This window comes from Mustela lutreola, chromosome 12, assembly GCF_030435805.1.
Source record: "Mustela lutreola isolate mMusLut2 chromosome 12, mMusLut2.pri, whole genome shotgun sequence".
NCBI lineage: Eukaryota > Metazoa > Chordata > Mammalia > Carnivora > Mustelidae > Mustela > Mustela lutreola.
The window spans coordinates 39,373,589-39,445,677 of record NC_081301.1 but is presented as its reverse complement, the minus strand read 5'-3'; positions in this window follow the sequence as shown (position 1 = coordinate 39,445,677).

Sequence of the window (72,089 nt, the reverse complement as noted above, 5' to 3'; positions counted from 1 at the left end):
AAGTTAACAATTTTACCTAGAAGAAAATCTGAACTATTAGATTTGCTTATCTTAGTATTTTGATTTTTATCTAAAATATGCAGTGAATAAAAAAAAAAATCTTCAAACCGGACAAGTAAACTTTATCTGTTCACATATGTACTAGAGGTTAGAGCAATAATATCCTGGCTTTGTGCTATGAGTTCCTTCCTTAATTTCTTTAATTTGCATTTTGTAGGTTCCAACATGTAAGTCCTGTACATATTTTGTTAGCTCTACCTAATAGTTTCATTTTTTGAGTGACTGTACATGGTCTTATATTTTTAAATTTAGTGTCCATATGTCCATCACCCTTATACAGAAATAAAATTGATTTCATATGTTTATCTTATGTTCTAAAAACTTTATGAACTCACTAGTTCTAAGAGTAGTTTTGTAGATTTCTTGGGATTTTCTACATACACAATCATGTAATCTGCAAATAGGGACAATTTTATGCTTTTTAATTTGTATGCCTTTTCTTTCCTTTTTATTGACTTTCTGTATTGGATAGTATTTCCAGCAGTTCCATTTATTGGTGAATAATAAAACAGTCAATCTAGCCCTACCCAATTATTGGAGGAAACGTTCAACCTTTCTCCATTAAGGGTGACATTAGCTGGATATCTTTTCTTTCTTTTTCTTGCCAGTTGCTGTAGCTAGAAATTCCAGGATAATGTTGAAAAGAAGAGATGAGAGCTGACATCCTTGCCTTGCTCCCAGTCTTAGCGGGAAAGTATCCATTCTTTTATCATTAAGTGTAACATTAGCTTTGGTTTGTTCATGGATTATCTTTAGCAGACTGGAGAGTTTCACATCTAGTTCATTGAGTTTTTATCATGAAAAGATGTTGGATTTTTTGTCAAATGCTTTTTCTATATCTATTGATATGTTCATGTGATTTTTTTATTATACTAATAAGGCATATCACATTAATTGATTTCTGGATGTTAACCAACTCTACCATCCTTGGAATACATTTTAGCCATGGTATATAATTTTTTTTAACATGTTGCTGGATTTGGTTTGCTAATATTTTGCTGAGGATATTTTGCATCTGTATTTATGAGAAATATTTGTAGTTTTCTTGTGATCTCTTTGATGGTTTTGGTTTCAGGGTAAAACTGACTTTATAAAATGATTTGAAAGTACTCCCTCCTCTTATATTTTGAAGGGGTTTGTGAAATTGGTATTCATTCTTAGTTAAAAGTTTAATAGAATTCAGCAGTCTGAGTACAGACATTGCTTTGTGTGTAGTTTTTAAAAAAGATTTTATTATTATTAATGGTAAATAACTTTAAATAGCAAATCATAAAAAATAATTTTACTACTATTTTAATCTCTTCACACATTATAAGTCTATTCACATTGTTTATTTTTTATTGTCTTATTTCTAGTTATTGAGATACTTTTGGTGCTTTATGTCTTTCTAGGAATTTGCCCATTTCATCTCAGTTAAGTAATTTATTGACATATAATAATTCATATTGTGCCTATACAATCCTTTTTATTTCTATGAGGCCTATGTAAATGTCTCCTCTTCTGTATCTGATTCTTGATATTTGAGGCTTCTCTCATTCTTCTTGGAAGTTTGGTTAAGTTATATCAATTTTATTGACCTTTTCAAAGAAACAACTCTGTTTCACTGATTTTTTTTTTTAAGATTTTATTTATTTATTTGACAGACAGAGATCACAAGTAGGCAGAGAGGCAGGCAGAGAGAGAGGGGGAAGCAGGCTCCCTGCTGAGCAGAGAGCCCGATGTGGGGCTCGATCCCAGGACCCCGGGATCATGACCTGAGCTGAAGGTAGAGGCTTTAACCCACTGAGCCTCCCAGGTGCCCCTTGTTTCACTGATTTTTTAATATTGTTTTCCTATTTTTTAGTTCCTTAATTACCACTCTAATATTTACTATATCATTCCTTATTGATTTAGGTTTATTTTGATTTTCTTCTCCCACTCTCTTAAGGTGGAAGGTTTAAGTACTTATTTGAAATATTAAGTATTTCTCTCTTTTTCTTTAATATAGGCACTTGCAGCTGTAAATTTCATTTTAAGTACTCCCTTAGTTTTATCCCATACACTTTATGTGTTTTGTCTTGAGTTTCCATTGTTCAAAGTTTCATTTCAAAGTCTTTTCTGATTTCCCTCTTGATATCCTCTTTGACTCACTTGTGATTTCTCACTGCATTTAATTTCCACATACTTGGGAGTTTCTAAGTTTTTCCCTGTTATTTATTTCTAATTTTATACCACTGTGGTCAGAAAATGGACTGTATAATATTTCTACCCTTTTTAATTTATTGGTTTGTTTTATGGCTCAGCATGTCATCTCTTCCGGAGAAGGTTCCGTGTTCACTGTAGTAGAATATACACACCCCATCACTATTGGGTCATATGGTTTATAGCTGTCTACTATGGTTTATAGCTGTCTACTATGGTTTATACCAACTAGGTAGAGTTGGTTCATAGTATTGTCTAAGACTCCTTTTTCATTGTTGAATCTTCCATCTTGTGTGTATACACTCTTGAAAGTGGGTTAACTTACAACTCCTATTGCCATTATTGAATTTTATATTTCCCCATTTCTTTCAGTTTTGTTTCATGTATCTTGGTGCTTACCGTTAAGAACAGCCATGTTTATTACTGTTTTATCTTTCTATTATCTTTATAAAATAAGCCTCTGTATCTTTTAATATTACTTTGTTTTAAAGCTTATTTTGTCTGATACCAGTATAACCACTCCAGCCTTCTTATGAGTGTTGTTTGCCTAATGTATCTTTTTTAATTGTTTATATTCAGTATTTTTGTATCTTTGAATATAAAGCATGTCTCCCATAGAGGGCATATACTTGGATCTTGCTCCCCCACTTCCCCAATCTGACTCTTTGCCTCTTGTTGAATTGTTTAAATCATTCGTTTTAGTATTATTGTTAACATAGTCAGATTTATATCTGCCATTTAAAATCTTGTTTTTTGTGTGTCTAACACATTTTTTATCCTCTCCTTTCTCTCTTTTTTTTTAATTTTTATTTATTTATTTGACAGAGAGAGATCAGAAGTAGGCAGAGAGGCAGGCAGCGGGGGTGGGGGGGGAGCAGGCTCCCTGCTGAGCAGAGAGCCCAATGTGGGGCTCGAACCCAGGACCCTGAGGTCAAGACCTGAGCTGAAGGCAGAGGCTTAACACACTGAGCCACCCAGGCGCCCCATAACCTCTCCTTTCTCTAACTTTCTTCAACAAAGTAGCCATCCTAGAATTAAACATGTATTTCACATGGAGTTTTGCTAATGAATCTATACTGAATCTACAAATTTCTCAATTGCCACCCTCCACCACAATCTCCACTGTTTCCAATTCTTTCCAATTCCTTTGCAAAGAGATTAGAAGTTATGTATTTGTTGTTTGCTTCTCTCTCCATGCAAAATTTCTAGGCCAAGGTTCTGGGGGTGGACACAATGGCAGACACCTTCAATCTATGAACTGAACACTCAGAGGAAAGGAGCAGTAGCCTGAATTCTTAATGGACTGCATCACCTGGTGTTGGACCACTAACAAGCAGGAACAAGAGTATATTCTCAATGGTTTCAAGTCCAAGACAGGCCTCTGTTACACAGATGGGTCCTGAGCAGAAGACAGTAGTCCCTGCCTCTCAGTTCCACTCATCTATCATAGCCTAGGCAAAAAGCAGCTGGAGACAGAATGAAAAATGCTGCATGAGAAATCTCCTGCAAAGATACTCCTGACAGGGATCTAAAAGGAGAGAGAGCCCATGTTCCAGTTCTTCACTAGAACAGTTTAGAGTGGAATTTCCATCTTGCTGAGCTTAGTTCAAATATTAAACTCTTGCTTTTCTTGCTGAATTTTCATAAATAGATATTTATTTGCTTGATGTTTGCTCTTTGGAGCATTTTCAGAGAATACAAATGGTTGCTTATAAATTATATAAATATGCTATTATATTTATATTATATATAATAAATATATTATATACATTATTGTTTATATAATAAACATGACCATATAAAATTATATGTATTTGTATCTGTATTTGTATATCACTTTATATTTATTCTTGTTATATGTACAATGGTTGTTTTATATATATATATGATGTTATGTATGTATATATAAATTTTACCCGTTTCATAGGGAAGTGGTCTATAGAGCTCATCATGCTCTCATTCTGGGAATAGATCTCTATCCATTCATTTGTTTATTTTGTTTTGTTTTTGAGGAGGAATAAGGTAATACATGTCCCTGTGCCAGAAGCAGAGACCTCACATTAGTTCTCATTTTTATGTAGTCAAATGTAGCAATCTCTCTGTTCAGTGCTTCTGGTGTTCTTTCTGAGTAAGTGCTTTATCATCCCAATGGTAATAATAAGTATTTTGTCCAATTTAATTTCTCTACATTAATAATTTGATTAATGCAAATCTTCTATTTCTTTGGAAAATATTTTTATACTAATATTGATCGAACCTAGCAGGTTGCATACTTCTTTCTCTGTCTCTCTCTGAATTGAAAGGCCAGGACAATTTTCAGTACAATTAAAACTCAATACATTTGTTTGTCCAACTAGGCTTTCTATTCTCTTTCATTAATTGTCCTGCTTCACCATGCATCTATACCAATATTGTTAATATTTTTTAATTATGACAAATCACTTCAGTAGGTTGCTCTCCTTTCTTGTATATAACTACTTTTCTCTAAATATTCTTCTTTTTCAGAACTATTCAGAATTTTATAATTAGGTTATCTACCAAGTGAAAACACAGTAAGTTTGCGTTTATTTCTTTAGAGTAATGAAATATTTTAATAGTGAATCTTTCCATCTAAGATCAAGGTATGGTCATCCATATTTACATAAGTCACACTGAAGAGAATTGAAAGTTTCTATAATATAGACACAACAAATTTCCATTGTAAATATGAGGTTTCTTTTGTATAAAAAAGTTATAAAATTTTAATATTATGCTGATTTTTCATAGTATTTGTAATAATGATTTGTTAGTTCACACCAGTGATCCAGTTATTTTACTATTATCACTGACAAATATGGAATGATTTTATTAATTATGAATTTTTATTCCCAAATTAGTGATTCTACTAGCCAGGATGTAACACAAAATAGTAACTGTTCGTCTGCTGCTAAATAGAACTGTAAGGTTTTTGCATGTGTGTTAAGAACTATGCTAGTTGTAAGTAATTGAATAATGAACATACCAGATGTAACAGCATACAAATGTTGCAGAAACTGTTACATACAAATGTATTTTTACTTTAACAAATGTTTTATCAAAAGTATTAAATTTTGTCAGATTTATTTTTGGCATCTGTTGAATTTTTTTTTAACTTCTGACCCAATAATAATCCAAAAAATTCTAAACGTTTAACAGATTCTCAGTGTTTAACAATTGTTGAATCATGGCTACAAATTCTCTTTGGCTATAATATACTATTTTTTATCATGTTGCTGCATTGTTTCTGCTAATAATTCATGTGAGATTTTATTATTGATATTAATATGAAATATTAGACACAATGTTGTATTCTTATCTGTGATTTTTCCTGCTTTTGATAATTTAGTAGTCATAGATTTTTAAAAATCACTTTTCCTTATATCATTCATAAAAAAAAAACTTAATTTCTTTTTTATGTACTGACTCTCTTCAGTTTCCTGCACTAATTGCCACACTTTGTTCTTCTCTGACACTCATTTAAGATTTTCTAAATCTTGAGTGCTTTCTTTGTCTAAACATTATTTAAAGTCATGTGCATTTAAAAATGTTAACTATATCATACTGTATATGTAAAATAAAATAGTACATAAACCTTACATAATATACAATCAAGGAGAATTTACTTATTTGGTAAAATCCTTGTTTTACATGTATAAGTGAAAAATTTTAAACTGCTTACATAGAAACAAAAACTTGACTTAAATAATTGAAATTTTTTGTGTGTATATATATTTAAGGAAAAAATTAAGCAACCAAATATATAATAGGCATTATGACTGGCTTTGTCAACAACAATTGTTTTGCTTATCTACTATGTGTTGAATGCTCTGTATCAAGACATTTCTAAGTATACAAGTCAATATTTTTTAATCTTAATTCCTTTAAGATAAAACATTATTGTTGTTATTTTAAGCAATACTTGACAGTAAGTGTGACTTTTTCATTAAAGTTATGTAGCCAGTAATAATGGCATTAATAGTGCCTACTTAGCCCATACATGATACCAGGCCCTTTACTAAACACTTTCTGTTAATGTGTCACTTAATCCTCACCACAAACCTGTGGAGGAGGCATTCTAAAATACAGTGGATTAGGAATCAGTTTTTTCAAAGTATTAAAGCTACAGTATTAAAATTTTCTCCTGTGTGCATGTGACTCTAAAGCCAATGCTTTACAGCACTAATCTAGCTCACTGCTCTTTGTTCTCTTTTTTATAAAAGTAATACAATGTTTCTCTGTTTCTTATGAGTGAAATACCTTGCTAAGTAACAGATAGATTTGTGCTTCCCCTCACTGAACCTGTGTAAGTTTTGTCATTAATTATCTTCTACTACCACCACCACCACTACTACTGCTGCATTCAATAGATTATGGATTGCCTAACGAGGATTAATAAATAGAACTAACTGGTAACTGATGTACCATTATCTCAACTGCCAAGGCCGCAAATTTGACTTCTCTTGCAAAGGCAAATGCTTTTGGAATATGGAATGACAGGTATCAAAAGGTTATTTTGACTATTCAAAGCTTAAACTGCAGCCCTTAAAACATTATCTGGGTTTTTATGATTGCTCTTTTGTTATCCTTCCTGTCCCTTTCATAGTCTTTCATTAGATGAGCCCCAGAGGTGATCTGTACTGATTAAAAATTATGACACTTCATTTTCATAACAGAAGCTCATCTCAATTCTACAACCAAAAGAGTTTGAATGAATAGAAAAATTCTCGGTGAAAAGCATGTCATCAAAGAAGAATGCTTTACAAATCTGAGCTGACAGTCAAAGCACAAACAAAATTTCTAAGAAGCTCATATTCTGACCACAGATTTGTATGTTTTGAAATTCAATTATTTATTATGTAGAAATACCATTTTCAGATTTCTTCATGTCCTGAAGACCTTGGCTTGTAATACTCTTTCATTTACAAATGAAACAAAATTGTCTCTTAAAAGAGTAGGACTGCTTCCTGATGTTTATGACAAATATGAAAATGACTGATAATCTGTACAAATCCTAGTTTTACTCAGCTGTAGGTCCTGAAGGCTTACAGCCAGAGTCAGATTCAAACTTGCCTCATCGCTGACCAATGAAAATAAAATTCGTATGAATTTTCAAAAGTCTATCCTCCTAAATGCAAAGAGGAAATGTCTTGAACTTTCCTCCTTAATTCAAACAAGGAATGTCTTCAACAGTGTATAGAGTGTGACTTTGTGATTGCTTACAGACTTCCCTTCTCTGACATCTCATGTCCTACTGTGTGTAGACAAATCCATGTATAGACATATTCTTAATAATTTCTTTGCTTTGGAAGTTTTGATCATACTGTCTTTGAAAGGTTGAACACTGTCAATTTAACTCATTGGTTCAGTGTCAGATTGCCTGGGCTAATGTGCTTATATAACTGAGTGACGAAGAATGAAGGTATATTCTCAAAGGATAATCTCCACATATGTAAAATTAATGTAGTTTTAACACCTAAGAATAGGATTTTGCAAAGATTAAATGAGTTACTATAAGGTAAGGTGCTTAGACCTACACCTCACCAAAACAAGAGTAGTTGCTTAATACAGGTATAGTGGCTTAAAAATATGTACTTGAATTATTTGATGATACTTTGATGGTTGGGTAGAGCCTAATTCTCCTACCCTTGACTGCAGCCAGATTTAGTGATCTGCACCTATTAAATAGAGCTGTAGATATGACAGCTTCTGGTTTCTTAGGTTGGGTCACAAGAGACATTGCAGTTTTTATCTCTGTCTCTTCTAGATCATAGCTTCTGGGGGAAGCCAGCTGCTGTGTTATGAGGATACTCAAGCAGCCTTATAGTGGGACCCCAATGGTGAGGAACTAAAACCTCACATCAATACCCAATAAGGCACTGATATATTCTGTCAACAGTCCAATGGGAGGAAGCCACAAATAACACCAACCAAGCTGTTTTGAACTCCTGATTGATAGAAAAAGTTAGGCAATGAAAATTTATTTCTGGGAGGTCATTTGTTATACAGCAATACATGATGAATCTAATGCTTTAGCTATTATTAATATTATTCTCCAGCCAACATTTCTCACCTAGGCCCAGCGTACCTTTCTTTGGCACTTGGTTCATGCCTTTCTGCAGACAGACATTCTCAGAAACAAAACAAAGCACTACTGTCATTTCAAGTGATAGTTGTCCAGTCTACCTGCTTGAAATGCCTATACACTGACACTACTCTTGGCAGACAGATTTTTTTTTTCATTAACAATTTTCTCAAACCATACTATTTGGGAAAATATATTATTTGTTACAGAATAATCAAAGCATCATTTCCTAACCATGCCACTATCCATCTGGACCTCAGTACACTCCTGCCCAGAATGTTACATACTTCCTTCACCTTATATTCACAATGTCCTCTTCAGCCAAGTGATACGTTTAATTCTAAATTTCATTAATCAGAACCCTCTAATATGTTTCATCCTTGAATATTACATCTGCTTTCCAATAAATAAGAAGCTAATTTCTCTTTGATATGGGTCTAGAAACTCTTACACCTCTGTGTGTATTATAGTCCCAGTCAGAGCAGACCAGGTGTAATGTGCTTTTTTGCACATCATAATTTATGTGACTTCCCATCTTCCTGGTGGATCATCTTACAACATTATCAGTCTCCAATACTCACACTAAAATGTTATCTCAGCTTTAGCAACCACAAACCCCCAATTATGCCTTAAGTTCCCAGCATGTCTAACAGCACAATACTCCATGTTAACAGCACAAAAGCCTGAAACTTTTGACCCCTTCGTATCTCAATAATTTTTCTGGCACTCTCTTGCTGAGATCATACTGAAGACAATCTTAACAGCAAATCTGTCACTTCATTCACAGTTGAAGATGTTGAGCATCCTGATGTAAGAGGCTGGGCTACAGCATGATTCAAAGATTATTAACTTTTTTAATGTCTGTGCTTATTAGAAGCAGATTGACTAGTGAATTCTACCAAATTTTAAAAAAGGATTAACATAAATTCTTCAGAAACTATTCTAAATAAATAAATAAATAAATACTCCCAATTCATTGTGAGAGGCCACTATTACACTGATGTTAAAACAAGCCAAGCCATCACAAAAATGAAACAATACTGCAGACCAATATTCTTTATGAATATAGATTAGAAATTCTCAAAAAAAAAAACAAACAAAACCCTAACCTAGAAAACCAAACCAGCAAAACATGAAAGGCATTATACAACCTTAGCAAGTAGGATTTATCTTCAGAATAAAAGGTTGGTATAGACAGCCCCAAATCAATCAATATAATATACCATATAAATAAAATAAGCTCACACAAAAAAACCCTATGATCCTCCCAAAAGTTGAAGAAAAAACACTAGAGAAAAGTAAGACACTTTTAAATAAACACACTAAAAAAAAAAATCAGGAACAGAAAAGAACTCCAACAGCCTGATAATAACCATCTACAACAACAGACTAAAAACAAAATAATCCACAGCTAACATGATACTTAATCATATACAAGAGCAGGAAGAAGACAAAGATGCAGCCCTTCTTGTATTTTCTAGTCAACATTATACTAGAAGTTGCAGCAAAAAAAAAAAAAAAAAAAAAAAAAAAAAAGAAAGAAAGAAAGAAAAAGAAAAATAAGTAATAAATAAAAAAGCATCCAGATAAAAGAAAAGGTTAAAACTATTTCTTTCCATTTTATATAGAAAATTTTTAAAAATGGCTAAAAGAATTAACTAAATCTAATAAACAAGTTCTGCAATGTTACTAGATATAAGATCAATAATCAATGGTATTTTTTTTTAAAGATTTTTATTTATTTGACAGATCACAAGTAGGCAGAGAGGCAGGCAGAGAGAGAGAGAGAGAGAGTAGGAGGCAGGCTCCCTGCCAAGCAGAGAGCCCGATATGAGGCTCGATCCCAGGACCCTGGGATCATGACCTGAGCCGAAGGTAGAGGCTTTAACCACTGAGGCATCCAGGCGCCCAATCAATGGTATTTATACACTCACATACAGTAATCTAAAAATTAAGGCAAAACAATTTCACTTAAAATAGTATCTAAAATAAAATATTTACAAATAAATTTAATAAAACAAATGCTAGGTTTTTACTCTGAAAACCACAAAACACTGTTTAAAGATATCAATGGAGTTCTAAATAAAGGATGAAAAATTCTATGTTAGGGAGGAGCAAGATGGCAGATGAGTGGGAGTCCTAAACATCAACAGGCCCCAGGAGTTCAGCTAAATAGTTATCAAACAATTCTAAACACTTACAAACTCAACAGGAGATAGAAGAGAAAAAGAGAAGGAATTCTCTGAACAGAAAAGCAACCACTATCTGGAAGGTAGAATGAGCAGAGAAGTGAGTCTGAGGCAATATATGACAAGATAGGCTTCAGAGGCAGGGGCTGGCCCCCAGCAAGTGATAGAGCAGCAGAGGACAAAATCAGAACTTTTAGAAGTCTCTCCACTCAGGTACAGGGCTCCGGAGGCTAAAGAGGGAGTGGAGCCCTTGCAGGGACAGTGTGGTCACAGGACCCACAGGGTCATAAAAAGACTGAGTGTGGCAGACCTGCCAGGTGTCAGAACAGCAAAGCCAACTGCAGAGATACAGTCAAGGAGTGGCCTTTCAGCTTGGGCTTACCTTAAACCATGATCCGAGGCACAATTGGACCACTGTTCTTCGAGCAGGGACCCCACAAGTGGCAGATGCAGAAGACTGCCTCTTTCCTCCTCTGGGAGCATGCTGCAAAAATCCACTGGGTTTGGAGACTCCAGATGGGACCATGTGCCAGAGATAGAAACATTCGGTCACAGGCGGGTGAGCTCAGAGTGCGGCCAGAGACCAGGGAGATGGGAGTGATTGACTGCTTTTCTCTGAGGGCACAAAATGAGGAGTGGGACTCTGAGCTCTCAGCTTCTACAGGGGTGGAGATTGGGAGGCCGATCATTCCTGTGCCCCTGAAGCAAATAATATATTATGTGTTAATAAGATAAAAAAATAATTCTATGTTTGTGAATCAAAAAATTTAATATTATTATAGTGAGAATCCACCCAAAACTGATTCACAGAATCCATGCAATCCCCATCAAAATCCTAGTTTTCGCTTTGTAGTAATTGACAAGCTTATTCTACAATTCATCTGGAAATGCAAGGAAGCTAGACTAACCAAAAAAATTTTGAATATGAACAAATATGTACAACTTATACTTTACTATTTCAAAATTTTCTTACTCAAATATAATATTTAGTTACTATTTATAGAAATCAGGACAATGGAATCCTAGCATAGAGATAGATAGGTAGAATTGAGAGTCCTCGTTGAACCATCAAATGTATTATCAATTGACTATCCATAAGGAGAATATGGTGGAAGAACAGTGTTTTCAAAAACAATGCTTGATAGCTGGGTACCTACATGAGAAAGAATGAAATTTTACCCCCTACCTCATACCATACAAAAACTTTACTCAAAATGGCTCAAATACCTAAATACAATTGGTAAACTTAGAAACTCTTAAAAAATGAGTAAATATTTGTGATCTTTCATTAATAAATGTCTTAATATGGGACGCCTGGGTGGTTCAGTGGGTTAGGCCACTGCCTTCGGCTCAGGTCATGACCCCAGGGTCCTGGGATCGAGTCCCACATCAGGCTCCTTGCTCGGCAAAGATCCTGCTTTTCTCTCTGCCTCTGCCTGCCTCTCTGACTACTTGTGTGCTCTCTCTCTCTTTCTGACAAATAAATAAATAAATAAAATATTTAAAAAAAAGAAATGTCTTAATATGACATCAAAAGCACGAGTGATAAAAGAAAATAGATACATTATAATTCATCAAAATTAAAAACTTTTTACTTCAAAAAAAACCAAGACAGTTCTAATTTGACATGTTAATTGTTCCAAGCATCCTAAAGGTTATGCAATTCTAACTCATTAATCTGTGCCCTCTAATTTATAGCTTGATAAATTACAGCTTCTTTGAGATCTCACCAGAACATTGACCCTGGGAAAATAAGGAACTAAATGTTTCCAAGATCAAGCTTGACCACACTAGAAATAGACTTTCTTTATGCCAACAAGTCTGCTTGAGATCATACTGAGAATGCTTTCCGTGCACATCAGCACTCAGCACTTCTCTGTGTCTCACCCTTACAAACCTCTTGCTTGGACTAGGACTTTGGAGTTAGTCCTTGGACCTTTATTTGCCACCTGCCCAGGTTACCTGCTTCCTGAATAAAGCAACTTTTTCCTTCCAATCAACATTATCTCTCAAGTATTAACTTTCAAGTGTTGAGTGGCTATACTTGAGTTTCATTAACAAACAGAGGAATGGAATGAAATATTTGCAAATCTTATATCTAGGAGAAACTTGTATCTAGAATATTTAAAGAATGTTTACAACTCTTTAATACAAAGAAAAACAATCTAATTTTTAGAATAAGCGAAGATGAATAGACATTTCTCCAAAGAAAGCATACAAATTTATAATAAGCACATGGAAAGATACTTGGTATCATCATACATTAGGTAAATGCAAATCAAAACACAAGGGATACCACTACATACCCACTAAGATGGCTATTTTTTTCAAGCACAGAGAATAAAAAGTTGGTGTGTCTGTGGGGAGTAATCAAAGCTCTCAGGCATAGTTGATGGGATCACAAAAATGGTGCAGCCACTAGAAGCAGTTTGGCTCAAAATGTTAACCATACTGCTACAGTATCACTCAGTAATAATACTGCTAGGTATCTACCCAAGACAAATGAAAAAATTTATCTACACAAAAACTTGGACACAATGTCCAAAGAAGGAATATTCATAATAAACAAGTGAAAACAACACAAATGTCTATTAAATAATGACTGGATAAGTAATAAGCACATGTTCTTATAAAGAAATATTATTTGGCACAAAAATGAATGACACACTGAAACATGTTACAGAATGGATGGACCTTGTAAACCTAACCTAATGCTAAATCAAAGAAGCCAGTCACAAAAAGCCATATATTGTATAATTCAATTTATATTAAATATCCAGGAGAGGCAAATATAGTAGTCCCTCTTATCTGGGATAGGGGAAAGAGAGATACATTCCAAAATCACCACAGGTAACCAAAACTACAGATAGTACTAAAACCTATTTATGTTATGCCTTTTCCTGTATGCACATATCTATGAGAAACTTTAATTCATGTATTAGGCACAGTCTGAGATTAATGATGACAACTAATAATAAAATATAACAATTATATATACTACATACTGTAAATATAATATATGAATATACTGCAAAAAAACTTCATGAATGTGGTCTCTCTCAAAATATCTTATTGTACTATACTCACCCTTTTTCTTGTGATGATGTAAAATGATAAAATGCTGTTGTGAAGAGATGAAGTGAGATGGATGACTGTGACTTTAGGATGCAGGGTTAGGCTTCTGTTAACCTTCTAACAATATGTCAGAAGGAGGATCATCATCAGCTTCTGAACCACAGTAAACTGTGGATAACTGAAATTGTGGAAAGCAAAACTATGGTTAAAAGTGGGGAACTAGGGGCGCCTGGGTGGCTCAGTGGATTAAGCCTCTGCCTTCAGCACAGGTCATGATCTCAGGGTCCTGGGGTTGAGCCCCACGTCGGGCTCTCTGCTCAGTGGAGAGCCTGCTTCCTCCTCCCCCTCTGCCTGTCCCTCTGCCTACTTGTGATCTTGGTCTGTCAAATAAATAAATAAAATCTTTTTTTAAAAAAGTGGGGGAATTACTGTACTTAGAAACAGAAGGTGGATTACCTGAGGCTGGAAGAAAGGAGAAACAGATAGTGAATGTTAAACAGTTATAAGGTTTCTTTTTGTGGTGATGATAATTTTCTGTAATTAGATCAGGATGATGGTTTTTAAAAACATGTAAATATACTAAAACCACTGAGATACACTTTATATATGTTTGAATTTCATGGCATGTGAATTATATCTTAATAAGGTGTTATTTCAAGAAAAAAATTACGGAACCCTCTAGTAACCCCTTAAAGGATGGAGATATTGTTACCTATCTCACAATTCCTATAGTAAGTAATCACAATTTCTACACTAAAGTTGCTACTTATGAATTAAAAGACAAAAAGGTATTAGAACTATTTATATAGTTGTGCAGCACTACGAACTGTGAATTGGGGACCTGGGACACAACAGGCATCAGTCAGTGAGAGTGACAGAGACATAGAAGAGATGGTTTGTGGAGAGAGTCTTGAAGGATGAGCTGTTATCAGTTAATGAAGAAAGAAAGTAGTGATGTCATAGCAGCATGGTGTAAGAATGAGAAATGGACAATTTGGTAGAGTGAGAGGATCATAAAGAAGAAAGAATTTTATCCTGAGAATTAAGAATATTCCAATGAGAAACCTAGATGGGAGGGGGATTACCCAAACAGATGTTCATAAAAAAAAAATCCCTTAAAGTATGATAACTGGCAAAAACAAAAGCAAATAAGCAAACAACAACAAAATGGTAGGTTTCAGCATTAGATATAGGAGAAGAGCTGGAACTGAAACTTTCTGATTTGAAATTCTGTCTACATTTATGTCTTCTTCCAATGAGTTTTACTTAATGGTGGTTTTCTTTTTCTTTTTTTTCTTTCTTTTACGATTTTTCTTCTTCTTCTTCTTCTTCTTCTTCTTCTTCTTCTTCTTCTTCTTCTTCTTCTTCTTCTTCTTCTTCTTCTTCTTCTTCTTCTTCTTCTTCTTCTTCTTCTTCTTCTTCTTCTTCTTCTTCTTCTTCTTCTTCTTCTTCTTCTTCTTCTTCTTCTTCTTCTTCTTCTTCTTCTTTTAAGATTTTGCTTATTTATTTGAGAGAGAATGAGCAGTGGGGAGAGCAGAGGCGGAAGGAGAAGCAGACTCCCTGCAGAGCAAGGAGCCAGATGTGGGACTCAATCCCAGAGCCCTGGGATCATAACCCATCTGCTAAAGCAGATGTTTAACCCACTGAACCACCCAGGCATCCCAATTGTGATTTTTCCTTCCTGTTTTTTTTTTAAGATTTTATTTCTTTATTTGACAAAGATCACAAGTAGGCAGAGAGGCAGCAGAGAAAGGGAAGCAGGTTCCCTGCTGAGCAGAAAGTCCAATGTGGGGCTTGATCCCAGGACCCTGAGACTATGACCTGAGCTGAAGGCAGAGGTTTTAACCCACTAAACCACCCAGGTGGCCCCCAGTTGTGATTTTTCTTTTTATAAAATTTATTTTTTAAAGATATTTATTTATTTATTTGACAGACAGAGATCACAAGTAGGCAGAGAGGCAGGCAGAAAGAGAAGAAGGGAAGCAGGCTCCCTGCTGAGTAGACAGCCTGATGCGGGGCTCCATCCAAGGACCCTGGGATCATGACCTGAGCTGAAGGCAGAGGCTTAACCCACTGAGCCACCCAGACACCCCAGATTGTGATTTTTCTTAATGTTGATTCTTATCCCCATTTTTTCCAACTCCAGACAAAAATTCAAAATGAACAATTGCAAAGAATGATTGAAAATACATTTAATAGATACTGTTACTATTCAGAGCCTACCAAAAAATATTTTAAGAAATACAACATACACTTTACATTACCCCCCACTGAACAAATTATTTTTGTATGGGTGATTGTAGTGGTTCAATTTAATTAAACATAACTGTTTCCTTGATTAAAATGACATTTAGTTAAATCTTCCTTTCTTTGCCATTAATTTCTGTAGCAATATCTGACACCTTTCTATAGTTAATGAAAAAATTTTAACCAGAGAATATAAATATAGTCAGTAAAGATGAAAATAAATCATTACAACCTGTTAATGTGTTGGGAAAAGAATTTATGTCTGATCCTTAATTGTTTTCCTACTTCAAATTTTGTTCACTCATAATATTCAGATAATGCACTTCAGTAATTTTTACAGTGACATGCTATAATTTACAAAATTATTAAATTATATGTTTAAAAAAGAAATGAACAGGGGCTGGATTAAATTTCTTTAGGATAATTGTAGAGTAAATTTCCAAAATGATTTCAATTGCTTGCTTATTCTATAGCTTGCTTATAATCCTAGTTGCCATGAAGAAAATATTTTTCAACAAAGATTGTTAACTGATGTTCATATAAATTTATTTTAAGAGAAGTTTCACATCTTTAATATTTATTTTATATGCCAAGTAAGTTTTTCCTTCAGTCTTTCAGCTCTGTCTTCATATCACTGCAAATCAAATCTAATTGCACTTAGAATTTATACATAACTATTGAAAAATGAAGATAAAAGTTTCAAAAAGTTTTTAAGTACTACATGTATAATAATATAACATACTGAAAATACTAAAATTAAGGGAAATAACTTGCTAACATTTTACACAGACCCTATGGAAATATTTCCTTTAAACATGAAGTAAACAAAAATATTCCCAAGAAAACTTGCTGCCAGCAAACTGAACTACAAGAACACTGAATACAGTTCTTTAGGCTAAACAATACCAACTCTGGATTAGAATCCATAGTTCAAGAAGAAAGGATTAAAATCCACACTTTAAGAAAGGGCAATAAGCAGATAAATACAAAAGACAGTAGAGTGCATAAACCAACCAAAATGACAATATCTTGAAAAGTTTCTAATACATTCAGAGGTAAAATATATAACAACGGTTGGGATTTTTAAAAGGGATAAATGAATTTAAGCTGTTGCAAACTTCTTATATTGTTTGTGATGAGACAAAAGTGTAGCTTAAGATGTCAGCAATAATGTAACAAATTTTGAAACAATATGAGAAACTACTAAAGAATGATGAAGATATTACTAAAACACTAACAGAGATATTCAAATAGAATCCTAAAAAACTTGATTAATATAAGAGAATATAGGAAAAAGGGAATCAAGAATGAAGGACAGATGTGACAAATAGTAAACAAATAGCAAGATGGTAGATATAAACCCAACTATGTCAATAATAACATTAAATATGACTGGACTAAAACAACCAACTAAAATAGGATAAACAGAAGGGAGAGAGAGGAAAAACAACATCCTGCTTATAAGAGAAACTTTAAAAAGACAGGTTGAAAGTAAAGTATTATTTTTTTAAAATTTTATTTATTTATTTATTTGACAATGAGAGAGAGAGAGATCACAAGCAGATGGAGTAGCAGGCAGAGGGAGAGGGAGAAGCAGGTTCCCTGCCCAGTGGGAAGCCCGACATACAGCTCCATCCCAGGACTCCGGATCATGATCTGAATGGAAGGTGGGTGTTTAACTGACCGAGTGACCCAGGCACCCCTAAAATAAATTAAAAAAAAAAAAGACATGCAATAACTAACCCAAGTTAATGGTAGGTATGGTTAATGAAAGGTAATGTAACTATGTTAACATTGAACTAAGGAGATTTGGGGGCACCTGGGTGGCTCAGTTGGTTAAGCTACTCCCTTCAGCTTGGGTCATGATCCCATGGTCCTGGAATCAAGTCCAGCAACTGGCTTCCTGCCTAGTGCTAAATCTGTTTCTCCCTCTCCCTCTGTCCCTCCTCCCCACTTGTGCTCTCTCTATCTCAAATAAATAAAATATTTAAACAAATAAACAAAAAAGGAGATTTTAAGACACGAATGGCCAAAATATGAACAGTCTTCAAAAACATATTTTAAATACAAAACACATAGATAAAGAAAACTACAATGATGGAAAAATATACGCCCAAAATAAATCAGAGCATTTCTGTCAATGTCAAATAAAGGAGACTTAAAGCCAAGAAATATTATGAATGATAAAGCAGAACATTTTATAATAATAAAGCAGTCAATAGAATGATATGACTGCAAATTTGGGGGCAGATAGCATAGTTCAAATTATGTAAAGTAAAAATTAAGATAAATAAAGACAAAATAAAAATCACAAGAGAGACTTAACATGCTTCTTTTGGTAGGAAAAATAAATAAAAATTTAAAGTATTTTAAAAACATTATTAAGCAAACTTATTTATTTGATATATATAGAATATCCCAAATGTAACTGTAAAATATATATTCTTTTCATAGGGTCACAACACACTTAGCAAAATAAAGTACATTCTAAGTCACAAACCATTTTTTAAAAAATTCCAATTAAAGAATAGTGAAGTATATATTCTCCAACCATTGTAGAAATAAATTAACATTCAATAATGATAGGTAATTAGATACCACTCAAATATTAATTATGCAACTAACTGCTAAATATTTTGAGATGAAAATAATGATATTATTCCACAAAATTTGTGGAATAGAGATAAAGCAGTTCTGGAGGTTAAATTTAATATTTTAAAATACACATATCAGACAGAAAGAAAGTTTAAAGACTATGATTCAAGCTTCCAGCACATGAAATAAGAAAATTACGCAAATGATCTATAAGATAACTATGACACTATAATAATAAAAGTATTCAATACTATACCACCCATTCTCATTTAGATTAATGGAAGAGAATTTAATGCACAGATTAGCCCTGCATATTTACAGCCATGTCATTTATGACAAATGCCTCAAAAATGTATTTTGAAAAGTTTTTTTCCCCTATGAATAGTGCTAAAGCAATTAGATACCCATACAGATAAAAGTTGATCGAGTTACATCCTATCTTACACCATGTAGAAAAATTAACTTGAAGTTGACTGTAGATTTTCTCAGATTAATCAATTAATATTAAAACTTAAACAACATTCCAGGGGAAAAAAATTATTCTCCTCAACGTCTTCATGTTGGACCCTGGAGTATCAAAATATTTTTAAAATATTAATAAGCATAAAACACTAATCATGGCGATTCACAGACCTGTACCCCTGGGGATAAAAATATATGTTTATAAAAAATAAAAAATTAAATTAAAACAAAAACACTAATCAAACAAGAAAATAACTCATATAGTACATTCATACTCATTGAAGAACTTCTGGTCATCTAAATAAATCATCTTTAGAGCTAATGAAAAGATAGCCTGGAAAAATATATCTGATAATGACGTGTATCTAGAATATATGAAGAACATTAGAAACCAGAAAAGAGGCAATAAAATACAACTAAAAAGTGGGGCAAAGTTTTATAAAACCACTTTGCAAATGAGTGTATCAAGATGATCAATAAGCATATGAAAATATATTCAACATCATTATCAGCAGGGAAAGGAAGATTAAAATTACAATGAGATTTCAGAACACAACCATCAAAAGGGCTAAATTTAAGAAACTGACTATAGGATGGGGCGCCTGGGTGGCTCAATGGGTTAAAGCCTCTGCCTTCGGCTCAGGTCATGATTTCAGGGTCCTGGGATGGAGGCCTGCATCGGGCCCTCTGCTCAGCGGGGAGCCTGCTTCTTCCTCTCTCTGTCTCTCTCTCTCTGCCTGCCTTTCTGTCTACTTGTGATCTGTCTGTCAAATAAATAAATAAAAATGTTAAAAAAGAAAAAAAAAAGAAACTGACTATAGGATATTTAGATGAGAAAATAGTGCTACTAGAACCATCATATACTATTGATTAGATTATTAATTTGATCAAATTTAGAAAAAAAAATCTTAGCAATATCTACTAAAACTAAACATGCATATCCCCATGACTCAGAAACCACTCCAATGAAAAATTAGTTACAAAAATCTATCAAAACATATTTACATAATACAGATAAAAAATGGAAAGAACTCAAAAGTACCAAGAAAAGGATAAACAATTTATATTTATAGTGACATTCTATTACACAACAACACATAAAAGAACAGTCTCTTGACAGGAAAAGATGCTCAACATCACTCATCATTAGGGAAATGCAAATCAAAAGCATGAGAAGACCTCACTTCACACCTGTCAGAATAGCTACAATTAAGAAACAATAAATATTAGAAAGGATATAGAAAAAAAGGAGCCCTCATGTATTGTTGGTGGGAGTGCAGAATGGTGTAGCAACTATGGAAAATAGTAAGGAGGCTCCTCAAAGAATTAAAAACAGAATTACAATATGATCCAGTAATTCCACTACTGGATGACCCAAAGAAAATGAAAAGATACATGCATTTCTATGTTTATTGCAGCATTATTTACAATAGCCAAATTATGGAAGCAGCCTAAGATGAATGACTGATAAATAGAAAAGGTGTATATATAGTCAATGGAATATTATTCGGCCATAAAAAAGAATGAAATCTTGCCATGTGGAACAATATGGATGGGTCTAGAGGGCACAATGCTAAGTGAGATAAAGTCAATCCGAGAAAGACAAATACCATATGATTTCATTCATAGATGGAATTTAATAAACAAAAGAATAAAAGAGAAAAGCAAAAAAACAAAACAAAAACAAAAGCCAAAACCCCAAAACCAAAAAAAACCCACAAAAACCAGGACAGACTCTTAAATGTAGATAACTGGTGGTTGCCAGACAGGAGGTGAGTATGGGGATGGATGAAGTAGATTGGAAGTGAAGAAATGCTGTGGGAAGCAGTTGGCTGGAAGCGTTTTCCATCTGTGTATATCTAAGCTCTACGTGTCCTGAGAAAGTGACACAGTGTACCCAGCAGGCATTCAATACAGAGGTGACATAGAAAGTTTATCACCCTCCAGAGCTTTATCTGTTCTACATATTAGATTCCAATGTGCTATTTTAATATAAGACTGCAACACAAACAACTTTGATAACCACCTGTTCATATTTATATAATGCCCAAAAGGAGACAATTGGGCTCAAGGTTTCCAGCTAGGTGATTGGCTGTAATTACTGATACAGCCTTCTGATTTTTCAGCTCTAAGTTCATTATAGAAAAAAAAAAAAAAATCTCAGAACAATCAGTGATCACTACAAAGTAGAATGAGCCAGTGGGGCTTATTTGTGCATCACAGCTCTTTACATATTCGTTACATCATGAAAATGTGGATGTGGGTAGATGGTGCTGCAAGGAATCACATGCAAGCACACACACCTAGTTAAGGCTTGGGGACTGATCCTGTGTATTAGCTTTGACAAAGAATTTCAGTGACAGTGGAAATTGTGAAGCCAAACAAAATGCTCTCTGTATTTCTACTGCACAGATGTCAACCTGTGGTTATCATGGTGCCCATGGAGCTTCCAGTCATGCTCTCCTGTTGTCCTCCTCCCCTCCATTCTTTGGCCCAAGGGCTGTACTTAGGAAGTTCTCAAACATGTCATTCTGCATCTTTCTTTCTTCCCCAAGCTATCTCTGCTGCCTGGGACCCTTTTGCTAGTTTTATCTCCCCATAAACCTATCTCCATATCTATTCTACAAGATAACCATGCAAGGTTTTTTCCTAGCAAACATCACCCTGTCTTCTTCAGATGTTCATCTATTTTGTTCCATTAGCAGTATGTGTATTACTTCTTCATGTCACTTACCTTACTGTAAAATAAATATCCGTGAACATTTTCATTTCTCCTATTAGGCAGAGAGTGGATTAAGGGCAATCTCAGCACCAGATGCTTACTTGTGTGCAAGTAACAAAAAAAATTGTAATGAATATATGAAAAGAAGGTAAAAATACTGCATGGATAATGAAATGAGGGATCAAAAAATAGAACTGCTACTGGTGTAGTGAGAAAATTATACAGGTTCTTGACTTATTTTTAAAAGATAATGTAGGATCAGTTTTAGTTTTTTCATAAAGAGTGGTCAAGTAATACTTAAAAACATACGTTTCTATCAGACAACTTTGCTATTATTTGAAATAATTACTTAGTATATACTACATCAGACTGTCTAACTACTATTGTATTAGGAAATTGTGTACATATATAGAATGTATATGGATACATGAATAAATGTATGAATTATGAAGATTGAATCCAAGTATATGCAGATGGACTCCCCCAGCTCAAGTTAATCCTTGATCATTTTGTTCTTACCCTATGGATGGTATATAATTAACAACAGAGCATTCAGCACAAATCAAGAAAAGATTGCACAAAGTAATTTCATTATAGGAATAGTAGGAAAAGCCACTGTGTCTATCAGCATCTTAGATGGCCTCTCTGTCTCCAGTGTTTCTCTCCTATACAACTTTGCAAACATTTCCCTTGGATTAAACATATTTGGAAAGCATTTATAGAACCGCTTCAACCCATCAAGAGAAATTTTTGTGTTTTTTTCTTTTCTCTTAGAATAAGTGTATTTCTCTTTGACCATTATTTCCAAAGATTAAGTACTTAAAACAGCATGACTGCCTAACCACATCTTGAGCCTTTCTGTAGACTGGGGAAATTTAAGTCTCATGCTAGATTCAATTATTTGTGTTTCTCTCTCAAACACTGTGAAAAAGCCCTCCTGTGTATTTTTATGCATCTTGCTGTATGGTAAACCGCACTATGGTTATGGTTTATTCCAAAGCTGTGTTTAATAGGATGATCTGGTCACTTCACATTCAGACATATATAATTATCTTTTGTGGGTGACTGGTCACAAATTCAATAGAATTTATATGAATGCTTTGCACAGTTGCCCATAGAGCAGGGTCATGACCTATCAATTGCTCAGAAGTACATCTATTTGGTTATGCTCTGCTGCACATATTCTTTTCATGGAAATCAATAATTCTCTTGGTGGAATCTTGGATTTGAGTTTGCATATATTTAAGCAATAACTGTTTACATAATAGAATTATGCAACAAGCTAAACAGTTTCCGAATTAATCAAGACCTAGATTGCTGGTCTAGTTGTTTATTGATTTTTGAGTCATTTTTTCCTACTGTCAAAAGAAAAATAAAAAGGTAATAATTATCCTGATAATATTCCCAGGACAGATTTACTCTTGTGTCAGTGATTTACAGAAATCAAAAATTTTTAAAGATTTTATTTATTTGACAGAGGGAGAGAGATCACAAGTAGGCAGAGCAGCAGAGAGAGAGAGGGAAGCAGACTTCCCGCTAAGCAGAGAGCCCGATGCAAGGCTCGATCCCAGGACTCTGAGACAGTGATCTGAGCCGAAGGCAGAGGCCCACTGAGCCACCCAGGTGCCCCAAATATTTTTGAAAGATATAACTGCCTCTTGCTCATTTTGTAATTTTTCATGTTTTCTATATAGCAACTAGTATCGTACATATTTCAAAAATAACACTCAATTTTCTATCCCTTTGGAAAACACACACAGTTAGGGTATCTTATAAAAAGCTAAATATTATTATGCCTTTATTGTTTTTAAAGATTTTAGAGAGAGAGAAATAGAACATGAGCAGGAGGAGGGACAGAATGAGAGGGAGACTAGTAGATTTCTGGCTCGGCTGAGTGGATAGCACGACTTGTGGTTCAATTCCTGGACTTGAGATTATGACCTGAGCAGAAATCAAAAATTGGATGCTTAACTGATGGAGTCACCCAGGCATCCCTGTGCCTTTTACTTTTTGACATGGAAAAAAACTGGCAAAGCAACTTGGACATGATATGTGACACCAAAATTCTGGTATTAACTAAGCGAATAGGATGTTAATGAACAGACATATGAATGAATACTAAATGTTTAATTTCCCAAGTTATCTAGAAGCTTTACAAGTCATGGCAATTATTGGTAATAAGTATGATCATAAACATAAAAATAAGAACATTTGTATATGTCTTTCAGCTAACTACTTCCGAACTTGGAAGCCCATGTAGTAACTGTGAGCTCAATAAACTCTGAGCATACTGCAAGTGAGTGCCAATAAAGACAGCAGAGAGAGAATTCCAGGAAATGTTTCTTCTTTTCCAAATAAGGGACATTTTTCTATGATCAATATTTAAGATGGAATATTATACTGTCTGATATCTGCTAACGTTTACAGGAAGTAAACTGACATTAAGAAAGGTATAAAAAGAAGAATTTAATATAAATATATTTTATAATATAAATAATATATACTATATATAATATAATTATATGATTATATATTACATTTATTACATATATGTCTAATATAAATATAAGAATTTGTTAAACTTATTTGAATTTGACATCTCATTTTTAAGGAACGTTTCACTGGAGTAGCACTCTATGAAATACATTTTGCAGATAATTTTTTTAATGGCATAAGTAGCTCTATGACCATGTCTACTTAGAGACGTGCAAGGAATCGAAGCAACTGTTTCATAACATACAATGAAAATCAGGCCCAGGGGAGCTGGTTGGGTACAAGAAACCTCCCCATGCCTATATACAAAAACAGAGAACAGTCAATAGAAAGTGAATAGGAGAATAAGAAAAGGCATGGAATTAAAGACATACATTTGGTGTAAAATAAAGTGAAATCCAAAGAAATTATGTAGTCCAAATTGAAAGTTAAATATATGATGAACAGCACAAGAAAAGCAGGCAAACCTAGGTTAGAACCAAGGCTTTATACCTGGCTTGACATGTAAAATAAACCCCCTGACCTTCATTTCTTTGTGGATAAAATAGGACTACTATATCAGACAGATTAATTAAAATCATATAAGCCACAGCTTGGCACCTGGCAGTTGGCTAACAAAAAAACTTGTGATAGGTATTAAGGTGCAATATTAAAAGGTAATGATTATTTTTTTACTACTTAATATTTGTTCTTAAAACTGGAACTACATACCCAGTGCCGTTTTTATAATCTTGCAAGCATGCATTTGAAAATTTAACAGGACTGTTGGAAAGACGGTGGCTGATCTGTGGCTATGTATCCCTGCCACTGGCAGTGAATCTAGTGGTAGAGCAGAATATTTATGGGGAAAATAAGAAAAAAAGGTGGAGGATAAATGAGAAGTTCCCCAAGTTTGGTAAACGTGCTATTCTTTTCCTGGCGATTCATTTTATGCATGTAACAGAAGGGAAATACAGTGACAAAGCACAGATATGGTCAAATGTGAGCAATTTTGTTAAAGGCCCAAGATACTTCAATTTGGTCTGCTATCACAACATTTCCTAATAACAGACTTACAGTGTTTGAGTGATGGTGTTAATTAGAAGTGGGTAAACAAACTCTCTATGATTGCAATATGATTTGGAAATTCAAAAGAAAGAAATAACATGAATTACAGTATCACAAGGACACAGATGAAGGCTTTCAAGAATGTGTATTTTACAGTATCTTATTTGCTCTATTGCTTCTTTCTTAAAATTGCAGTCCCACTCACTGATATATTAAGCTTTTTTACACACATCGAAAGCCAAAAGTTTCCCTACTTCTATTGCTTCTATCTCATAATTTATGATGGTGTTTTTTTATTCAGTTCAAAAATATTTAAATTCCCCATTATGATATTTCCCTTGACTTATGAATCACTTAGAAACGTTTATTTCTTTAAATACTTACATAACACATTTTGGATATCTCTTTAGTTCTCAAATTTTGTGGTATTCTGTTGATTCCAACCCATTGGTTTTGTTGAGATTTCCTTTATGTTCAAGTACGTGACCAAATATTTTAATTTTTATTATTTTATTCTAGAGAGAGAGAGCGAGCTCATGAGCGCGTCCGGGAGGAGCAGAAGGAGAGGAGAGGGAGAGTACCAAGGAGGCCCCATGCTCAGCGCAGAGCCCGGCCTCACCACTCTCAGATTCTGACCTGAGCCAAAAACCAAGAGTCAGATGCTTAACCAGCTGATCTACCCGGCACCCTGTGACTCTTTTTAAATGTCCCTTGAGTGCTTAAAGCCTGAAAGTTACACTGTGTGACCCACTTGTGTGGGGGCTGTAAGACAGAGAGTCACCCACTCTTTCTGTTAAGAAACATAGGTTCATAAAGTCTTTTTTTTCCCCTTCCCTTCTAGTAATAGTATAATAAAATATAAATAACTAAAAAAAAAAGAGTCTATTTTATCTGCATAATTACTATCTCAGGACCATCACCCCCAGAACTCTCCAACTCTGCTCTCTTACTCCTTTTAATGTTTATTTTCAGTGATGGTTTTGCACCTCTCGTTTTATCCTTCTCTTACTATTCCTAGAAGAATAATTCTAGAGGTTTAAACACAATAGGTAGATTTGAGCATATTCTACAGCCAAAACCTTCTTGTAAAATTAGGACTAATTAACAAAGAGATTTTTCATTTTGCTTAAAGTTTCATTTCCTTTGTAAAAGCAAATCATATAAGCTTGAGCTTCAAACTATTATTCAAACTTGAGCTTCACACTATTACCCTATTTGTCTTCATTTTTTATGCATAAAGATTTTATTAAAACATGGTCAAAAAGTCAAAGCACTGATTAAAACTGCATGATTTATTAGATAAAAGTTAAATTTAAATAAAAAATAAAATCCTCTCATGGCCAACAAGTGTGCACCAGCCTGGCCCCTAATACATCTCTTTTCCTCTTTCCCTCTTGCCTGTACTCCAGCTAGATTATTCTTTTATGTTGAGGTCCGTTTTCTTAAAAATAATTTCCCTGAAATCAATAACACAGCTATTTCCACTTTGTTGTCCACAGTGCCCTGTATTTTGCCTTCATAACATTGATCACAATGTACAATTGTTTTTGAAATTTGAATGATTACTGCATTCCACTAAAATATGAAGACCCCAAACGGTACAAAATGACACATAATAGTTAATAACAAGCTTGGAATGAATAAATATGCTGTAATAATTTTGCAGTAGCTCAACCAAATCTATTATATTTTCAAAGATCAGGGATTGTAGAAATTTTCTAATGTTGAACATAGGTCATCAAAGTAAAGACAAAGATATTTGACTTGTCATTTTAAATAATCCATAATTTGAGCCTAACTCTTTACAGTTTCACATTTTTTGGTCTCTTAGCCTCATCTATTTGAGATTCCGATTTCATTAAAACTGAGTGAAAATTCCAGATTCATCCAATTTCATTTTGACACCTAGGAATGAAAAGAGGCCCTCAAGGAGGGCTTCTTAAAAGTACTGAGGATCTGATCTTTGGTTACCAAAAAAAAAAGAGTTTCACTTTCATCGCAAGGTCTCCATGGCTTGACAGAAATCTTCTCTTACCTGTCATTTATTTCTCTCTCCTAAGTAAATTAAGTTATTGCTGTGACTGCTCAGGACTGCCATCTCTTCTTTATAAGCATATATCAGATCAAGATTTTTTAAAACTAGTTTTGTGTGACCTTATAGGTGGATGACAAATTTGAAGGAGTCCTGTGGCGGGCACAGCATTCTGCTTGTTACTGAGTTCATATGAGGTACTGGTAGTGGTTCTCTTGCTTTAAAATATATTTTTTTAACTCATTTTTTTCTGCTGGCTTTACATTTTTAAAATTGTAAAGACAATTTATAAAGATAAAAGATAAAGATAAAAGATAGATAAATTGTAAAGATAGATAAATTGTAAAGATAGATAAAACTTACATATGTCCACATCAGAATATTATTGTCTTTTATTTGACCACTTATAAAATTACAAAGTTTTTGTTCAACATTAAAAGAAGTATTTTCTATAAAAGAAGAACAGTTTAAGCTTTTAGACTGGAAAGTAAAAGTCTAAGAAAAACCTCTTTTCATTCCTGACCTCAACCACATAGACACAGATACCCACACAGCAAGTGAGTTGTATATATATATATATATATGTGTGTGTATATTAGTTCTCAAATTATGTAGTCCAAAGACTACATAGTAACAAAGACAATTTCTCAACTCATTGTATGTATATACACACACATATATATATATATATACAACTCACTTGCTGTGTGGGTATCTGTGTATACACACACACACACACGTGTATATATGTTATTTATATTTAATGTATATAAAGCTATATATACATATATACTTCTGTTATCTAATTCATATCAATACATATATGCAACATTTAATATATATGCATATACAGACATGACCAATTCTTTGCTCAAGATATTTAGAAGTTACTAAACAAAGAGTAACATATCAGTTGTTTGAGATTAGGTTATGATGAAAAGAGTAGAAGAAAGGGAAGGTGGGAAGCCAGCATACACCCGAGCAGGAAAGACGCCACTAATGACAAAAGAGGTAATTAAAAATATTTCCCTACACATTTGATATTATCTTTGGATTATAATCATTTGAGTGGGTATGAACCAATATCTCATTTTGGTTTCAATTTTTATTTCCTTAGTAACAAAGACAATTTCTCAACTCATTGTATATAGTCAGTCTTCTGCAGCAGAATCTAGCTGTTCCAGAACGGGGCCCCTGATTGTATGGTTCTAGCAGGGTGGACGTATATAGAAGACACCAAATAGTCATTTCATGATTAAATGCATCTCTATAATATATAGGCATTAAAGTGATTCATATGAGTAATGTTAAATTCCCTTAATATTGTCTGTATTATATTCAGTGATTTAAAAGTGGGTCATAAAATATGTGCAGGCTGATTTTATTTATAATTTACAAAATATATAACATATCTATATACAAAAAATATATAACATAAATAAAATGGTAATGGCTATTTCTAGATGGTATATTATTTGTTTGTGGAGCCCAATGTGGGGCTCAGTCTAACCACCTGAGATCACTACCCAAATCAAGTCAAGACACTTAACTTAACCTGAGCCACCCAGGTGCCCCTTAAAAATCAATTTCTGACATCTACTCAGTTCAGGAATAGCCTCACGAGACCATCCAGCATGCATGTGAACATTACTGACATGGAGCACATCATCTGCTGGTCATCCACATCACAAATTTTGTTGAATTCCTTTACAGGGCACTAAAATCTGACTACTTGTAAGTTCCTCTGATCCTGCATCTCTTCTCTAAAACAGCAGGAATTCTGCAATCATGCACAGAGGCTTCAGGCTTTAGTCTCTCTCCTCAAGTCCATTATTACCAGATTCTTCCGTTCGGTTTCATCGGACATCGTTCCTGGGTATCTTGCCATCCTTGTTTGCCGCCTACAATCCCATTTTACATTATCAAAGAATTATGACATATAATAACTGCTTCTGGAAAGAATAATCAGGAGAGTATATTAGGACTAATAATAAAATAATAACTACAGCTTTGAAAAATGCACTGTATGTAGTAAACTGTGCTGAGTGTTTGAGGCACGTATGTGATACATTTTACAATTACTTGATTCTATTATTATTCCCATTTTACAAATGAAAACACTGAAGTTTGGGAGAGCAAGAAAATCATAGGACATCTAATAAATAAGTAAATGAATTTCAATTTTTATTCAAGAGTGTCCGATTCCAAGGCTCTTGTTCTCTTGACCTGAACACTGGCCTAATGTTCTGGTCTTCTGAACCCTTACAATTTCAGGACATAGACCTCAGTGAGGCTAAGGTAAGAAAGTCTCTTTATAGATAAGGATTTTTTTTGCTGAATAATCAGATTCTCGTTTTCAGGCCTGTTTCCAAAATCTGCAAAGATAAAACATGTTACTAAGAAAAACAATTTTAGAGCAAACTGGTTAATGGCAGAACTCTAATAAATCTGATACTTTTTAAATCTATGACCAGTACTTTGGTATCTCTAACACATGAGAGACTTGGTTCCTACAATAAGCAGTAACAAAATTTTTATAGTTAGAGATGGGTAAATTTCCCCTTATTCCACCTGTCTCAGAAATGCCTGTCTCAAAGATATTCTGTTTACAAGCCCAAATTCTAAGCCTTAGTATGCCCCAGGGATACTCTGTGACCTTCCCACCCCAAGGCAGCTTGGTTACTCTCTTCCCGTTTGGGGACATTATGGCCTTGTTCCCAAAGAAGGAAACACATATCTTTCTTCCTAGCTCCAGGCCACCAAAAATACTACTTGGAAGTATCAAACAGAAGCCCCTTCTTCTTTTGATAAATAAGGGCTCGCTCATATTTGAGGGGAAATGCAGTGGGACACCGTAAGAGAAGGGATCCTCCAAGCCTTTGCAAACCTTTCCAAGTCTGAAACCCAAGCATGCCTTTTCCGCACCCTTGGGATCCAGCTACATTCTGGTCTCTAAGCCTCAATCACTTTAAGGATATAAACATGGAAAGTGTGCATAAAATAAGCAAACATCTAAGTGATCAATCTCTCAGAAATCCTCTGAGACTGTTTTCATTCTGAGATCTTAATATTTAGACCCAAATTTTCTCAGAAATCATTGCCTTGGGCAACTATAAATTCTAAAGCCCTTAATTTCTTTTCTTTTCTTTCTTTTTTTTTTTTTTCCTGGATGTGAAAAATCTATATGGAAGCCAGTGCCTCAACACTTTTCCAGGAAAATCTCTGACCTGGGATAAGCATTCTCATCAGTGACAGGAGCCACAGCCTGGGCTGAATGCAGACTTCTAGAGAGCCTTAAATCTCCCACTGAGGAGGGACTTACAAATTATCCAGCAGTGGTGGCCACCTCCTCTGCCATGGGCTCAGCTCTTGGGCTTCTCTCTGCTTCTCTACATACTTCTCTAGCCTTTAGCATTATTCATTCACTACCATTTAATTTCCTCTGTTTATATTATCTGAGGAGAGAGAAAAACACGTCTTTTGTTTTGATTTCCTCACCCAAAGGAATGCCATTTTGATGGAGTGCTCTGTTCTCCTGTGAAAGTATTAGCAGAGGCCAGCCTGTCACGGCTCAGCACATGAGACCCAGAACAGTTCCTTGTGGAGGTGGTGGCGACTATTGCCCTCTGTTTCAGTCTGTTCCAGCTCAGCTCTGCCCTTAGAACCCTACCTCTCTCCCAGAGGAATCCATACTCCTCTGTCTTAGAACTGCCACCTCCCCACCTTTCCTTTCTCTCTGCTTTGTCCTCCGAACCTTGTTTCTACTTTGTCTGATCACTGGTCATCATAGTGGTTTCTGCTATTCTTCTGTCCCTTTCCTGACAGAGTGATAACTCCTGGGCATTTGCACAGGAATCTCTAATCTAATCCCTTGTTAAATTAGTATCTCTTCCCTTATTTACTTATGTCCTGGGGCTCCTGGAATAGTGAGAGAAGAAACTGCTGTCTCAAGCCAAGACCCAGAGAACAAATGCAGAAAAGCCTCAGCTGATACACACCTAAAAGAAAGTCTTAGGTTAAACTCCACCTCATCATCTAGTACAAGGACTGCAAAAGTCCTGAGTTCATATATACTATGTATCAAGTTTTTCTATTTTATTTTACCCTTTAAATTTGGTCTTCATGTTACACTTTTTTTTTTTCTTGGATAGAATATTTTTCAGTATTTGACCTAAGCAGCAATTACAGTGACTTGCCGTAGCCCCATAGTCGTTAAATGTGTAGAAAGGCCCAGCTGAAAGATGGTTTGGGAAGCAAAGGGGTTTCTACCTTTAATTCCTGAGTGACACATCACCCTGGATTTATCCCAGCATCCTTTCCAACACCCCAATTTATCTGAAGAATTGGCCTACCCGGTGTCCCCTTTCAAACCCTAGCCATATTTTCTTACCCCTGCCCCTCGTGTGATCCATAGGCCTTCTGACTCCTTTTGTCAAGCATTCTAGAATCCTCCTCTCTCCAGCTCATTTATATATAGATATCTTCCTCCTCTTAGCGTGCCCCTTTTTGCACTCATGGTACTAGTGAAGAACAGGAAACAGCAAAACTCTGCTTCAAGACAACCTTGATTAAGTTCCCCAAAATGCTTCTTCCTTAGGTTGAACTACACTATCCTTAGTAATGCACATGAAAACTCCAGTATCCTAGGAAACCAGAGAACAGCAAGCTAGAGATACTTGCTTGGTCCCTCACCACATGGCAGCACATCTGTTGGAAGCAAGGAGTTTGCTGAGCCCACTTCCAAGCTGTCCTCGTAACCCTCCAACCCTTACCTTGCTTCACAATGACTGCCACCTCCTCTTCTCGTTCCTCAACACCTCTCTCGGAAACGGAGCTGGGGATGGTGACAGGGCTGCTGGCCATCTGAGGTAAACCTTCTTGCTCTCTTTAGCCCTCTGAGCTGAGATAGCAGATGATGCTCTGCAGGGCGAGGGAGTTTCCACCTATGCCCTTTGCTCGATGTCGTCCTTTTCCCCATAGGCCTCATGGGGGGGGGGGGCGGAGATGTGTGCGGACCACTCAGGTAGGCAGCTGGGAGGAAAAGGCTCCTCAGGACACCAAGAACCTCTTTTCTTGTGTATTTTTTCCTCCCTCTAACTCATCTACATGCTCTTTACCATTCGGACCTGCATGTAACATATTTTGTAGGATACCTATAATACAACCATTGCTCTCTTTAAAGGTTGGCTAGAGGGAAGCTGTGGGTATTACAGGAGATACAAAGAAGACTCAGTCAATCATCTGCACAGTGATGGTGTTTTTTGAGCAGGCACCCGCCAGCAGCTATAGTGTGGGAGCCATCTTGTAGACTGATTAGCTGGGAAGAAAAAAAGAAAAATGGAGGACAAATTAAAATTTATATTTTGGAGCACGTGGGTGGCTCAGTCAGTCAAGCGTCTGTCTGCCTTCAGCTCAGGTCATGATCCCAGGCTCCTGGGGTGGAACCCTGCGACAGGCTCCCTGCTCATTGAGGAGTCTGCTGCTTCCTCTCCCTCTGCCAGTGCCCCTGCTTATGTTCTCTTTCTCTCTCTCTCTCTCTCTCTCTCTCTCTCAAATAAATAAAATCTTTAAAAAAAAATTATCTTCTAACACAGACACACACAGATATTTATAAAAAATAAGGCACCACGCTAGAAACTTGCACATGCAGACCTCAGCTTTGGTGAAAGCCTGGCATTGGCAGGGTTTTCTTCTTTTGTTCTAACCTTCTTTATTCCTGTCCATCACTGCTGGGAACTGAAAGCAAAGGTCCCTGTGGGCCAGACCACTCCTACAGACTGGGTCAGAAAACAGCAGGGCTTCTTCCTGAAAGTGTTTGCCCACGGAGTCCTTATGGGGGCTCCATTCTATCCCCCTCCCAGCACCTTCAACTCCCAGGCTGACAGTTATTTTTGCCTCTGACAGTTAAGTACTCAGTCTTTTCTGCTTGCAGAAAATGCCTCTGGCTCCCATAGCTTCACACACTCCCCAAATCAATGTCGTTCTTTTGCCATTCCCCTACTCCCTCCCATTCCCCATGTAATAGACTCATCACATAAGACATTCTTTTTCCCCTCTAAGAAAATAGCCTCAGGATCTTGATACAATCCCAAACCAGGATAAAATATATACCCTATCCACCTACAATTTATTCCCCGTGATACATAATTTCAGGTTTTATCATACTGGCTCTTACTGAAGATACTTTCTGTTGATATCCATGTTTGCTCCAACCCAGTCTTTTAAAAGTTAAGAAATTCTAATCTCACTTAAGGTGATAACTTTCCGGGCTGCATTTTCCTCTTCTTAAGTTTAGATGATTTTCCATTCTACTTTCCACTTTCCAGATCATCACAGGTGAGTAAAGGTGAGAAAACAAAACAAAACAAAACAAAACAAAACAAACAACATAAAAGGCAGAGGTCATCACTCAGGTAGATAGAGAACACCTGGTAAAGTTACCGCACGAAAACTGTGGTGGATGTGAGGCTTCTACCAGAAGCACCTCGGTTATTTGTAGGTTCTGTTTCTTCAGGCTTAGTTGATCTCCTCTGGAAGAAAAATAACCTTAGCCTTTCTTCACTTAGCTCTCCCTCCACTAAGTGACTTGGGTCTTCTGCACTCCCTCCTCATTACAAGTGAATCTCAATCCACTCCCATTTCTGCCCAAGAAAGGTGCCCCAAAACTTACTTCCAGACCAGCAGGAAACTTCTCTGATATCCTTAACTTCTAGATGCTTCCCCATTCAAAAGCTTTTCATTGCAGGTGGCTTTTTAAAGCAGGGTGCACTGTTCCTATAGCTGGTCTGTTCATGATGCTCAGGTATGTGGCTGACCAGTTATTTTCCAACTCTCTAAGACATCACGGGCATCCCAATTTCCAATCATCATTTTCTCTAGATGGCTGTTGGGATTTGAATATTGTCCAGGGTTCTGGAGCTTTCTTTACCTTGTCGGTTACTCCTCAGGATTCTGCCATCCCAGATTAAATTATATAAACATAAACCAACTGCCTCTGAAAGATAATTTCTAAAAGGAAATGCTCTCGCTCACTTTTCCTCACATGTTTAACATCTGTATTTGGACATGCATGGATGTTCAGCTTAATGAAAAATCTATCTTCCTGGTCAGAAATACCCTATACCTTTCCAGCTTCCTCTATGTCACTTCAGGGAACAACTCCTCAGTAAATAATAGAGAAAATATCATAGCTAAATAATATAGCTTCCTCAGTCACCAAAAGGAAATGAGTAACATATTTTTTTTCATTTATTTAATTATAATAACATAAGAACTTATTTTTACAAAGACTACTATGTTGTATAAACCTTACTATATACAAAAATTTAAAAGATTTTATTATTAAAATCCCATCATCTTCACAATCCATTTTTATATATTTATCTCCTCCTGTCCTTATCCTAACATGAAGATATTTATGGAAATCTTAAGTAGCATATGTGAAATTTTAGAGCCTTTATTTCTTCATGTCAGATCTTCATATTTAGATAATATTTAGAGAAATTCTTCAAATTTAGACTATATTCTAAACTTTTAGTGATTTGAGTGAAAAATATTTTTTAATATGAGAAACACTATGATGTTTAGATTACAGGTTTTCTTCCCTTTACTACATTCTTTAGCTCCATTCTTACAAATTAGAACATACCATGAGAGTTTGAACATTGTAATAACCCCAAAATATCTTACACACCCCTCCAAAGATGTATTATTTTTTTCCTTGGCAATCAAGAGTATAGATATGACAATTCCCATTGTATCATGCAGCAAGGAGGAAAGTTAATGAGGGTTCCCAAGGTAAGATTGGTAAATTTATTTTTCAAATCCCCAGGGTAAGGCTCAAACAGAAAGCAGAGCAGGTGATTACTTAACCAAACTATTTTTCTTGTACTCTCCACATGCCAACTTATTTTCCATAATCAACAACTATCAAGCTAATATCTAAGTGGCAGTTTGAAAATACAATCCTCTTCTCTCCCTGCATCATACCTGTGTTCTAAAAAAGAAAGCAAGTCTTGAAAATAATTTTCCAACAATAAAAACTATTTTCCCCTGTGGAAACCACTAGACAACTTTACAACTTCATTTCATAAAATGTTGCAACATACTAAGACATGTTTCTAAAAGTAAATACATAATATTTTTAGAATGTATATCTATGTATCCATATATGGACATCTCATCTTTATAGTATGTGAAGATTTAAACATATGTAGACAATGTCTGACATAATGTTCTAACAAACCACTCTCCTTGAACTCTTAAGATGAGGAATTATCTGATCTCTAGAGTAGAGAGGAATCAGTCAAGTTCAGCTTGACTCAATAGCAAAGCCACTATATGACAAGACAAAATTAATTTTAATAAAATCACTTGTTTCTCACTTTTATCTCCTGCTCTACGCTCTCTTCAACTTCTTACCTTCTAAACCAATCAGACAATCATGTTTATATTTTAGGAACTACAATCTTTTTTAAGTTTTTATTTAAATTCCAGTTAGTTAACAGACAGTACAATATTGGTTTCAAGGGTAGAATATAGTGCAATTCAACACTTAGGAACTACAGTCTTTAAGAAAATACTGAACAACGATTTCAGAAATGCTGGTTTACTTAAACTTTATGAATCATATGCGCATAGGCAGCACTATTTTAGTTCCTTAGAAACTAATGGAAACACATTTAGAGGCAGAAAAGTAGAAAGAGAAGGAAAAGGAGACATTCTCCTTTCCCAGTTAAAAACTGACTGAGGGGCATCTGGGTGCTCAGTCAGTTAAACATCTGCCTTGGGCTCATGATCCTGGGGTCCTGCTCAGCCTGGACCCTGCCTCACTCTCTCCCTATATCCCTCCCCCCGCTAATGCTCACTCTCTTTCTCTCTTAGCCCTCTTTTTTTTTTTTTTAATAGATTTTATTTATTGATTTGAGAGAGAGAGAGTGAGATCGCAAGTAGGCAGAGAGACAGGCAGAGAGAGAGGGGGAAGCAGACTCCCTGTTGAGCAGAGAGCCCGTGTGGGACTTGATCCCAGGACCCTGAGACCATGAACTGAGCCGAAGGCAGAAGCTTAACCCTCTGAGCCACCCAGGCGCCCCCACTCTCTCTTTTAAATAAAGTAACGGCACCAAGAAAAGTAAAGGGTTAAAGGGCTAAGTTACGGTGTCCTTTACTTACATAATTACTGTTAATATATTTACACAGTTCTATCTACAATTCCTCCAATGGAAACAACTTGTTCCCCTAAAGTAGTACAAAGTGTTAGAGATGTTGGCTGGACTGACATATCAGTGCTGGTGCTGAATGGAAGATGAAGACTTGAAATAAATATAAGAACCCTTTAATACTTGAACACTGAATTTCAAACAGAAACAATTGGGTGAAATCAGATTGGTTATATTCAGATTTCTGCTTAATTTACTTCTGTCTTTTTATGGGTGTTATGGTAAGTAAAAATAATATGCTGTTTTAAGGTTCAAGTCTTAATTTTGAAATTTCTTATCACTTAATATGTATTATATTAACAATTAATTAATTACATCATTAATCCATATTAATTAATGATTAATAATATAAACCAATATTAATATTAATTATAATAACAATTATATATATATGCATATATATATATGCAAGCATGTCCAAATATGGCTTGAGAGACAAAGAAGAAGCAACTGGCTTGGGGGATACGGTGGCTGGGGACACAGCTGAGGTGACTCTAGGATGGGGCTGGGGTGGTTTGGAATTCTTACTAGTGTCCTAGGAGGGAACACTCAGTCTTTCTGTCAGATTGCCCAGACAGAAGAGGAAAGGGGAATTGTGGGGCTGGAAATCTGTCAGCAGTCAAATGTTACAAATGGAATAGGAATCCTTATTACAAATGATAAGAAGGATACTAAAGAGACTTTGGGAATGGAAGAAGCTATAGAAATTTATGAACAAATAAAATAAATTAGCTTTGAGTTCAATGGTTACATGTGATTGATTATCTCTTGCCCTTTCAATGTTTTATAATTGTCTTCTTTATGTATTTAAGATACAGATGTGAAGGTTATTAAGGTGGTATGGCACCTCTAGTCTATTAACTGTCAGGGCTCATTAACTCATATGGCTGGTTGGGCAGCAACCTTTTACTCACTTATCACTCAAGGATCAATGAGAATAAAATACTCAAAGATAAAAATTTCACTGAGAACATATGCAATATTAAAATATGAATTGTGTCTGCTTAGAAAGGGCAATCCTTAAACTAGATAATTTTGTAATCAGAAGAGCCCTATTAATTAATGGGTTAAAATTAGTAAATTAAAAGAGCTGAGAGAATTGTTTAGAAGGTAAAAAGGGAAAAAAAGACTTCTTAGATTCTTTCCTCATACTAACACTAATGTTGATTCCAGTTTGAGAATAAATATAATACATTTTTAAAAGCTCCAAAACTGAGACTATTCAGCTAACATAAACAGAAAACACGACATCCCAGCCTAGAAATCAGTACCCTGGGAGACCCACAGACTTGACTCCATGAACATGCCACCTGTGCTGCTCGTAGTACTGGGGATAACCATGAGAGTAAGAATAAAACCCCTACTCATCTATTTTCTTAATAGGTCAAGGGGATTAAGAAGCACACATACTCAGTTATAAAAAAGTCAGAGATGAGATGTACAGCAGAGGGAATAGAGTCAATAACACTGTAATAACTGTATGGTGACAGACGGTAAGCACGTTTTTCCTGGCCAGCACTGAGTAATGTATCAAATCACTATGCTATGCACCTGAAACTAATATAACACTGTATGTCAAGTATACCGCAATAACAAAAAATTAGAGTAAAACTTCCAAATCAAGCGGTAGCCATAATTCGGGGTGCCTGGGTGGCTCGGTGGGTTAAGCCACTGCCTTCGGCTCGGGTCATGATCTCGGGGTCCTAGGATCAAGTCCCGCATAGGGCTCTCTGCTCAGCAGGGGGCCTGCTTCCCTTCCTCTCTGCCTGCCTCTCTGCCTGCTTGTGATCTCTCTCTGTCAAATAAATAAATAAAATCTTAAAAAAAAAAAAAAGAGGTAGCCATAATTAAAGAAAAAAAAAACAAAAACAAATTGTGTGGAATTAACATTTTACGTACTTAGAGCTTAAAATTTATAATAAGATTTCAGTAGTTAGACAAAGAAAAATTATAAACCATTTTAAATAAAGAAAGCAAAAAAGAGTAGGAGACATGATGATTTCAATACATAAAACAGAAATGCAAAAAGAGAGAGAAAGCATGGGTACAGCAAGTTTTAACTACAGTAACTGGAGAAAAATTATATAATACTCTATCCAGAACAGTGTACAGAGATGGACACCCTCATGTGCCAGTATTAGAAACATGAACAAGGACATCTGTATAAGTAAGTTACCAAAATATACCCAGAGCTTCAAAATATATATTCATTTAGTGCCAGTGATTCAACTTCTTTAGGGTTAAATAAAACAAATCTAGACTAAAACAACTTCATGAACAAATATGCAAGTTACTTATAATGACATTTCTTATTATGAAAGACATGCACAACATTCAATATGACATTGAAAAACAAACGATCTTTAAAAATCTAACATATAAGGGCGCCTGGGTGGCTCAGTGGGTTAAAGCCTCTGCTTTCAGCTCAGGTCATAATCCCAAGGTCTTGGGATCAAGCCCCACATCGGGTTCTCTGCTCAGCAGGGAGCCTGCTTCTCTCTCTCTCTCTCTCTCTCTCTCTCTCTGCCTGCCTCTCTGCCTACTTGGGATCACTGTCTGTCAAATAAAAATTAAAAAAAAAAAAAAAAAAAAAAAGCTAACATATAGCTGTTATGTGGAACGTAATGCATGTATTTAAATAAGATAGTCCTTACAAAATTAAGTAATAACATGAAAATTCTTATCATACATATTTTAAACAAAGTACACATTCGAACATTAAGGATAATCATTAGAGTGTAGACTCCCCGAAGGATGGAAGTTTGTTTTTTGTTTTGTTTTATTTGTTTTTGTTTTTGCTATTGCTATGATTGTCATTGTAGATAACTGCCTGGCAACCAAGCTGGCATTCAAGACGTATTTATTGACTTAATTACAAAGATGTTCTGCATTGCTTTAGGATATAGAAATAGACCAAATTTATTATCTATAGTCAACGATGTGTAATGAGATTATGGACATTGTCTTCTTTCTCCATAATTGCATTTCAAAAACCTTTTAAAATTGATTTATAAAAATAAAATTACTTTTGAAAATAAAGTAGGACAAGAAGGTTAAGGGACCCATACGCTTTCACATTCCTACTAGGAGCCAAATTTCTGAAGGTTTACGTGGTTTTATGAGTGCCAAACACAAAAAAAGGGCAGTTTATCTGGGTTGGCATAGAAGAAATAGAACATTCATTACACTAATCATGATTTTCATTATTGGACATCAACAGAAATTTCAGGAAAGTGATCAGTACAATCCCACCTGAACAATTGCTCTCTCTGCCAACTTGAATATAGATGTCAGGGCAGGGCAAAGGACAACCTCAATCCCATTAACATAAGGCCACTTAGGACAACTCCCATTTGGGACTGCAGTAGGAAGAAGGAGGTAGAGAAGAAATCTAAGAAGCTGATTCACCCCTAAAAGCCAGCAAAAATTATCATAGTGGATTGAGTTTATTCAATTGGACAAACATACTTACATGCATTGCCCAGCTAATATGTAGATTAAAGTTTTGTAAGAAAGATATCATTTATAGAAAAAATACATAAAGATGCATTTTACTTACAATTTTTTTTTAAAGATTTTATTTATTTGACAGAGAGAAATCACAAGTAGACAGAGAGGAGGAAGCAGGCTTCCCGCTGAGCAGAGAGCCCGATGCAGGGCTTGATCCCAGGACATTGGGATCATGACCAGAGCCAAAGGCAAAGGCTTAACCCACTGAGCCACCCAGGCACCCCCTACAGCTCTTTAATATAAAGGAATATGTGGCCCTGCGATACAGGAAGTTTTTTTTTTTTTTTTTAAGATTTTATTTATTTTTTATTCAAGAGAGAGAGAACAGCATTAGAGGCAGGTAGAGGGGGAGAGAGAAGATCCCAAGCAGACTCTGAAGGGGGTGTGAACCCCAAGGTAGGTCTCAATCCCAAGACTCCAAGACCAGGACCTGATGTGACCTGAGCTAAAACCAAAAGTCTGATGTTCAACCGACTGAGCCACCCAGGCACCCCCCGCCAGAATGTATATTTTGATCCTATGATTCCAATAACCCCCAACTATATAAAACTATGAATGATATCTTTACAAATTAAAAAAAAAGATTATTTTAAATTGTCTTATGTAAGGAGAGGGATGAAATATGGAATTTGTAGCTGGTTAAAGAAGAGAAAGACTATGGCAATCAGGTCTCCTTTGTGAAAGGTCATAATCAGTGTTCCTGGAGGGAGCATTTCCATATCCTTGGGGTTGGATTACATGCATAAATATGATATATCAGGCTCTGTCTTCAGCTTGGACCAGAAAGGTTTATCATTTTGCAGAGATACCGACATTATTGATTTGAATCTTTTCTTACTCTAAATACTAGGAGTCCAAGTTTACCAGAGAGAATGATCTGGAATGAGGGTGATATGGACTATTATCGGAGAGGATGAGTACCCTCCCTTCTAAAGACCTCAAGAATAGACTGTGCAAATTCTTAGTGGACATATGTAAGGAACTCATGCACGAAAGGTCTTGTTACATGCAGATCAACTTGTAACCTTATGATTCCATATCTATGTCTTATTTGGCTTTAGTTTAGAATTTAAACTATATTAAACTGAACATTTTTAAATATCTCAATATTAGCACTGAAATGTTACAGGAAACTTGGATCTTGTGATAATGATATGTACATGCCACATTTTGATAAATATAAATGTGTATGTGTGTGTGTTTTAGGGGTATGTGTGTCTATGTGGATGTGTGTGTATAGTATAACAGAAGGAAAATACTATTGGTCATTTTAGTTGTAGCTCAGTTTAGTTTAGATGGCTTGAAATGTTGAAACCAGGAATCCCAATTACCAGGTATAAGATCATTCAGGGTACAGACTTAAATTATGGGTTTTTTTGGTTGTTTATTTGTTTTTGATTCTACAGTACTTAGTACAGGGCCTGTGTGACTTATATAATACTTATAAGTAAACTGATAAATAAAAAACTATACAATATATATTAAAAATTTTTTGTCTATTTGTTGTCCCATATCTGTTCATGTTTATTTATGCATAATTTATTCATATTGAAAAGTATTACAAAAACTTTTCCTTTTTGAATAGCTCCACTATTTTGGTTTTCTCTCAAACAAAATAAAACAAAATAAAATCTCAAAATAAAAACAAATTTAAAAAATAAATTAATCAGTTATGCCAATATCTTTGTTATTGTTATTAAACAACCATACTTTGTCCTTAACTTAATATCCTTTGGCTCAATCAATATTGTTCAGTACTATTCCACTCAACATGCTATAAAAAAATTAAGCTTAGGAAATCCAAGATTATTAAGTCTTCCTTTTCCCTTTTCAAAATTTAAAAATTAATATGTATATTAACAATTTTATACTTAAAATGGTAGTTCATAGTATTACCTAACACAGATATGATACAAAAAGTATTAAAGCTTTGAAACAGAAGAGGGATAATTTCTCCTTTTGAAGAATGGATAAGATAAAAAATGAGTACTGGAAAATAAAGAGATTCTTGAAAAACCACTTAAGGAATCTGTAATTTACTTGGTAAGTGATGAGCAGGCTTTGAAAATTTTAGACCAGGAGAGAAAGATGGAATCTAAAGATAGTTGAAGTAAATGTACTTGATAGACTGAAGTAGAAAAAGCTTGGTGAAGAGGATCAGAAGAGAATTCTCTGTAAGCAATAGCTCCAGCAGAAGCTGATTAGTGTTTGAATGGGGGTTATGAGGCAAGACAGTGAAAGAAAATGAAGAAAATGGCAGCAACACTTGGGGAACTACCTGCTTTCCTTGGTAAAAGAGAACTGAATATAACATTTGGTTTTATAAACATTAGGTTTATAACAAATTTTGCTTTAGACCCATTAATTTTCATCTGGTTGGAAATTATCTTCAGAATTAGGTACTATATCGGTTTCCTATTGCTTGTGTTAACATATTTCTACAAACGGTATCTTAAAAAAACATTTATTACAGTTCTGGAAGTCAGAAATCTAAAATCAGTCTCACTGAGCTAAATTCAAGGTGCTTGCAAGGCCAGTTCCTTCTGCTGACTCTGAGACGAAAATGTTTCCATAACTTTTTCACCTTCAAGAGGTCATCTTAAGAATCCCTTGTCTTAGGGTCCCTTCCGTGTTCACTCAAACCTATTGCTTCTGGTGTCATACCTCTTACTCTTGCCCACTCCAATCCTTCTGCTTCTGTCTTACAAGAACACTTGTAATTACATGAGCCCACCTGAATATTCCAGAATACTTTTTTCTTCTCAAGTTCCTTAACTTAATCACATCTGCCAAGTCCCTTCTGCCATATCGGGTCACCCATGCACAAGTTCTGAGGATTAGCAGATGGACATCGTTACGGCCATTATTCTGCCTATCATAGCCATAGATTCCTGTGTTTGGGGAAGAGCTGGGACGTGAGATTTGAGAGCCATTAACTTTGTCTGAGAAATGATTATCTGCATGTGAATAAAATCTCCAGAATGATGTACTAAAGAGAGTTGTTAAAGAGGCATGGGAATGCCCTCAGGTAGTAGGAAGACAGGGAGTTGGAGTAATGGAAACATTGAAGCGGAGCCTGGCGTGATACTACTCAAGTAAGTTTTGTGAAATGATTGGTCAACTTTGGCAGCTAATGAAAGATTAAGGGGAGAGAGGTGATAAATTCTTACTGAATTGCACCTAAGAAGTTCTGTTTCAAAGCATAGTTGTAAGTTGGGAATCAGACTGATGAACAGCATGTTATAAAGTTGAGAGTGTGAATGTCTACATGATCTTGGGTAACAATGGACGACAGCTCTTTTAGTTGATAAATATAAATATGTGTCCATGTGTGTTTGTGAGGGTGTGCCAGTGATAATTTATTTGAATCTCACATTCATCAGATTTAAAATAAAAATAATGGTACCTGTGTTGCTGGACTGTTGTAAGAATAAAAGGTGGTAATGATTATGGAAGTGTTTAGTACATTGTCATCAGATAGAGGTCTGCCACTGGAAAGAATGGTTTACAGGGTTTTTAAGATTAACCCTTTTTTTTCTGGTATGAAAAACTTCTAGCATAGAGAATATTAACAGAGGAAATGACACAGAAGAATACATTATGAGAATAAGTTCAGCAGAAAGTCTGGTGTGGGTCTGTTGTAAGTATTATTGAAGATATTCAGCTGACGTTGGCCCAGATTACTCTTGGGAGAATTTAGTAATGAGTGGTCCCAGTAAACCATTCTTTCCTTCTGGAGAAACTGAATGCATGGACTATTGACTTTAGTGATTTTTAGCTGAAGAAAAATATCTGAAGTAGGAATAGTTTAACACCGTGGCACTGGCCATAATTTTTAAGATTTATGAAAATAAGGATTAAAGAATCATTAATTAAGTGGGAGGGTCCTGTGGCTCATCAGTGGAGATGGCAATTCAGAATGGATGTAAAAGAGAAAGGAGAAAACACGTAAATCACAAAGGGGTCATACTTATTAATGACCTACTCTGCATTAAGCACATGGTAGGTTTTAGGAATACATTATTTAATTCTTAAAACAAATCTTTGAATTAGACATTATTACTTCCATTTATTGTGCATGCAGTTAAATGAGTTAAGAAACATATCCAAAGCCACAAGGCTAAATGACAGAGTCCAAATTTGTGTGGTTTGCTCAAATTTCATGTTTCCACTCACATTCTCAATCAAGTGCTGAAACCATGTAGAAAATTGGAAGTATAAACAAAGTAGAAATTTCTTTTATCCAGGACTCGAGGACATCATAAGGAACTGTATGAAAAGCAGAGGTGGAAGTACAGGTTTTTATTAAAGTCAGAAGTTATTTATGTTATCCAAAAAGATATTTTGCCTTTGTATAATGATTTTTTAAAAAATTGCTTGAATGATAGTTATCTAAGAACTCCTTCCAGGAATTCTAGCATCAAAAACATATATCATATTTCGGTTTGGTTAACATTTCAAAATGGGTAATATTTGATCCTTAAATAATTTATTTGTGTTTGTGAAAGGCATTACTGGAAAATGATTAAAATCATATCACTAAATTATTGACATTTGTCCTTCAAGATCCTACTGAAGATTTTACAGAGGACGAACTGCTAGTAAGGACAATTTTTCAGACAATAGAAAGACATAGAAGTTAATCTCTGTATTAAGTAAAATTTTATATTTAAGGCTAAAGTAGTTTGTATATAATCACATCTTATAATCTTATTCTTTAATCCCCCCTGGATTATAGAGTTAATCAGTAGGTTCCTGTGCTATGATTTAGCTTTTTCTGAGATAGCCTATCATCTTGAATGTGCTCGGCAGACCATGTCTGCTTATACTGTCTTCTCCAAGAAATCTTAAGTGCCTTATGTCATTGGCAGATTTTAGTCCCATCATCTCCATAAGGAGTTCTATAGACAGGAGTCACCTTTTTAGGTATTACCTGGGTGCAACACCCCAGCCACAGCTGACAAACTATCATTGACAAATTTACCATCAGTGGGTTTATGTGGAAACAATGATAAAGAATGAAGTCCTCAGCTTAAAAAAAAAAAAGAAAAGAAAAGAAAAAAGATAGGGGCGCCTGGGTGGCTCAGTTGGTTAAGCATCTTCCTTCATTCAGCTCAGGTCATGACCCCAGGGTCCAAATAAGAAAAAGAACAGCTAAGTCAGCAAAGTAGCAGAGCAGGACAGTAGTAGTGTTTTCATGTCCCCAAAGTGTTTCAATAGTTGGGCCAGTGTAATAGCTTCTGAAGAACCTATAAGGTTGTCATTCAAAACAGCCTCTTGTGACTTACTCAGTGGCCAACGCAAGCATATGTTAAAAAGCATGCTTCTCTTTATAAAGTTTATATGGACTAAGGAAGCAATCCCTATGTTCATATTTAAGGATTAGAGAGTCTGATTTTTGCTAAGTCTTTAAGCATTTGCTGGGATCCTAAGTGAGTATGGTGGGTAACAGTTTTTAAGACATCTACTTGTCATTTAGATTAGTGGGAAATACTTATGGAAAAACAAAACCAAAACAAAAAGCATCCCTGTTCCTGTCTCTATTGCTGCTGAATCTTAATACTGATTCAAGCTGAGAATCAGGCTTAATTTTTTGCTAGCTAAGGGTAGATTGCTTGTGAAAATTGTAGGATAGATATCGTAAACATTCAAATGTCCACTGCCAGGTTTTATGGATTGAATTGTATACCTCCTACACCTCCCTAAAAACCCCAGATATATTAGAATCCTAACCACCAGGACCTCAGAATATTACCTTATTTGAATAGAGTGTCTTTATAGAAGTAATCAAGTTAAAATGAGGTCACTAGAGTGAGTCCTAATCTAGGATTATCTTATTAGTATGTCCTTATAAAAAGTAGAAATTTGGGGGGCACCTGGGTGGCTCAGTGGGTCAAGCCACTGCCTTTGGCTCAGGTCATGATCTCAGGGTCCTGAGATTGAGCCCCACATCAGGCTCCCTGCTCAGTGGGGAGCCTGCTTCCCTCTCTCTTTCTTCCTGCCTCTCTGCCTATTTGTGATCTCTGTCTGTCAAATACATAAATAAAATCCTAAAAAAAAAAAAAAGAAGTAGAAATTTGGACACAGACACACATACAGGGGGAAGACAATGTGAAAAGAGAGAGAACGCCATCTCCAAGCAAGGAACACCTGAAGCTACCAGAAGCTGGGAGAGAACAATGGAAGAGATTCTCAGGAACTTACCCTGTTGACACCTTGATTTTGGGCTTCTAGACTCTATACGTGTAAGAAAATACATTTCAGTTGTTTTAAGCCACTCAGTTTGTTATACTTTGTTATAGAAGCTCTAGAAAATTAATCCATCAGGTTATTGTGTTTTAAACATGAGCATCTGTCAGGAACGGCAGTCATGTGCAGCTTCCGGCCTCCAGCATGGTTATGTAAGAGTGACCATAGGCCTGGAACATTTCCTTGTTGGGAGATAAAGACCCCTCCTAGGCGGTGCTGGGCTTATCACTTTGTGAGGGGATATCTTTCCCTGCTGCAGATGTGTGTATGCTACTTTGTTCAGCTTAAGCATGTGCGTATCTATTACCCTCAGGCATGCCACAAGCTTTCTGTCTTGCAAACCCTACAGGGGAGAAGTTGCTATCATTCTCCTGCAGTAGCAGCTGGGCTGTGTGCAGTGTGTACAGCTACAGTGCCCCAGTTGGCTCCAGAGTGGATCTGCTGTCCATGGATGGAAGGATCAAAGCACTTACTGCAAATGGCTGGGTACTTCTCCACCCAGCTTGCTACAAGTAAATGTTGTACCACTTGAGCCTGACATACATATTGTCCATTCTCAGCAACCTTGAATCATTTCCCTGAATTGCAATTAGCTATTTTTGAACCATGGCCACACAGCCTCGCCATCCAGTGAACTGGAAAATAGCATCCAAGAGCTTGGAAATGCCTGAAGTTTGCATTAAGAAGCAGTACAGTAAATTCTGGGCTAAGGGACCATGTCTCTTAATATTTCTGAGTCAGATTAGTAAAACCACTGCCTGGCTGTGTGGTAGTCAAGGAATGTTGTCTGCTTTAATCCTCGTCAATTCTTTTAAGAAAACTTCAATCCTTAATTTATGTGTAACCAATTTTGATGGCTTATTTGATCTTTTACTTTTTTCTTTTTTCTTTTCTCTTTTCTTTCCATTCCTTTCTTCTTTTCACTTCTCCTTTCCTTTCTTTTTCTTTTTTCTTTTCTATTGCTCTTCATCAACACGGCAAATCATTAGCAAATTTGCAAAGCTACTCCCCTGGTGGAAAGAGTGATTGGTGAGGGTTAGCTTGGAAAAACAAGATATAGGAAAGTCTTTCTCTCACAGAGCTGTGGGGGAATGCGGAAATCAAGAAACCATGTGGACAGGAACAAAAAGACCATCAATACCAAGATCCAAGACAGAGAAAGAGTTGAATTTGAAAGAAGAGGTCAGAGAGCATAGGAAGTATGTGTAGAGCACAAAGTTAAGGCAATGGCTCTCAAACCTAGTCTCACATTAGAACAACCTAGAGTGCTTTCAAAAGCAGCCAATTCCTGGGTTCGGCCCAAAAATAATTAAATCAGAATATCTGCAGGTGGGGCTTAGCACATTTTTTTTTTTTTAACGTATCCCCAGGTGCTTCTAATGTGCAGCCAAAGCAGAGAATCACTGAACTAAAGCAAGTACAGAATTTTCATGGGCAATTATCTGGAAAAAGTGGTACTATTAGATGCCTATGACTTCTTGGCTGATGTGTCAGACATAAAAATCTGAGACAACTGGACACATTTAAAAGCACTAGGCAAGGTGCTGTCTTCAACTTTAATCCTCATGTTAATGAAGCTACAGATTTTTTTGCTCTCAAAGTTAATTGACCTATTATTTATGTGTAGAAAATTGCTCTACTTAATGAATCCAAAAGAACATAATTTTACATATAACCCTGAATTTAATTGATTTTAATTCTTCCAATCAAGTCCCCTGTCCTCCAATATCACTACACTTTTTTATTGTAAAATATTTATAAGAAGAGCAATAAAGAAAAATACAATAAAGTCTCACATAGCTATGCTAATTTTAAGAATTAAAAACATTATGAACACTGGTGAAGATTCCTGGGAACCATGTCTCAATCTCTTACACTAAACCCTAAAAATAAAATCCATCACCCTGAATTCAGTGTTCATCATTCCCATATGTTATATGTTATTAACTTACATTCTCCACCAATGTTTTTGAAATCCAATGCTGTTAGTATACATAACTCCAGCATATTCATTGTTTAAAAATCTCATCATATAATTGTATCATGACAATAATTAATTCTCCCAATGATGCTCTTTAAATTCTTTTTTTTTTTTTTTAGATTTTTTTTTATTTATTTGACAGAGATCACAAGTAGGCAGAGAGGCAGGCAGAGAGAGAGGAGGAAGCAGGCTCCCTGCCGAGCAGAGAGCCCGACGCGGGACTCGATCCCAGGACCCTGAGATCATGACCCGAGCCGAAGGCAGTGGCCCAACCCACTGAGCCACTCAGGCGCCCCCCCAATGATGCTCTTTAGGTTACTTCAAGTTAACGCTTTTTGAAATACATTTGTTGAGCTCTAAGACTTACAAAATTCTCTTTTAAAAGTGTACAACCTAAATGTGTCTTTTAGTTGGTTTTTTTTTTTTTTTTTTTGGTTTTAAAACCATTGTAACTATACAATTTTAGAGCATTTTCATCACCCAAAAGCTATCCTATATTTAGTAGACAATACTTCCTTTCACTGCTAAGTGCCTGGCAATGACTAATCTAGATTCTGTTTCTGTGATTTTGCCTGCCTGACATTTCATATAAATTAAATCATATAAATGTACCCTTTAATGACTGGCTTCTTTTGATTAGTATAAAGTTTTCAAGGTTCATCCATGCCTTAGCATGTACCAGTACTTTATTCTTTTTTATTGTCAAGTAATATTCCATTTTATGCCACATTTAGGTTATCAATTATCACTTGATAGACATTTGGGTTGTTTCCACCTTTTGACTATTATGAGTAATGCTACTACAAACATTCATGGACAAGTTTTTGTTGGACCTGTATTCTTAGTTCTCTTGGGTTTATACTGCTGGATTATTTGGTAGCTCTATGCTCCACACTGTGAGAAACTGGCAAAACAGTTTTCCAATGCAGCCCCATATCATAAATATCACCAGCAGGGGTGCCTGGGTGGCTTAGTCACTTAAGCCTCGAACTCTCCATCTTGCCATCATGGGATTGAGCCCCATGTCAGGCTCTGCATTTAGCAGAGTTTGCTTCAGATTCTTTCTCCCTCCCTCTTACACTCTCACACTTCCTCTCTCTCTTTCCCTATCTCTCAAATAAATAAATTAATAATCTTTAAAAAATAAATGCTACCAGAAATATATGACTATTCCACTTCCCTGACATCCTCAACATTGGTTATTACCTATCATTTTTTCTTAGCCTTCCAACTGGGTATGATGTGTTTTGGTATTTTAATATTTAATTTCTATTTCTCTAATGATTACCAATGTTGAATAATCTTTCAAGTGCTTGTTGGTGGCCATTTGTGTGCCTTCTATAGAGAAATGTCCATTCAAATATTTTGCTCACTTTTTAATGGGTTTGTCATTTCAGACAAGCCCCACAGTGAGAGAGATACAATATATATCCTACAAAGGGTTCATATTCACAATATATAAATGATTTTTATAAACCAGTAAAAAAGAAGATGCTTCAATAGAGAAAAAAAAGCAATTAGTACAACAAAAACTTCATGTAAGTGAATATCCAAATGATTAATAAAATTAAAAAAAATCAAATACATTACTCAAAAGGGAAATGAAAATTAAAGTCACAATGAGATACCAAGGTACAGGAAGATACTAACACACATCCACCAAAATGTCTAACATAAAAAGATAGGAAATGTCCAATGTTATCTATGATATGATGAAAACTGAAGTCTTATGTACTACTGGTACAACCACTTTGGAAAACTGGCATATTTCTAAAACTGAAAATGATTCACAACCTAAGCATTCCACTCCAAATAAATATATACCCAGGAGAAATGGAAATTTATGTTTTCCCTTCAAAAAAATATGGGTATGCATAGCAGGACTATTACTAATAACTGAAAACTGTAAATAATCCCAAAATGATCATCAGCAGTAGACTGGGGGAAAAAAAAAAGGATGGAATATTTGTTTTTTTGTTTTGTTTTGTTTTGTTTTTTTTTGTTTTGTTTTTTTTTTTTTTTTGCCTATATCCATAGATTTATTGCTGTATATACTTTCCATGGGTGAACATATCACAGTGTATCCATATTCCTTTTGAAAGACATTTGGGCTGTATCCCATTTCTGCCTATTATGAACAAGGCCACTATAAACATTCTTCTGCAAGTCCTTCTGTGAATATGTTTTTATTTCTCTTGAAAAATACCTAAGAATGAAATTGTTGGGTCCTAGGGAGATTTATGTTTAACTTTATAAGAAACTGACAAATAGGGTGCCTGGGTGGCTCATTGGTTAAGCCTTGGCCTTCGGCTCAGGTCACGATCTCGGGGTCCTGGGATCGAGTCTCACATCGGGCTCTCTGCTCGATGGGGAGCCTGCTTCCTCCCTCTCTTTCTGCCTGCCTCTCTGCCTACTTGTGATCCTTCTCTGTCAAGTAAATAAATAAAATCTTGAAAAAAAAAAAAAGAAACTGACAAATATTGTTCCAAAGCTGTATTGCTTTAATCATCCATAAAAATAAGTAGGAGAATTTCAGGAGCTCCACATGTTCACCAATATTGGGCATATTTAGATAAAGATATAGTTATAGACATAGATATAGGTATATGGATACATTGTTGTTAGATATATAGGTATCTTTTTTTGCTATTCTAATAAATGTGAAACAGAATGGTTTGAATATTTTATTTCCTATTTCTGTGGTGAGAAATGATGATAAACATCTTATTATGTGTTTAATGAATGTTCATATATCATCTTTTGTGAAATGTCTATTCAAGCGATTTGCTCGTTTTTGAAATCTGGGACATTTATGTTCCTATTATTGAATTCCAAGTGTTCCTTGTACTTTTTTATGCAAGTCAAATGTCTGTGTTCTGTTTTTCCCAGTTTCTGGCTTTTATATTAAACTTTTTCATATTAGTTTTATATTTTATATTTATTTATTTCATGATGGCTTTCGACGAAATCTGTTTTATCAATAATTTCATTGAAAGTTTGTGCTTTTTATGCATCAAGCAAAAAATCTTTGACTCCACCAAACTCACAAAGATACTCTCATTTTCTTTTTCTAGAATAAGCTTTATGTTCTGCTTTAAATTTTCAATAAATTAACCACCATAAATTATTTCATTATTTTACTGAAATATAGTTAACATATTACACTAGTTTCAGGTATGCAATATAATGATTCAACAATTCTACACATTGCCCAGTGTTCATCCAGATAAGTGTATGCTTAAACTCCTTCATTTATTTCAGTCTTCCCCCACCCACCTACTCTGTCAACCATCAGTTTGTTCTCTTTATTTAAGAATCTGTTTCTTTGGGGTGCCTGGGTGGCTCAGTAGGTTAAGCCTCTGACTTCAGGTCAGGTCATGATCCCAGGGTCCTGGGATCGAGCCCCGCATCGGGCTCTCTGCTCCGCAGGGAGCCTGCTTCCTCCTCTCTCTCTCTGCCTGTCTTCTGCCTACTTGTGATCTCTCTGTCAAAAAAATAAATAAAATCTTTAGGAAAAAAAAAAAGAATCTGTTTCTTTTAAAAAAAATCTGTCTCTCTTTTTTTTTCTTTGTTCATTTGAAAGTTTCTTAAATTCTATTTGAGTGAGATCATATGGCATTTGTCTTTCTCTGACTTATTTTGCTTAGCAACATACTCTCTAGCTCTGTCCACGTTGTTGCAAATGGCAAAATTTCATTCTTTTCTACGGTTGAGTAATATTCCACTGTGTATATATACCATATTTTCTTTATCCATTCATCTATGAATGGACACCTAGGTTGTTTCCACAGCTTAGCTTTTGTAAGCATGTTATTATAAACGAAAGGGTGCAAATATTATTCCGAATTGGTGTTTTCATTGTCTTTGGGTAAATACCCAATAGTGGAATTCCTGGATCATATGGTTATTCTACTTTCTATTTTTTGAGGACTCTCCATACTGTTTTCCACATTAGCTGCTCAAATTTACATTCCCAGCAGTGCACAAGGGTTTTCTCCGCATTCTTGCCAACACTTGTTATTTCTTGTTCTTTTGATTCAAGGCATTCTGACAAATGAAATGTGCTGTCTCATTGTGGTTTTGATTTGCATTTCTCTAATGATTAGTGATACTGAGTATCTTTTCATGTGTGTGTTGGTCATCTGTATGTCTTTTTGGGAAAACATCTATTCAGATCCTTTGCCCATTTTTTAAACATTTTTTAAAATTTTATTTATTTGAAAGAAAGAGAGCAAGCGGAAGGGAGAGGCAGAAGATGAGGGAGATGCTCCTGGATGAGCAGGGAGCTCGACACAAAGCTCAATCCCAGGACCCCGAGATCATGACCCGAGCCGAAGGCAGAGGCTTAACCCACTGAGCCACCCAGATGCCTCTGCCCATGTTTTAATCAGACTGTTTGGGTTTTTTTTTTTTTTTTTTTAATTTTTAAATTTTTTTTTTTTTATTTTTTATAAACATATATTTTTATCCCCAGGGGTACAGGTCTGTGAATCACCAGGTTTACACACTTCACAGCACTCACCAAATCACATGCCCTCCCCAATGTCCATAATCCCAACCCCTTCTCCCAAACCCCCACCCCCCGGCAACCCTCAGTTTGTTTTGTGAGATTAAGAGTCACTTATGGTTTGTCTCCCTCCCAATCCCATCTTGTTTCATTTATTCTTCTTCTAACCACTTAAGCCTCCATGTTGTATCACCACTTCCTCATATCAGGGAGATCATATAATAGTTGTCTTTCTCTGCTTGACTTATTTCGCTAAGCATGATACGCTCTAGTTCCATCCATGTTGTTGCAAATGGCAAGATTTCATTTCTTTTGATGGCTGCATAGTATTCCATTGTGTATATATACCACATCTTCTTGATCCATTCATCTGTTGATGGACATCTAGGTTCTTTCCATAGTTTCGCTATTGTGGACATTGCTGCTATAAACATTCGGGTGCATGTGCCCCTTTGGATCACTACATTTGTATCTTTAGGGTAAATACCCAATAGTGCAATTGCTGGGTCATAGGGCAGTTCTATTTTCAACATTTTGAGGAACCTCCATGCTGTTTTCCAGAGTGGCTGCACCAGCTTGCATTCCCACCAACAGTGTAGGAGGGTTCCCCTTTCTCCGCATCCTCGCCAGCATCTGTCATTTCCTGACTTGTTGATTTTAGCCATTCTGACTGGTGTGAGGTGATATCTCATTGTGGTTTTGATTTGTATTTCCCTGATGCCGAGTGATATGGAGCACTTTTTCATGTGTCTGTTGGCCATCTGGATGTCTTCTTTGCAGAAATGTCTGTTCATGTCCTCTGCCCATTTCTTGATTGGATTATTTGTTCTTTGGGTGTTGAGTTTGCTAAGTTCTTTATAGATTCTGGACACTAGTTCTTTATCTGATATGTCGTTTGCAAATATCTTCTCCCATTCTGTCGATTTTGTTAACTGTTTCCTTTGCTGTGCAAAAGCTTTTGATCTTGATGAAATCCCAGTAGTTCATTTTTTCCCTTGCTTCCCTTGCCTTTTGCGTTGTTCCTAGGAAGATGTTGCTGCGGAAGAGGTCGAAGAGGTTGCTGCCCGTGTTCTCCTCAAGGATTTTGATGGATTCCTTTCGCACATTGAGGTCCTTCATCCATTTTGAGTCTATTTTTGTGTGTGGTGTAAGGAAATGGTCCAATTTCATTTTTCTGCATGTGGCTGTCCAATTTTCCCAGCACCATTTATTGAAAAGGCTGTCTTTTTTCCATTGGACATTCTTTCCTGCTTTGTCGAAGATTAGTTGACCATAGATTTGAGGGTCTATTTCTGAGCTCTCTATTCTGTTCCATTGATCTATGTGTCTGTTTTTGTGCCAGTACCATGCTGTCTTGATGATGACAGCTTTGTAATAGAGCTTGAAGTCCGGAATTGTGATGCCACCAACGTTGGCTTTCTTTTTCAATATCCCTTTGGCTATTCGAGGTCTTTTCTGGTTCCATATAAATTTTAGCATTATTTGTTCCATTTCTTTGAAAAAGATGGATGGTACTTTGATAGGAATTGCATTAAATGTGTAGATTGCTTTAGGTAGCATAGACATTTTCACAATATTTATTCTTCCAATCCAGGAGCATGGAATATTTTTCCATTTCTTTGTGTCTTCCTCAATTTCTTTCATGAGTACTTTATAGTTTTCTGAGTATAGATTCTGTGTCTCTTTGGTTAGGTTTATTCCTAGGTATCTTATGGTTTTGGATGCAATTGTAAATGGGATTGACTCCTTAATATCTCTTTCTTCTGTCTTGCTGTTGGTGTAGAGAAATGCAACTGATTTCTGTGCATTGATTTTATATCCTGACACTTTACTGAATTCCTGTATAAGTTCTAGCAGTTTTGGAGTGGAGTCTTTTGGGTTTTCCACATATAGTATCATATCATCTGCGAAGAGTGATAATTTGACTTCTTCTTTGCCGATTTGGATGCCTTTAATTTCCTTTTGTTGTCTGATTGCTGAGGCTAGGACCTCTAGTACGATGTTGAATAGCAGTGGTGATAATGGACATCCCTGCCGTGTTCCTGACCTTAGCGGAAAAGCTTTCAGTTTTTCTCCATTGAGAATGATATTTGCGGTGGGTTTTTCATAGATGGCTTTGATGATATGGAGGAATGTGCCCTCTATCCCTACACTTTGAAGACTTTTGATCAGGAAGGGATGCTGTACTTTGTAAAATGCTTTTTCAGCATCTATTGAGAGTATCATATGGTTCTTGTTCTTTCTTTTATTGATGTGTTGTATCACATTGACTGATTTGCGGATGTTGAACCAACCTTGCAGCCCTGGAATAAATCCCACTTGGTCGTGGTGAATGATCTTTTTAATGTACTGTTGAATCCTATTGGCTAGTATTTTGTTGAGTATTTTCGCATCTGTGTTCATCAAGGATATCGGTCTATAGCTCTCTTTTTTGGTGGGATCCTTGTCTGGTTTTGGGATCAAGGTGATGCTGGCTTCATAAAATGAGTTTGGAAGTTTTCCTTCCATTTCTATTTTTTGGAACAGTTTCAGGAGAATAGGAATTAGTTCTTCTTTAAATGTTTGGTAGAATTCCCCCGGGAAGCCGTCTGGCCCTGGGCTTTTGTTTGTTTGGAGATTTTTAATGACTGTTTCAATCTCCTTACTGGTTATGGGTCTGTTCAGGCTTTCTATTTCTTCCTGGTTCAGTTGTGGTAGTTTATATGTTTCTAGGAATGCATCCATTTCTTCCAGATTGTCAAATTTATTGCCATAGAGTTGCTCATAGTATGTTCTTATAATAGTTTGTATTTCTTTGGTGTTAGTTGTGATCTCTCCTCTTTCATTCATGATTTTATTTATTTGGGTCCTTTCTCTTTTCTTTTTGATAAGTCGGGCCAGGGGTTTATCAATTTTATTAATTCTTTCAAAGAACCAGCTCCTAGTTTCGTTGATTTGTTCTATTATTTTTTTGGTTTCTATTTCATTGATTTCTGCTCTGATCTTTATGATTTCTCTTCTCCTGCTGGGCTTAGGGTTTCTTTCTTGTTCTTTCTCCAGCTCCTTTAGGTGTAGGGTTAGGTTGTGTACCTGAGACCTTTCTTGTTTCTTGAGAAAGGCTTGTACCGCTATATATTTTCCTCTCAGGACTGCCTTTGTTGTGTCCCACAGATTTTGAACCGTTGTATTTTCATTATCATTTGTTTCCATGATTTTTTTCAATTCTTCTTTAATTTCCCGGTTGACCCATTCATTCTTTAGAAGGATACTGTTTAGTCTCCATGTATTTGGGTTCTTTCCAAACTTCCTTTTGTGGTTGAGTTCTAGCTTTAGAGCATTGTGGTCTGAAAATATGCAGGGAATGATCCCAATCTTTTGATACCGGTTGAGTCCTGATTTAGGACCGAGGATGTGATCTATTCTGGAGAATGTTCCATGTGCACTAGAGAAGAATGTGTATTCTGTTGCTTTGGGATGAAATGCTCTGAATATATCTGTGATGTCCATCTGGTCCAGTGTGTCGTTTAAGGCCTTTATTTCCTTGCTGATCTTTTGCTTGGATGACCTGTCTATTTCAGTGAGGGGAGTGTTAAAGTCCCCTACTATTATTGTATTATTGTTGATGTGTTTCTTTGGTTTTGTTATTAATTGGTTTATATAGTTGGCTGCTCCCACATTAGGGGCATAGATATTTAAAATTGTTAAATCTTCTTGTTGGACAGACCCTTTGAGTATGATATAGTGTCCTTCCTCATCTCTTATTATAGTCTTTGGCTTAAAATCTAATTGATCTGATATAAGGATTGCCACTCCTGCTTTCTTCTGATGTCCATTAGCATGGTAAATTCTTTTCCACCCCCTCACTTTAAATCTGGAGGTGTCTTCGGGCTTAAAATGTGTTTCTTGGAGGCAACATATAGATGGGTTTTGTTTTTTTATCCATTCTGATACCCTGTGTCTTTTGACAGGGGCATTTAGCCCATTCACATTCAGGGTAAGTATTGAGAGATATGAATTTAGTGCCATTGTATTGCCTGTAAGGTGACTGTTACTGTTTATGGTCTCTGTTCCTTTCTGATCTACCACTTGCAGGCTCTCTCTTTGCTTAGAGGACCCCTTTCAATATTTCCTGTAGAGCTGGTTTGGTATTTGCAAATTCTTTCAGTTGTTGTTTGTCCTGGAAGCTTTTAATCTCTCCTTCTATTTTCAATGATAGCCTAGCTGGATATAGTATTCTTGGCTGCATATTTTTCTCGTTTAGTGCTCTGAAAATATCATGCCAGCTCTTTCTGGCCTGCCAGAAAGATAAGTGGATAAGTCAGCTGCCAATCTAATATTTTTACCATTGTATGTTACAGACTTCTTTTCCCGGGCTGCTTTCAGGATTTTCTCTTTGTCATTGAGACTTGTAAATTTTACTATTAGGTGACGGGGTGTGGGCCTATTCTTATTGATTTTGAGGGGCGTTCTCTGAACCTCCTGAATTTTCATGCTCGTTCCCTTTGCCATATTGGGGAAATTCTCCCCAATAATTCTCTCCAGTATACCTTCTGCTCCCCTCTCATTTTCTTCTTCTTCTGGAATCCCAATTATTCTAATGTTGTTTCGTCTTATGGTGTCACTTATCTCTCGAATTCTCCCCTCGTGTTCCAGTAGCTGTTTGTCCCTCTTTTGCTCAGCTTCTTTATTCTCTGTCATTTGGTCTTCTATATCACTAATTCTTTCTTCTGCCTCATTTATCCTAGCAGTTAGAGCCTCCATTTTTGATTGCACCTCATTAATAGCTTTTTTGATTTCACCTTGGTTAGATTTTAGTTCTTTTATTTCTCCAGAAAGGGCTTTTATATCCCTCGAGAGGGTTTCTCTAATATCTTCCATGCCTTTTTTGAGCCCGGCTAGAACCTTGAGAATTGTCATTCTGAACTCTAGATCTGACATATTACCGATGTCTGTATTGATTAGGTCCCTAGCCTTCGGTACTGCCTCTTGTTCTTTTTTTTGTGTTGAATTTTTATGTCTTGTCATTTTGTCCAGATAAGTGTAAATGAAGGGGCAAGTAAAATACTAAAAGGGTGGCAACAACCCCAGGAAAATATGCTTTAACCAAATTAGAAGAGATCCAAAATCGTGAGTGGGGAGAAAGGGGATAAAAAGAGGTTCAAAAAGGAAGAAAGAAAAAAAAAACAAAAAGAAAAGAAAAAAAGAAAAGAAAAGAAAAGAGTTTTTAAAAAAAGAAAACACCTAAGAAAAATGTAAAAAAGAAAAAATATATATATTAGATAAACTAGTAAAAAATCGTTAAAAAAGAAAAAGGTAACAGTTAAAAAAAAAAAAAAATTTTACCCGAAGGCGAGAAAAAAAAAAAATGAAAAAGAAAAAATTAAATTAACTGCAAGACTAAAAAAAATCACAGGAAAAAAGCCATGAGTTCCGTGTTTGGCTTTCTCCTCCTCTGGAATTCTGCTGCTCTCCTTGGTATTGAAACCGCACTCCTTGGTAGGTGAACTTGGTCTCGGCTGGATTTCTTGTTGATCTTCTGGGGGAGGGGCCTGGTGTAGTGATTCTCAAGTGTCTTTGCCCCAGGCGGAATTACACCGCCCTTACCCGGGGCCGGGGTGAGTAATCCGCTCGGGTTTGCTTTCAGGAGCTTTTGTTACCTGAGCGCTTTCCGTAGAGTTCCGGAGGACGGGAATACAAATGGCAGCCTCCTGGTCTCCGGCCCGGAGGAGCCGAGAGCCCAGGGCCCCACTCCTCAGTGCGCCCTCAGAGAACAGCGCCCAGTTACTCCCGTCTGCCTGACCTCCGGCCGCGCTCCGAGCTCACCGAGCCTGCGACCGGTTCAAGGTAACACGGAGCTGCGAGCTTACTGTCGGCTCTGTCTCTGTAGCCAGCTTTCCCGTTCCAATACCCGCAAGCTCTGCGACACTCAGACACCCCCGATCCTTCTATGACCCTGCGGGACCTGAGGCCACGCTGACCCCGCGTGGGCTTCGCCCCGGTTTAGCCTCTGGAGCGATGTCCCTCAGCGGAACAGACTTTTAAAAGTCCTGATTTTGTGCACGGTTGCTCCGCTGCTTGCCGGGAGCCGGCCCCTCCCCCCGGGGTCTATCTTCCCGTCGCTTTGGATTCACTTCTCTGCCGGTCCTACCTTTCAGAAAGTGGTTGTTTTTCTGTTTCCAGAATTGCTGTTCTTCTTCTCTTCGATCTGCCGATGGATTTTCAGGTGTTTGCAATCTTTAGATAAGCTATCTAGCTGATCTACGGCTAGCTGAAGCAGTCTCAGCTTGCTACTTCTCCGCCATCTTGACTCCTCCCCCAAGGATGGAATATTTGGATAATGAAATGCTATTCAGAAATCAAAATAAATGAACTACAATTTCACACAAATATTGATCAATCTTACAAACATAGGCTGAGCAAAAAGAGCCAGTCACAAAATAATACATTCTGCGTAAATAGATATATACTCTGACATGGCTTCAGAAATCACACTAGTTATTATCTCTTAATCTAGGTATTGCAGATATGGCTGTATTTAACCTATAAAATTCCACTGGGCTGGACACCTAGGATCTATGTTCTTTATTATGTATGTATGCATATATGCATGTATATTGTTCTCTTGCTTTTTTATCATTTCTTTCAAGATATCTATCTTGATAGATTAAAAAAAGGCATGATGTGATGTGGTCCCAGACCAAAGGCAATAGGGGATTTTTAAAAAATTATGAGACAAGAGAAAATTTCAGTAAAATACTATGGGAGCAGTGAGGAATAAAGGAGAAAGTTAGATCAAAACTATGTGTCTTCGGGAGCCTGGGTGGCTCAGTGGGTGGGTTAAGCCTCTGTGTTCGGCTCAGGTGATGATCTCAGGGTTCTGGGATCGAGTCCCCCATCAGGCTCTTTGCTTGGCAGGGAGCCTGCTTCCTCCTCCCTCTCTCTCTGTCTGCCTCTCTGCCTACTTGTGATCTCTCTGTCAAATAAATAAATAAAATCTTTAAAAAAAATACTATGTGTCTTCACCCCAAGATCCCTAATGGACTCATACAAATTCTATTGTACAAACAATAACTCCACACATGGGTAAATACCTATAAATCCACATTTCTCTATTCTGGAGCTTTATGTAAATGGTCAGTGTGGAAAAACCTCTTATCATGGGTTCACTCAAGATTCCTGGGCACATTACATACATTATACTTGCTGTTAAATGTTTATTAGCTGGAAAGAATTTTAATGAAAATAGGAACTAATCGAGGGTCCATCAGAAAGTTTGTATTGATAACACATGTGACTCCAGGCACCAAAATGGTATCTATGTCTGTTAGAAAGTTAGTATGTTATATATAAAGTTCTTGCCACGCATATGTGATTACAGAGATTATTATTTAGCTACCGGCTATCATAAAACATGGAGAATGTATGACTAAAGTGGTTCTCTCCATAATCATCTGCATTTTATCAAGCACTTATATATCTATTCTAAAAGACAGGAGAGGAGAATTAAGGCCAACAGATAGAGGAAGATTGCATTGGAGACACATACCAATCATCTTTTATTGCTAAACTCTGCTCTGTCTCTAATTTGATTTTTAGCAAAGTATGCTTTGTAGTCTCAGTGATGCACTTTTAGGTTTGAAGCAGATGACATTAGTTACATTGCTTACAGCTGCACTGGAACCTCAGAACAGTGTTATTTCAAGAGACATCTTTCTTTATATACAAACGCATGTAAGTTCATTAGATGACTTCACCTATCTCTTTATTTTGCTTTTTGTGCTGTTAGGGAAGCTATGTGTTATCATCACTAGAATGGCCATGGAAGTGTCACATATTGCAGATAATGAGGCCATTACAAAGTTCATTTAGGGCTTCTGAAAAGGGTAAACAACAATATATTTACAACACACCAGATGGCAAATGGGCATCATGTTTATTTTATATTTTCATGCTAAAATCTTCTGTGTAATGTGTATTCCACCCATCAAGGTAGTTTTAGGAAAAAAAAAAAAAAAAAAAAAAAAACCACTCTGTGCTGTTTTTAAAGGTGACTCTGCAATTTCTGAAAAAGGATGTAGTCATATCTCTAGAATCAGACATATTTTAAGCAAATTTATGTTGTCTTGTTAGTAATGTATTCAAGAGATATTCTAGCAAAGCCTTCTTTCATATATACCTATTCTCTGATTTAACCTCAAATTACAGGTATTATTCTGGCGGATGGGTGATAGGTGCTGGAGATTAACGAGTACACTTATGATAAAACAATTAAAAATAAATTATGGGTATTGTTCCTTTAATAATAAAGATCAGGAACAAGTATACTTGCAAGGTCAGTCTATGCTCAGTACTGGGTTTAGTTCTAATTCCACTATAGACATTTCAGGATATTTCTTGGGCTATCTTCTCAGGCCTTTTTAATTTTTAAAAATTAAAAATAAATTTAAATTTAAAAAAATTGTTAAAGAATTGTCTTTCAACAAATGATGTTGGAAAAAATGGATATACATACACATGCAAAATAATGAAGTTGGACCCCTACGTCACACAATACAATAAAATTAATGCCAAATGGACAACAGAGTCAAATGTAGGGGCTAAAGCTATAAAACTTGATCAACAAAGTCAAAAGGTAACTCATAGACTGGGAGAAGATATTTTTGTTGACTGATTGCTTTTTAATAACTTTTTTTTTTTTCTTTTTGAGAGAGACTGAGAATATGAGAAGGGGGAGGGTCAGAGGGAGAAGCCGATTCCCCACTGAGCAGGGAGCCTGATACAGAAGTCAATCCCAGGACTCCAGTATCATGACCTGAGCCAATGGCAGTGACTTAACCAACTGAGCCACCCAGGTACCCTAACTGACTGATTTTTAAAGACTTTATTTATTTATTTGAGAGAGAGATTCTGTAGGAGCAGTGGGAGTGGTGGAGGGGGCAGAGAGAGAAGGACATTTCTGAATAAAATACCTAACAAAGGCATTGTATTATATATATTTTTTGTATTGTATTACATATATATACACAATTATAAATATATAAAAGACACATAACTCACCGTAAAAATTATCAGGATTTGAACAGATATTTCTCCAAATAATATATTGAATGAATGAATAGCCAAAAGGCACATGCAAAGATATTTAACATCATTAATCATTAATTAAATGTAGGTTAAAACCACACTGAGGTACCATTTCACTAGGGTGGCTATAATCAGGCAGATAATATTATAAGTGTTAGTGAGAATACAGGGAAATTGAAATATTACATATTATAAAATTATGCAGCCATTTTGTAAAAACATTTAGGATTTCCTCAGAATGTTAAACAGACAGATACCATATGATCCAGCCCATCTACCGGTAGGTATATACCCAGAGAAGTGAGAGAGTATGTCCACACAGAATCTTGCACATTATGTCACAGCAGCATTATTCAGAATCATTGGAAACCAGGAACAACATAAAGGCCTATCAAGGGATGAATGGATAAACAACTTGTGTAGGCAAACAATGGAATATTATTTGGAAGTAAAAAGGAATGTAGCACTGATATGGGCTACAACATAGAATTTCAAAAGGTTATGGTAACTTAAAGAACTGTAACAATAAAACATCATTCAAGTTATATTAAATGCTCAAAATGGGCAAATTCATAGAAAGCAGATTAGTGGTTGCCAGGGTCTGGGGCATTGGGGGTCTGGAGAGCGACTGTTAATGCATACAGGGCTTTCTTTGGGGGACAATGAGACTATTTTGAGGTTGAACAGTAGCAATGGTTGCAGAACCACACTAATATACCAAAAGCCACTAAAAGTGCACATCACAAAAGAACAAATTTTATAATATGTGAACTGTATCTCAGTAAAGCTGTTGTTTGAAAAAAAAAAAATAGGAGTATCTCTATAAACTGCCATTAAATGACCATACTAGGATATATTAAATTAAAAAAAAAGTGTATATAATATACAACTGTTTATCTAAAAGAGAGAAAAGGAGATGAATAATATACATATATTGGGGTTTTTTTAATACAAAATTTAAAAATTTAAAAATCATGGGGAAGGAAAAAAAACAACTGTAGGGATAGAGATTGATGTTAACATTCTGTATATATATATTCTGTAGATTTTACATAGTTACAACAAAAGTAAATAAAAAAGCAGTCTTTCAATATTGAAAGTAAAATTAAACAAATGAACCTGTAGGTAAAATTAGTGGCATAACCACACAGAGAGAAATTATTTCTGTCAGTTTAAAAGTTTAAGTTGTAGTAGTAATTCCATCATGCATCCCTAATGTGATATGCCCTAAGGATAGAAATGATTAAAGGAAAAATCTTCAACTCTTTTCAGAAGTTCTTTTGTTGGTGATAGTGTCAGTATTGTCATACTAGTGCTGCTGTATTTGCCATATACATACTGTGGGATCAAGCAAATGAATAATTTATGCCAGGAATTACCGAGGTCATTGAGAACTGGAATTTTTGATGCAGAAAAAAGCAAATACAGATGTAAGATTATTCAGGTTAAATAAAATCTCTGAAGTTCTCAGTGGAAAGACCAGTGTGAATAGCTCATGGTATATTTCATCTTAAAATAAAATTCTACTCTCTTAATCAATCAGAAAGTTGCAAGAAATGTGCCTAGTCACACAATTTGAGTTTGTCTCAAACTTCACCCACATCAAATGATCTGGGTGCACTAACAGTTACCCGACACCACATTAGAGCCCATGCAACAAGAAGCAGTTCTCAGTGCCTACTTCCCCCGTGTCCATCTTCATTCACATGCACCTTTGAGAATTTCTGGCCCTTACCACCCAACAAAGAGCTTCTTACTGAGGAGTAAGAATGCTTCTTCCTGCTCACACAGGTACAGAGGTGCACTCACACAGAGACTGTAAGGAAAACACCTCAGTTCAGTCTACCTTACTCTTCACACATGACCACACCCACATAGAACATGTTTGAAACTTCTGGTCACCAAGCATGTGGAGGTGTTTTCCCCACACCAAGCAATTCTCCATGACACCAGCTGGGTGTCCTCCAATTTAAACTCCAACAATTATCTACCTGGGTGTAGTGTGAGGTTCCACAGTTTCCGGGGTCAGTCCTTGAAGACTGCCCCCAGCTCCACATCAAATGCTATTCTCAAGTCCAGCTTGTTACCTCTGCTTCTGACTGACCAGCTACAGATCAGAGGTTCCCAGGACCCTCTCTCTGCACTCAGATGTCAGTCTCAAGATCAGGTTGTTATGTGTATTCCAGACCAACTGGCTATAAACCAGAAGTTCCCATAACTACCTCCTTGGGTTTGGTTAATTTGCAAGAGTGGCTCACAGAAATCAGGGGAACACTTAAGTTTGCTGGTTTGTTATAAGAAAATAAAAGAGATGAACAGCCAAAGGGAAGGGATGCATAGGGCAAGGTATGGGGAAAGGGGCACAGATCTCCCATGCCCTTTGTAGGAGCAGGTGCCTGCTGATCACCTTTACTGCTCTCCTAGCACCTCCATGTGTTCACCAACACAGAAGCTCTCCAAATCCTATCATTTTAGGATTTTATGGAGCCTTCACTGCATAGGCATCATTTATTAAATCAATGCCCATTGGAAACTCCAGCCCCTCTCTCCTTGCTGGGGGTAGGAGATTGGGACTGAAAGTTGTAACCTTATTCTAATCACATGGTTAATTCTCCTGGCAAGCAAACCCCCATCTTAAGTAAGCCTCCGAAGTCATCTCATTAACACAATGAAAACACCTTTATAGCTCTCATCACTTAAGAAATTCTAAGGTTTTTAGGAGTTCTGTGTCAGAAACGGACCAAACCCAGGAACCAATACATCACAAATATTCAATACATGGTATGTACCATGATGGTGGTGATAATTTCAAAATATTTATTGTTATTTCTCTATGCTTAGACAAGAAAAAATAACAAATGCCTTTGTAGGTGCAGGTTCCTGCTTATCACATTTATTGCTGAAGCAATTTGTTTCATTCAAGAGAGATACAGGGGTTTTCTTGTTCCAGATTTGTTTACATTTGATAAGCCATCAGTTAAATGGTGTTTTCTATTTGCCAAAGATAATAATAACAATGTACTCAAACTCATTCATCAATCACTGGCTTCCATAATTTATCAGGAGAGAGGAATGTGATAAAATCTTTTGTTCTATCTTACTTTTGATTCTTTGAAAATATTTAATGAGATTTGATCTGTAAGTAATCAATTCATAATTATTTGCCAATGATCTTGAGTTGGTTACCCTTGCATGTGCAAAAGGAACAAAACCTACATTTGTTATAAAAATGTTCTTAAAGTGAATAGTTCTTCAGAGGGTAAGCTCTAAGAAATGTCAAAGAATTTCACTTTGTTGCTATTTTTTAACTTGGTCTAAATTGAATGTACTTGTTTTAAAGTTAGATATAATATACATTTTGCTTTCTATGTGCATAATTCCAAGGAAGAAAACTATGTATTTAGCAGCATTACGGCAAAAATGGAACTTGTCAATATATATGCAATTATTTTAATGCAGAAAAGCCAAGCATTCAGAAATTTTCAAATATTCAGCTTATTTATTGAAGGCTTTTCTTAAAGATTTGAATTTATTTTACATGCAAATGTTCCTTAGATCATAAAGAAGTACTGAGCCTGGTTAATGTCAAGCTCATGGTGTTAAACTTACAGTTAATTATTTAGCCAAATTTAACTATGAAAGATCACATTTAAGTGACAGAATTAGACTCTTTAATCATAAAACTGGGAAATTATGGAGAACACATAGGAGGTTTTTTGTTTTTTGTTTCTTGTTTTAGATATACCATATTGAGAAACAATTAGTTTGAAAGTACAGAAATGTGTATGTTTTAAGATTAATAACTGTACTATTGACTTAGTTTAGAGCAGGTTTCAAAATTTTATTTTGTGTTTCAGTCTGTTAAAAAACAAAATTCATCTGAATATATTTGAAGATGAGGATCTAATTGGTTTTATTAAACAATTCATGAATCAACAGCACCCCATCTAGAAAGGAAAGGGAGGAGGAGTTGTAGAAAACAAGGCTTTTATAGGAAGAAGGGTGGGGCAAGAAAATTATTAGCAAAAGAAAGGATTGTTTAAGGCAGGATCAATTTCCCTCAGAGGAAGGGCAAGGGGGTGGCAGTTCTTATTATGTAGATTATCTCAATTTAAAATGAGGGGATGGAGAAGGCCCAGGGGATAGATTACCTCACTGATGTTTATCTGAAGGTTCCTGACTATCCTGGTTAAGATTACATTTCTGGTAGAGGTTGAAATTGCAATTAGATTGGGTATTAAATCTTGGTTTGGTGACTTGGTCTGGCTCAAGGCCCATTTGGGGCCTATGTTTGTTCCTTTGTTTTATTAAATCTCTGAAGTGGAGACTGAGAAAATATTTCTTCATTATTATAAAAAGATGTTATGCTTTTAGTATCTTAAAAGTGTAAATTTATGAGAAAATGAGCTATAATTTCTATCTTAGTTAACTACGATATGGGAAGTCCAGATCATGGGACCACATATTTCATCCTATTGTAGGTGAAATATTATTTGCAATTCTCTATTTTGTCTGTGTAATTTCTTCCTTTTATAGTTTTATGTCTGCACATATAAATTTTATTCACTTCACACCAAACGGGCCAGCATTGGTTTCTGTTTTTTTGACCCTAGTCATGCCCTGACTCAGGGAGTGAGTAAACATTTTTCTAGGAGTGATAACTCTTTTTCCATCTGCATCCTTATATATTCACAGCCAAGAACATTCCTGAAAAGAAGAGAAGTCATAGGAGAAGGAGAAGAAGGAGGAGAATAAGTAAAAAGGAGAAAGAGGAGGACAAGGAAGAGAAAGTTCTAACTCAATAATAACAATGACAACTGCTGTTTGTATTTAAAAAACTATTTGTGATAGGGATTATGCTTGTTACCTTGTATACGATAATAATTTCACTTAATCCTAACAGCAATCCTGTAATATTGTAAGGGCCTATTTAGCCAGAGTGATTCCATCTTGGATTAAACAGTCATTTTGTTGTTTATGCAGTAAAACTTAAACTGTCCCTGCCCCGCATCCCCCCAGGGGACTTACTTAAAAACAAGCCTGGGAAACCAGTTCCAGGTAACAAAGCCCAAATACAAGGGTGGGTCAGGCCAGGTGGAGGTATCCAATCAGTGGGGGCATATACTGTCTCCCTAGCTACCAAGGAGTATGGGCCCTGCCTTTTAGGCACCAATTCTGACCAAGGTGATAGGCTAGTTCAAATGTCTACTATAGGGTAAATTGTAATTCAATTGGTCACTGATGTGTGACCTAGCATGACTGTGTAGCTTTCTCTGTGTGTTACAATCTCACTGGCCAGTGGCCCAGCCCAACCACATGGCCTTTGCCCTTAAAGTCTAGTCTGTGGGGCAGAGAGGGGGTCACCCTCTCTGTAAGAGGCACGGCCCCGAACTTTTGGTTTGATTCTTGATGCTTGGTGTGAAATAAAGCTTTGGTTGACCTTCGCTTTGTATCAGTCTCGCTCCTTTAATCACGGACCCATTATGGGGGGACCTTTCAATTTATGTGTCAATATTCCAGTGTTTTAGAGAGAAAAATAGGATTACAGAATTTCCTTGAGTTGAAAGAGACATTCATCTGCTTGTATGGTATTTCACAAATATTTTGAGATGTATCCTCTCCATTTCTAATGTCACCTTTGTGTAGAACTAGATTATTTGATTATTTGGGTTGGGTGTTAGACAGAATTGATGTGGAAAATGCTGGGATTTGGAACAAATGCTCAAGAGAGAATTCTTGAGACATCTTTGGTGCAAAAAAGATGGTTTTATTAAAGCACAGGAAAAGGACCCATGGGCACTGTAGTGGTGAAGAGTGACTGATTATACACTTTCAAGTTGGGAGGGGGTCAGGGATAGCACACCCAAAGTTTTTTGGAAACAAAGTTTCTGGAATCTTGAGGGGCCAGCTATTGTTAGAAAAAGGCCATTTACTATGGTCTAACTAAACCTTAGTCATGGGACCCTTCAAATGTATATCAGGGGGCTACCTGCTTGGAGGATGATTGCCAACATATATTTTGCAGGGTAGAGATAAAGGAAGTCTCTGAAGGAGTTTCTACATATTTAAAGTAGCCTCACAGGATCCTGGGGGTAAAGGGTCAAGCTAAGGTTGCCTTTTGCCCTTAGCAAAGTGTCAACATGGAGGCAGCTGAAGTCCCACAGGAAGGTCACTCTGCCTGTTTCAAGGACTTCTCAGCAGACAGTAAGTAGTCAGGAAATTTAATTTCTTATTTGCCTTTGTTTCCCACATCAGAATCTAAATTTTAAAATATGTATAAATATCACAAGCACAAAATGGGCAAGAATTACTATAATAATCTTACACTTCAAGCCAGGAAATCCTGATAGAAACAACCATCTTTCTGCCATACCAACAGGATTAAACTGGGATGTAGCCTTTTATGGAATCTGCTGATCAATAGTAAAGACATGTCATACCAATAATAAACTGGTAGGTCACCTTGTTCCAAAATGTTTTCACTAGTATACCAATTTCAAAGGAAATCTAAAATTTACCTGAAGATTCTGAATAAAGTGGAGTCATATTTTATTCATGATTAATATGGTGGGTATAATGCTATGTTGGATTTATTTCCTTATTCTTCAGTGTGCATGAATATATCGATAAAATGGATTTGAACCTCAAACTTATCATTAAAGTCAGTTGGGTAATCTTTGGATGCCCCTATAAATGGCATAACTATATGTCCAAAGTATATAGTTAATTCTTCCCCTTAAGAATTCAAGGTGCTGGGGCACCTGGGTGGCTCAGTAGGTTAAAGCCTCTGCCTTCAACTCAGGTCATGGTCTCAGGGTCCTGGGATCGAGCCCCACATCGGGTTCTCTGCTCTGCGGACAGCCTGCTTCCTCCTCTCTCTGCCTGCCTCTCTACCTACTTATGATCTCTGTCTGTCAAATAAATAAAATTAAAAACAAAAAAAGAATTCAGGGTGCTGCTAATCTAGTATTCACTCCTCTCCTGATTGAAACAAAAACAGAGAACATTGCTGGGAAATCACCACCCGCCATGTCACTTATCCTCAAACAAGGTTGCATAAGAACATTTTAACAGAGACTTGTGGCTCCTTTTAATGTTTCAGCCAAAACAGAAAAACCAGGTCATCAGGGATGTGACAATTAAATAAGCAAACATCCCTCTGTGCATAGTTTCCTTTCAGGAGCACTTTCCCTCTTGAAAGAAAGTTTTTCCCCAAATGTAAAATGTGTGAGGGTGACATTTTGTAGCCAACTAATCACAGGTGACTATTTGCTGGGGTCTCCCACCAGGATGGACTCTAGGCTCTGTTTACGTATAAAAAGCTTTAGTCAAAAACCACGTAGTAATCAGCAGCAGGGCTGGAGGTTGTCAGCTGATCTCTGGGGATTTTTCTGCTTTAAAACCTAAATACCTTGGCATTCAAGTAGCAGTAACATTAACAATACCTCACCCTTGATTAAAAATGTATATTCCTTGGGGCTCATGGTCAAGATTTCAGATCTTTCTCCAACTTTCCCTCAGGCATTGTGATAAACTTAAGAGAATAGTTTCTCTTTCTGGTGATTTCAAAGAAATAAGGCCAGAGGTGTTTTTTAAAGGAAAACAGTTAAAAAGATTTCGACACAATTCATATCCGGTCCTTTCCTTTCTCGTGTTTCACCAGCCAAAAGGGTTTTCTCTTCCCAGAATCTTCTCCCACTTCAGCATACCCTGTACCTATACAGTGTGAATACTGTTGTACATGTGAATTATAAGCTGTTTTGTTTCTTCTGTATGATTTCTCTTCTATTATCTATGTTGAATTTTGGGTTTGATCTTATAAAATGAAATAATTGGGAGAAATATTTTAGAGCTTTAAGGAAGCACACACACTTTCAGATGAAAAACTGAGACTAAGAAATATTATGTAATATCCCCGAGACTCAACAGAAAACATTATCTGGTACTTCTTCCTAGGCCTCTTGAGTTAAGACTCCAATTCTTCTTATGGTTGCTAACTTTGACAGATCAGCTAGTCTGCTAAATCGGCCCTCATACTATAATAATAGTATGGGGGTTGCGGGCAATTCCTATCCAGCTAAATTTCCCATGAGCACCTGTTTTTTGTGCCTACTGAAAAGTCCCCCAATAATGGGTCCATGATCAAAGGAGCAAGACTGATACAAAGCGAAGGTCAAGCAAAGCTTTATTTTGCATCAAGCATCAAGAATCAAACCAACTGGATGGGGCCATGTCTCTTACAGAGAGTGCAACCGCGCTCCCCCCCACCCTACTAACTTTTATAGGCAAGGGCCTGGCCACACACATGTGGCCAGTGAGATTGTAACACACAGAGAAAGCTGCACAGTCATGCTAGGTCACACATGGGTAGCCAATTGAATTACAATTTACCCTATAGTAGATATTTGAACTAGCCTATCACCTTGGTCAGAATTGGGGCCCATACTCCTTGGTAGCTAAGAAGACAGTATGCGTCCCCACTGATTGGATACCTCCACCTGGCCTGAGCCACCCTTGTATTTGGGCTTTGTTACCTGGGACTGGTTTCCCGGGCTTGCTTTCAAGTAAGTCCCTGAGCGGGGGCAGGGTCAGTTTAAGTTTTACTGCAAAAACAACAAAATCACTGTTTAACCCCAAATGGAATCACTCTGGCTAAATAGGCCCTTACACCTACCATGATTAGAGAGGCCTACCCTTAATATCTCAGACTATAGACATCAAGGTTCTGTAATGTTTGGGGATCTATGAAGGCTGGAAATGGAGCTCAACCAGACTACCTAGAACTGTGGTTCTTAGCCCTGGATATGATCAGGGGGTTCAGACTAAGCAGAAATCACAGCAATATTTTGAAGGCAAAACAATTTTAGTTCAATGCTAGTCTGTGCCTGGTCACGTGCAATGATCTTAGAAAGTTTCTCAAGGTCTTATTGGTCTCACCAATGCTACATCTCCTCCAAATCATTTACATTATAAATGCTTTAGAAAATGAAACTGGAAAAGCTATTTAAGAGCTGGTTTGAATATACACATAAGGTGGACACTATCGCTATTAATAATAGTAAATATCTATGAAGCCTATTCTGTGCCACTGTTCTAGATGCATCTCATGTATGAGTTACTTTAATAAGAAGATTTATGTATTTTTCACATTATCTTCTATAATAGTCACATGACCCAATAATATTTTTTCTCATTTTAAGATGAGAAAAGTTTTATGGCCACATAGCAAATATGTAACAAGTTGATTATCAGCCTCTCTCTGGTCTATCTCACTCTAGTCTTACCATCAGCATTTGCCCTCATTCATAAAATGTACTGAACATATATATATTAAGCATCTGTTCTGCTAATAAAAAAAATGAGATATTTGTATCAATGGCCTCAGGAATTTTAAATGTGAATCATTCTTCTAAATGTCCATGGCTTGAATAAGATAGCTCAGGTATCCTGATAGACTAAAAAGGGTGGACTGGTATTGGACATGGGATGAATGTCTTCAAAGAGACCCAACACCTACACAAGGAAAAGACTGAATTACATCAATAGAAATGCATACTTAAATATATGTGAAATATTGTGAGTTAACTGACTGTATACAAAATTCACACAATCAAAAAGAATTTTATTATTGGATTTTGCTCAATCTCCTTTCTAGGTTAAAATAAACAGCAAAATCTTAGACTCTAATAAATAAAAGGTGCCTTTTCCCATCAGGAACAAAGGAACTTGCACAAAGTGAATTTCATATGATTCCAAATAATTTAAGGCAAGAGAGTTCAGAATACTTTGTGGCTTTGAAGCAATATATATTTGTTGGATACAATTTTATATAAAATATTTAGCATGTTTTTCATAAATCAGTGCACATGCAATGTAATATTTTCATATTCATATTCAGAATAGTAAATGCCCTCTCGTCATTGTTATTTTTAATCACATATTTGACAAGAATACTGTGAAATTGAGAAAAATAACAAGTATGCTGACTTTTAGATAGCAGTTCTCTGTGTTTTCAATGTTTACATTTTGCCCCTTAGAAATGTATAAAATCAACCCAACTGGGAGGAGGAAAATTAATAGCAAGGTAAACTTTTCATAACACATTGAAGACTGTTGACATAACTTAAATGAAAGTCATAGAATCATATATTGAGCTACAACTTTTGGCATGAATTTTATATAGTCACTCATTCAATAAATTTTTACTGAGGGCCTTCTGGAACCTCAGGCATTTTACTCAGGTGAGCAACAGAGACAAGTCTCTGTCTTATAAATATAGTATATATACCTACTTTTCTTTCTCTAATAATATATATGCTTGTCTGTGCATGTGTGGGTAAGTATGAGTGCATTTAATT